Source organism: Amblyomma mixtum, chromosome 9 (assembly GCF_055824585.1).
Source record: "Amblyomma mixtum isolate Tamu chromosome 9, ASM5582458v1, whole genome shotgun sequence".
In the NCBI taxonomy this organism is placed as follows: Eukaryota; Metazoa; Arthropoda; class Arachnida; order Ixodida; family Ixodidae; genus Amblyomma; species Amblyomma mixtum.
In genome coordinates, this window is record NC_143020.1 from 55,640,503 (window position 1) to 55,712,591 (window position 72,089).

The window sequence follows — 72,089 nt, forward strand, 5'->3', positions numbered from 1 at the left end:
TACGAGTCGAATACTCTATTCGACCCCCTACCTTCACTTACGCAAGGAGGACGAAGATGTCTTGGAGGTTACCCTCCGTAAGATCATCAAAAGGGCGCTCGACCTTCCGATCTCCACCTCCAACGCGAGGCTTCTCGCGCTGGGAGTGGTGAACACCTATCGGGAGCTGCAAGAAGCGCACCTTACGAACCAATACACGCGTCTTGCCCAGACCGTGTCCGGTCGTCGCCTTTTGGACCGACTACACATTCAACACAACCACCACACAGAGGAAAGGGTACGAGTGCCCGAAATGTGGAGATGCGCCGTCCACGTTCGACCCCTTCCTACGAAAATGTCCAAAGAAGATCATAATGGCCGGCGGCAGGCGCGGGCGGATGCCCTCCACCGCCATTATGGCAACAAATACGGTGTATTTTATACGGACGTGGCCGGCCCGCACCGCTATAGGGGGGGATGGTACACGGCCGCGGTCATACACCAACAAATACAGGTGGACGGGCTCACTTTCAAAGCTCCCAGCGCAACTCACGCTGAGGAGGTAGCCATCGCCCTGGCGGCCTCTCACCCTCAGGCGCAATATATCCTCCCAGACTCGCAAGGAGCTTGTCGAAATTACGAGCTGGGTTGGGTCTCCCTCACAGCTTATCGAATACTTCGGAACGCGGCACGGGGCCGAGATCCTACGCTCCGCTACTTAGACTGGGCTCCGGGCCACCAAGGCCTACCAGGTAACGAGGATGCAGACGCAGCCGCCCGCGCACTCACTTCCCGGGCCCCTGGCGATGACCTTACCAATTCGGATCTGGACGACGAACCCCTTTTAAAATTTAAAGATATAGTCAATCACTATCAAGGCTCTCACCGCAAGTACCCGACCCCCCTCAAGGGGCTGGGAAAAGCAGGTGAGCGTCTTCTGATAAGACTTTTTACAAATACATTGCTGTGCCCGGCAGTCATGAAACACTTCGACCCCTCCTTTTCTGGCCTCTGCCCACACTGTACGGAGGTGGCTGACACCTACCATATGGTGTGGGCATGCCAGAAAAATCCTTCCCTAACCCGCCACCCCAACCCAACCCGAGAGGACTGGGAGGCGGCCCTGCTCGGCTGCCACGACCTTCCGGCCCAACAGGCCATGGTCCGGCGTACCAGAGCGGCGGTGGAGTCAATTGGGGTCCCGGACTAGGGACCCCACCTAGTATTGTGAGGGGGGTGGCGCACTATAGGGGCCACCTCCCAAACTACCTCTCTATGTATAGTAACCTGTAATAAATGCTTTTCACCACCACCACCACCTTCATGACAATCAAGAACTCTTAGTGGAGTGTTTCTTGAAGAATGAAAATGTGTGAAAAATAACTAGTAGTCTGTAGTTGTACATACATGTCTTGCTCGAATTGTTTGCCTCGATCTATCGAAAAGCTGGAACAGCTGATGAGCTGCGCTCAAATTTCGCATTAGGAAGTAACGTGATCGTCGACAATTTTTTTTTCACTACGCCTTAGTAGTTGTCACCACTAAGCCAACAACAACTAAAACACGGTGAATAAGAGCGCTTGCTCGTCCTATGGTTTATCTGCCGAGCCAGAGTAAAGCCAAGCGCTCCTGTAAGGAGGGGGGGGGGGGGGAGTAGAGCAAGAGAAATAAGGAGCCATAATGGCAGTGTGACATGATTGCGGAATGTGTGTCATCCCGTCAAGTCATCTTGCACGCCGGCGTCCCGGGTGCGATTCCAACCTAGACCCCAATTTTCTTATTCAGCCGCCGCGGTGGCTCAGTGGTTATGGTGCTCGGCTACTGACCCGAAAGACGCGGGTTCGATCCCGGCCGCGGCGGCTGAATTTCTTTGGAGGAGAAATTCTAGAGGCCCGTGTGCTGCGCGATGTCAGTGCACGTAAAGAACCCCAGGTGGTCGAAATTTCCGGAGCCCTCCACTACGGCGTCTCTCATAGCCTCAGTCGCTTTGGGACGAAAAAACCCATAAACTAACTAACTAACTAACTAACTAACTAACTAACTAACTAACTAACTAACTAACTAACTAACTAACTAACTAACTAACTAACTAACTAACTAACTAACTAACTAACTAACTAACTAACTAACTAACTAACTAACTAACTAACTAACTAACTAACTAACTAACTAACTAACTAACTAACTAACTAACTAACTAACTAACTTATTTTAATTCAGTTTTGTTTAGATTCTAATGTCTCATGACGTAATGTATGACTGATGACGCCATAGGGGGCCATCTTCCGGCGGCACATTTTGCGGACATTTCCGGCGTCAACATAAGTCTTCTAATGGTTTCGCTTTAATAACACACAAATTTTTGGAACTCCTCCCGGCCTCACGTGGACACATGAATGTCCTTTAGCTTTGGTGGACGGAACCGTGACGGTCGATGGGAGCTGAAAATGTATTCCCGCATTAATACATGAGCTTTGGAAGACCATGCAGGCAAAACAACCTTTCCAGTGCTCGAAACTAGTCAAAAACGCCGAACACTGTAAATTACTTGTAATGGCTCACCGATATTCCCTACAGGACCTCGTGCTTCGATCGCTGTGTGCCTAGTTCTCACCTTCAAATCACCTTGAGCTTCAAAAAGAGAGACGCAAACCCATGAGACAATGGACACCTTAGTCGCGCTTTAAGCTACGAAACCAATGGAGCGGGAGCAAAGCAAAGGAAAACAAAGGAAAGGCGCATAACTGCCCTTTGCCACCAGGGTCTACGACGCAATGAGGCCGCTGATGCGGCCGGCCGAGCGCTCACACACCGGGCTCCTCGTCCTAGCTCTCCTGGCTCAGAAGCTCATAAACCGCTTCTGCGGTTCCGCGAAATCTTAATTCATTACTGCGACAGCCACCGCCTCTGCCCGGCATCTGCCAAGGAGCTGACTAAGGCGTAGGAGCGAACTCTGCGGCGCCTGCAGGCAGGAACTTTTCTCTGTCCTGCCATAGCAAAACACTTTGATCTGAACATAGATGGGCGCAGCCCGAACTGTGGAGAGATCTGTGATATGTTTCACATGTTTTGGATGGATGGAAACAACTTTATGACAAACAAAAAAAATCTTCCAGGGTGGTCCCCTACTGGTCCAGGAGTCCACGGGCTTGTGCTTCCCGTAAAGCGCGATCCACAAGCCATTTCTGGCCGTTGGGCTGAGCGGACCGTAAAGCAGCCTCCCAGGTAGAATGAGTGGGATTGGGGATGGGGGTACTGCCTTTGGGGAAGGACACTCCCAAAGGTAGTGGAAAAGTATGGATCTGGGCAAGCCACAGGTGTTACAATCAGGAGGAAAGGTGAGGTGGAAGCATGAGAGACGGTGGGGTGAAATAAAGCAGCCTGTCTGTAATTGTCGCCTTGTGGTGCTGGATAAGGGCGACAAGGTACTATGGGGTGGTGGCAGTGTCATGCGGCGGAATTTGTAAAATGTGGTAATTTGCTGATATGTATATAGAGAGAACCGATGGGGCTTCTTGTGCAGGGTTGGGTGCCTGATCATCCGGGGTCCGGGAGGAGAGTTCTCGGGCCAGCGCATGAACGCGCTCATTACTGGGGATTGAGGCATGCCCAGGGACCCACGACAGAGTAACCATTCGGTCGAGAGAGGTGGCCGTGGTAAGAATACGGTGTGTTGCCGGCGTAGCCACGCCCTTAGGTAGTGGCGGTACGCGGCCTGGGAATCTGTACAAATTTTGGTTATGTTTTTATCAATGGTGGAGTGGGCCAGAGCAAGTGCGATGGCGGCTCCTTCCGCCTCTGCAGGCGAATTAGTTCGGATAGTGGCGGCGGCCCCCACTGTTCCGTCTTCATAGGCTGCAACTCCCGTGAAATATCCTCCTTTAGAATTTTTTGCCGCGTCGGGCGAAAGTTCACAGCGCCCATGTGAAGCGCGTCCACTCCACTCGGCGTTGCATATCAGCTCTCACATGTTTTGGGCATGTACTCAAAATCCTCACCTTCCCCCACCCCCACCCACCCACCCACCCACCCACCCACCCACCCACCCACCCACCCACCCGAGAGGCATGGGAGACTGCCCTCCTCAACTGCTCCACACTGGAGTGCCAAAGGCCTCTAGTAAAGCGGGCGCGAGACGGGGCCTCGTCGTGCGGTGTTCCGCACTTAGGATACCAACCATGCAGCGGTGTTTTCTGACCCCCAAACCACCGCCACCACCGCGGCGGACGTTTAACCCATTCTATTCTTTATTATGGCGAAAGCCTTTAATGGCTCCTACTATCGTGACCAAGACGTGTTAGCAAATTTGTCCGCGTTTCAGATTGGTCGAAATGGTTGTGACGTCACTGCGCGCGATTTTTGACGGGTGTCCACTGAAATATGCGAGACAGTTACTGCGTAATTTCCTTTCCTCAAATACAATTTTCGACTGGTGTCCACCGAGATATGTCAGACAGTTACTGCGTAGTTTCCTTTCCTCAAATACAGTATTCATTTTCTTCATAACGGCCCCTCTTTCTTCTTTCACTCCACTTCCTCCCTTCTTGTACGGTGCGGTCAGATGTCCACCGAGATGACAGAATTACAGCGCCATTTCCTTTCCTCAAAAAGCGTTGCGTTCAAAGCGCAACGCATCGCGCCGGATGGTGGCGTCCACGGATGGTGGCGTTCCGTGGACTCCCTGGCAGCGCTACAACACACTGTCGCGTTCCACTCCTGAAGGCAAAGATTAAGCGTCATTAATTGGCAGTTAATGCACCAACAGAATGTGAAGTGAACAATCGCGTAGCAAAACGCAGCACCCAGGCTTTCGCCTTTCACCACTTTAGCTGCTAAAGTTCCTCGTAATTTTGCATCCTTGACATAGGCAATGTGAAAGACTGAATAATTTTTCTGATGCGAAACCGGGATAAAGAGTTCATGCGTTTTTTATTGTTAAGCAAAAAATCTTGAATAGTATATTTTGATCTCTCTATAGCTTAAGTTTTTTTTTTGTAAATTCAACGCAAAAATCTCGTGCACCAATTCGGTCCCTATACAATGGTAAAGAGAGCAGTTGGCTAGTGGTTGCGTTCACGTTAGCGTTGTACCAGTTTTTTCGTCTTGTTGCGGCATCCACCTTGTACGTGTACGTTGAGACGAGGTTCTCCCCCCTTTTTGTGTAGGCACCACGCTGTGCCTTTCTGATACTTCGTGAATTGGATTATGTTCAACCCCAAAAGGGTAATTTGTCTCACTGTATGATCTTTTGTTCGGAGCAGGCTCTCCAGTGTATATATGTGTGTACTGAATTATTTGTTTGGTTTGTTTTGGCCGCCGCGGTGGCTCAGTGGCTATGGTGCTCGGCTGCTGGCCCGAAAGACGCGGGTTCGATCCCGGCCGCGGCGGCTGAATTTCTTTGGAGGAGAAATTCAAGGCCCGTGTGCTGTGCGATATCAGTGCACGTTAGAGAACCCCAGGTGGTCGAAATCTCCGGAGCCCTCCACTACGGCGTCTCTCATAGCCTTAGTCGCTTTGGGACGTTAAACCCCATAAACCAAACGAAACCAAACACAATAAATTTCTCTTTGTGTGCCACATCTTTGTTGTAGGCTATCATTCTTATTATGCTTGATGTGTTATGGTTGCCTGCGTTTGCGGGGTGCCGGGCTGTCATTAAGTGCTAGCACAGAGAGAGGGCAATTACAGTGGCAGCCGATATAGCATTTCCATGCTGAGAACATAGCCGCCCACAAGAATTGGTTGCTTAGTCACTCTTGATGTTTACATTGTACGGCCATAGAGAATGGTACGGCTACTCCGTCGGCTCAGTACCGCGTTTAAAACAGTTCAGGGGGCACTTTGACTGTGTAAAGTGCGTAGAGGCGAAAGCGTGTTCCGCACCACTTTGACTACCTCTGTGGCACTGGTGACGTCACCACTGGAGGACGTCACACATTGCGACTAATTGCTAGTAATCACAAAACACTAATTATTGACTAATTACTGATTAATGACTAAATACTATTTAAGGGCTAATTAATGACGATTAAGCTGTATCTTTAGGAGTGGAACGCGACAGCGTGTTGTAGCACTGCCAGGGAGTCCACGGAACGCTACCACCTGTTCGACTTCCCGCTAGGGGGCCGTGGAGTATGGACGCACCCCACATCAGCTCCACACAAAAACGACGGAATTCACCATTCACCAGCTTCATCGGCCCAGATTTCACCACCCACTGATCTGTGAAGGTGAGCGCCGCACGCTATCAGTTTTTGGCCCGACTACGCCATTTTTCGGGCACCCACGGCCCCCCCCCCCCCCCCCCTTCTTCCCTCTGTGACCGCTTCGCCTGAGCTAGGCCTCGCTCCGCTGGGAGTTGGTGGTGGTGAAAACTTTTTAATAAACAACAGGAGAGTTTGCAGGCCAAAAATGGCCCTTTACATAGGTGGAGTCCTTAGTCCGGGACCCCGCTGGACGAGGCCGCTACTCGCGCCCGTTGGACTAGAGCCCTTTGAGACTCCAGCCCCGAGCAGTTGAGCAGGGCTGCCTCCCATGCCTCTCGGGAAGGGGAAGGATTGGGGGGAAGGGAAGGATTCTTTTGACAGGCCCAAACCATGTGGAAGGTATCGGAAACTTCCCCACAGTGAGGGCAGCGCCCATCAATTTTGGGGTCGAAATGTTTCACTATTGCAGGACACAACAGAGTGTTGGTCTGCAAGCGCCTCAGAGTTCGCTCATCAGCTTTACTCAGGCCCTTAGCAGGGACCGGGAAAAGACGATGGCGTTCGCAATAGTCGTCCAGAATTTCTCTGAACCGCAGAAGCGGTTGCACAATCTCCGAGCCGGAAGAGCCTGGGTGAGGTGCCCGGTAGGTAAGCGCTCGGGCAGCCGCGTCCGCAGCCTCATTACCTCTAACGCCCTGATGGCCTGGAGTCCAAACTATGCGTTTGGGCGAAGGGTCCGATTCCCTCACTGCGCGCTTTAATATACTCCAGGCTAAAGGTGAAATCTCGCCAGCCAGGTAGTGTTGACAGGCTCGACGCGAATCTGTCACGATTACCTTCGAATTCAAGTCCGAGGCGGCAAGCGCAATGGCTACTTCCTCAGCCTGTGCTGGCTTAGGGATGAAAGTGACCAAGGAGGTCTTCCATTCGGGAGGGAGTGGACGCCCGTCCCAAATCTGGTTAATGTACCCTAGCAGGTGGAGGTAGGCCGAATCTGGGAGGTTGGCCAACAGATTGACTGTTATGCGATCCCGACCCGGAGCCGTACCTCGCCGCATTTTAGCTAAAGCCGCCTTAAGGTCGTGTAACTCAAAAGGGGCATCAATGTCGGGATTCGGCTTTCCCGCGTACTCGTACTCGGGCCCAACTGGGTCCTCTATGCGGCAGAGATATCTGTCGCACAGGGTGTCCGCGAGTTGAGCCGTCGTACCTTGGTACCCGTGCAAAGCCCGCCGGAGCTGTCTTTGCGTCTCCCCTCTCGTTTGAGTGGGGTCGATGAGACTGCGAAAGAAGCGCCATGTTCCTCTCGAGCTCATCTGACGCGCTGCCGAATTACACTTCTCTATCCAGTTTGAATCGGTGAGCTGGGCAGCATACGCCGCAGCCTGCTCCGTGAGGTCGACAATGCGAGCTTTAAGTTTGCGATTCAGCTTTTGCTTCTTCCACCGTTTGGTAAGACTCCGGCGAGCCTCCCACAAGTGCAGGAGGTGATTGTCCACTGCAGGGATCTCTTCAGTGGTCTGAAGTGTCGTGACGTGTTGTCTTTGTATTGTGTCTAATTGCTTTGCCCACTCCGCATATCCGCCGGATAAGAGCACGGGAGGTATCTCTTTTGTTCGAAACTTATGCCAATCGGTCAATTTAGTGTGGCCCCACTTTTTGCGAGCCGCCTTCGCCAGAAGAGTGACCCGGAGAAGGCAGTGATCGCTACCAAGAGTCTCTCCCAGGTTCTCCCAGGTAGCGTCTCTGGTGTTCGTAACGAGAGTCAGGTCAGGGCATGTGTCTCGCGTAACCGAGTTGCCCACACGTGTGGGACAACACGGATCCGTGAGGAGTGTAAGACGAAGTGTGGAGATGAGCTCCGCCAGCTTGCGTCCTCTGGCCTTCTCAAAGTGGTAGCCCCAATGTAGGCTTGGAGCATTGAAGTCCCCAACGATCACTAGAGGTTCCTTGTCAGCCGATTTGAGCGCGCGGTAGAAGATTTCGTTGAAGGTCACGCGCGGCTTATGCGGGGGGCAGTAAATGTTAAGGACATGTATTGATGGGTCGCGGCGCTTGAGCGGCAGGACCTTGACCATACTGTATTCCTGTTCAGTCTCCAGTTCGAGGTCTACTGGGACTGCGGTGTACGCTTTGTTCACCAGGATGCACGTTGTAGGACCGCCTTGAAACGAGCTATACCCTGTGAATTTAGCATCTGCGCCGGGTTCCTGAAGAGCTAGGAGCGCCGGTGCGGTACCGAGAGACTGCAGGTAGAGCTGGAGGTGTGACCGTTTTTTCCAGCTCCGTAGACCCCTGCAGTTCCACTGTATGATCTCGAATTGCTCCGAATTGTTGTTGGCTTTCCGCTGGCGTCGGCTAGCCATCGTGAACGTGATTATTTAATTTTGGGGGCCAGGTCCCACCCCCGAAGGTGATGGGGCCTCAGGCAGAGGCACCAGCACGTCCGGAGAGAGAGCGGCCGGAATGTTTTCTAGTGAGCCTGTGGCCTGGCGAAGGACCACCTTCCGCCTGCGGAGGTCTGGTCGCGGAGACCGCGAGCGGGAGCGGCTTTGACTGAGTTGAGCTTCAATTTGGTCCTGAACGACAGAGAGAGCTGTCTCAGTAACCTGTGCCACTATAGCAGGCATGATTTTTGCCAATTCGGCCTGAAGAAGTTGCTGAATGGAGCCCCGGACCGCTTCCATGATTTTACCTGGCAGAGCATCAATTTCGCTCTCCAGGTTGTACAGGCGGCTCTCCACCATTGGCAGCCTACCAACCACTGTGCTGGCCGACTGCTGCGACACGCTTGTCAGCCCAGATGCGACCGAGGCATTCTCATCTCGGTCCTCCGGCTCGGCTAGTTCTATAGGCTCGGAAGGACCAGCGTGAGGTTCTTTACGTCCCTCTAACTTAGCCTCCAGCTCCTGAATTTTCCGCACTAGGAATTCTGTTTGGCGCCTAAGTTCAACATTTTGCCTCTGTAGGGCGGCTTCCGTAGGGGAGACGGAGGGAGAAAGAGGCCCGGAGGCAGCCCTAGCCCAATCGCTCACCTTGTTTTGGGCGGTCGCTAGAGGCGGGAAATCCCCAGCGCTGAAGTTCGGCGACCTCGCCTGGGTCCCGGACTTCACAGCCGTCTTGACATGACCGGACTTGCCCGGCGCAGAAGTGGACTTGCTGTCCTTGGCATTGGTGGGCGGAGCTTGCTTCTGAGCCGACTTCCGCTTGCTTTGACTCCGTGATGGTCCCGGCTTGATCGGTTTCCGGTACTTGCCGACGCAGCCGGCAGCACCGGTGAAGTGGGCACCCGCGCACAGCAGACATCGGGGGGTGCACTCATGTTGTGGTATGCCCTCGGGTGTGGTGGCCACCTGAGAGCCGCAGAGGCCGCAGCGTCCCGACTGCGGCCGCGGGCAGATGTCAGCCCGGTGCCCCACCGTGCCGCATCGATGACAGGCGGGGATCGTCTTCTTGTACAGTCGCACAGGAATGCCCTGGTCGCTGCAGAAGATTTGGCGGGGTACCTTCTTCCCTTGAAAGGTGACCACTGCGATGGCGGTGCCGCCCAGCTTGCGCACAGAAAGTATTTCTCCGTGTCTCCACTCCAGCTTCTGCTTCAGGGAGGCCGACGTTTCGCCGGGGTGAACGTTGATCACTCCCTTGCAGACCTCGCCAGAAGCCTTGGCGTGCCCGCGAAACAGAAGCTGGCGGTCGCCGACCGTCAGCGTGACATCGCCGAGGAGCATCTCAGCGGCTGGCACAGAGTTCACGCCACACACCAGCACATTTTGGTCCCACACGGGCCATACAGAGAGTTGCACCTCTCCACAGTCCCGTATGATGTTGCGCACGGCAACTCCGGCTTCACCTGGAGCGAAGGTGGCCTTCAGATCCAGCGTCTCGCGTGGCTTGAGCACCACGATGAGGTCGTCGCGTCCAATGCGCGGCGTCTGCTGCGGCCGCCACTGGGGTTTGCAAGTTGCACCCTTCAAGGCCGCGCCACCGACACTTCCTTGCGAAGCGTGCGGGGACCGAACTGCCGCCTGGTGCTGGGCGGCGGCTCCAGTTGGCTTGGGAGCGTTCGTCTTCTGCCGGCGTCTCCAGATTTTGACCATATCTGCCAAATAGTCATCTTCCGATGTTGGAAGGTCCTCGGGTTGAACGGTTTCCATGCGTACGACTTGCATGGACAGCGGATCATAGCCGGTCACCGTATTTGGAGCCGCCATCGCCGGGGAATCCCCAGCCGGGGCTGGCGAACGCCGGCGAACGCCCCGCCGCCGTTAGGCTTAGCGCCGCGGCGGTGGGCGAAAGCTTCAAAATCTCAGAATTTCGTCAAAAATGGGCCCACCTTGATGGAAGTGGGGCCCACTTGTGCCGCTGATCTTCGCGGAGACGATGGTGCCAAGATTCGTGGGGTCCGAGTTGACAGACCGCAATAAGGAGCGATCAGAATAGGAGCCGATGTGCGCCCGTCTTCTCCCTTCGCGCGCCCTCAGCCGCTGGGAGTTAGGCCTACCCCGATGGACGCTTCCACCACCAACGCCAGCATGGAGGTGCAGGTGCAGGGAGAAGTTCTCAACCCCCGCGACTATGACCCAAGGGACTGGAATCACATCCTTGGCGTGGCTGCCCGCGCCAAGGAAGTTCGTTCAGCAACCCAAAGCCAGGAGGCCGCAGCCTCTGGTACCAGTACCCCCAAGCCTGCATGCCCTGACAAGTCGGCGCACATGAAAGCAACGCGCTCAGCTGCGCAGCGTTCGCGGCAGCAGCCCCCGCTTCCTGCTGCGGACTACAAGGTCGTTTTTAGATCAAGAGGCGGGCTGCAGCTGGACCTGCTTCCACCCAGACTACTACGGGAAGCCATCCTCCAAGCGGCGTCCCAGCTTCACGAACGAGCGCGTACCCAAATCAGGGTACACCCGGTCAACAACACCTGCACCGTAAGCACGCCCCTAAAAGATGACGCGCTCGCTCTGGTTCGAATAACCACCATCACAATCCAGGGCAAGGTATTCGCCATCGCACCTTACATAGCACCGCCGGACGGAGCAGTACGCGGAGTAATCTCTAATGCGTACTGGAATGAGACCCCGACAGAGATCCTACAAGACCTGATCACCGGCAACCCAGACGCCCTCATCGTGGACGCCCGCCGAATGGGCTCCACGCGTTCCATCCTAATAACTTTCCGGGCTGAACCAGTCCCACGCGCCGTTCTGTATGGAGGAGCCCTCCACAGATGTACACCGTACCGAGGGCATATAGACGCCTGCACGAACTGCCGCGTCCCAGGCCACCGGGCGGATGTGTGTGTGTCCAGCCAAGATTAAATAAGTGCCCCCGCTGCGGTCAGTCCCATCCCAAAGAGGAAGTGCCCTCATGCACCCCCAGCTGCATTCTCTGCGGAGGCCCTCATATGACCGGCACCGGGAACTGCAAGGCACGGGGCCGCAAACTAGCGTCCACGAGGAACGCTCTCCCTCCTCCGGATACATCGCGGCTTTCCCGCTGAGATCAACCAAGAACAGCCAGCGGACGCAGCTCGACGGCTTCCCGGTCGCCTTCCACAACCCGGCAGCATAACAGCAAGAACGCCTCGCATCTCACTTGGGCAGACCGCGTTTCCGGCAAAACCACCCGTCAACCCCCACCACCCCAGTCCTCCCAGGAAGATCCGAGAGACCGGGAACTCAAGGCCTTGCGTGACGAGGTAAGCCGCCTTTCCTCCCTTCTAATCACCCCCTCCCCCTCCATGCCCCCTCAGCCTGCACCCCCTGTCATTAACCCGACTTCATCATCCACAGACACATCGAGCACCCCTCCCGCAAAGAAGCAGCGCACCTCAGACGCCACACCCCCTCCCGTATCCTCAGAAATAGACGCTAAATTAGTAGCCCTAGAAGCCAAATTTGACAACAAACTCAAAGAGCTAGACGCCCGCCTCGAGGCCAAATTCAATCACCTTGCTGCTACCCTCACCGAAAAACTTGAGCAGCGCATGGACGCTATGCTTACCAAGATGATGGAACTCTTGGAAAACAATCTTACCAATCGCTTCACCCAGCTTCAAACACCCTCCACTACCCCCATCCTACCTCCGCAAGCACAAGCCACCTTTCCTGAACACCACATACCAAATGACACACGTCATACTACCATCCTCAGTCCCCCCAACATCCAATATGGCGGGGGGGAACACTAATTATCTCCCCATTTTAACCTGGAACTGCCGCGGCTTCCGGGCAAAGCGCGCGCCTCTGCAGCTGCTTCTTCCAACCATCACACCCATGCCCCACATACTACTTCTACAGGAGACTGCGCACCGGGCAACCCTCCCCAGCTACACATCTACTCATTCAGATACCACTAACACACCCAGGGCGTCCACACTCGTCCACCGCAGCCTCACCTACAAAACTCATCACATCACGTCTGAGACGCCCTGCGTGATCACTGAACTTATACATCACACACATTCACTTCCTTCTATATTTATAGCAAACATATACCACCCCCCCCTCCCAGCCGATGGCCTCGCTAGAATCACTTCTGTGAGACCTACATCATCTAGCAGGGAAACATCCCCTGCTCATCGGCGGGGACTTCAACAGTCAGCATACTGACTGGGGATACACAACCACGACACATCGAGGTCGCAGGCTGTGGCTGCTCCTGCAGAACCTCCAACTCACTGTGCACAACACGTTTCAGACGCCTACGCGGATCGGCAACAGTGTCAGCATGGACACCAGTCCGGACCTGACGCTGAGCCGCTGCATCCACGGCGTTACCTGGAACAGAACACAACATACACTGGGCAGTGATCATTACATTATACAAATCACTGTCCCATACAAACCACCCCGTCACGCAAATATGACACACGAACTCATTAACTGGGATGCCTTTCGCGCTGCACGCACCGCCCTCCCAGACACTCCCATCGCGGACATCGATGCATGGGTGCAATCACTCAAGCATGACGTTCACCACAACACACGACACATTGAAGCTACAACCGAAACACCGACCCTTGACACACGCCTAGCCCACCTCTGGGAGGCTTATCACAGCATCCTGGAACGCTGGAAAGGCAACAAACACAACAGAACGCTTAAAAAGCGGCTGGCCGCGCTGCAGACAAAAATTCAACAACACTCTGAGGAGCTCTGCCGGTCCAACTGGGGACAGATATGTGACGTAATCGCAGGAAACCTGTCCGGCAAACGCGCATGGCAACTCCTCCGATACCTCACTGACCCCACACACACCAAATCAGAGACAAAACACCACGTGACACGCCTCACACACGAACACATTGACGATCCCGACACCCTCCTAGACACACTTCAAACCATGTACACCTCTCCAGGCGCCCCCACACCTTTACCCCACTACACAGGACAAGCAAATCCCACACTCGACACCGACATCACGGAGACGGAAGTCAGAGCAGCCCTCCTGATTCTCCGCGCCAACTCCGCACCTGGTGCAGACCAAATCACAAACTCCATGCTCCGTAATCTGGACGACCGATCAATCACCCAGATTACAAAATACTTCAACCAGTGCTGGAGGGAGGGTAGCCTCCCGCAGTCGTGGCGCCATGCGAAGGTATTATTCATACCCAAACACAACAAACCACTTACCATCCAAAACCTTCACCCTATTTCGCTAACTCCATGCCTCGGGAAGCTCCTCGAGCATGTTGTGTTAGCGAGACGCACAAGTCACATGGCGGACAACAATCTTTACCCGCATAGCATGGTGGGATTCCGCCCCTATCTATCCGCACAGGACGCCATGCTGCAACTCACACACGACCTTTTTGACCCGCTTCTTCCAGGTCACACCAAGGCAGTCTTAGCTTTGGATCTTTCCAAAGCTTTTGATCGCATTGAACATCAGGCGATCATGACTGCCCTAACCCCATTGAATGTGGGTGTGCGTACGTATGCCTACATTCAAGCATTCCTCACTGACCGCACAGCTGAGATACACTTCGGCCCTTTGTCTTCCCCCTCCTACACGCTTCAGAGTATCGGCACCCCTCAAGGGTCCGTCCTTTCCCCCTTTCTCTTTAACATTACCGTCATCCCCCTCGCCCGAAAATTGGCAACTATTCCCCACCTGAAGCACACTCTCTATGCCGACGATATCACCCTGTGGACCACCCACGGCAGTGACGGCGGCATAGAGAACACCTTACAGGAAGCAGCCACAGTCACCCAAAATTATGCACGGACCATCGGACTGTCTTGCTCCCCAGAGAAGTCCGAACTGCTCGTCATCCGTCCTAAGAACCACCGCTGTCCGCGCTCCCCCATTGTCATTGAACTGAATGGTGACCCGGTACCTGAAGTTGGCACCCTCCGTGTATTGGGCCTGCACATCCAGAACGATGGCAAAAATACCACCCCCCTCAAGAAACTCAAGCAGGGTAGGCGCGATATCGCACCTCATCCGAAGGGTTTCGGGACATCACAGAGGCATGAAGGAGCGCGACCAATGTCGCCTCATTCATGCCTTTGTCCTCAGCCGTGTGCTGTACACTACCCCATACTTACAACTATCCAAACATGACATAAATGCTTTGGATGCTTTGATTCGCAAGGCATTCAAGGTAGCACTTCATCTTCCCCTCAACACACCCACAGACAGATTACTAGGCATGGGCCTCCACAACACGATCGGGGAACTGGTGGAGGCCCACCGACAGGCCCAATACATCAGGCTCACACAAACCTCCACAGGTCGGTATATCCTGGACTCCCTCGGAATCAGAATACCGGCCAACGACCCAACCCTCCTCGCCATCCCACGACCCCTTCACCAGGAGCTCCTCATCAGACCGCTCCCGAGGAATATGCACCCGTCCCACCATGAGCAGCGCCGTAGAGCCCGTGCGAAGGCACTCCATCGAGCGTACGGCCCCGAGCCGGACGCCGTATGGGTGGACGCTGCCTGCACGGGTGATGAAGCGACAGCAGCTGTGGTGGACTCCTCTTTATCCGCCCTTCTCACACTACCTCTCCCTCCAGACACCTCCCCAGAAGCTGCAGAGGAAGCCGCCATTGCACTTGCTATCACCCGCACGGAAGCCCGGTACATTTTAAGTGATTCTAAAAGTGCGATTCTAAATTTTGCTCGAGGCCGAGTCCATGTCCCTGCTTTTGGCATACTAGACTCGCCCGATGCACCCCCGCCCCGCCAAGTGGAGCTGATATGGGTGCCCGCGCACTCCGGGAATCCCGGAAACGAGGCCGCCAACCTTTTAGCCCGAGGTTCTTTAAACCGGGCTCAGGTGCCCTCGGATCGGGGATTCACGAAGGAGCGCGTGCACTCATTCAGCGAGCTGACGCAGGCCTACAGAGCCTCACGCCAGCTCTATCCCCCGCCCCACCCCTCCCTAGATAGCAAACACGCAACGCTCTGGCGCAGACTACAGACACACTCTCTTCCCTCACCCCTTACCCTAGCCCACTATCATCCCTCCTTCCCCACTCCAGCATGCGCCCTATGCCCAGAACCCTTCGCCTCTTCCCTCCACATCCTTTCCCTCTGCCCGGCGGACCCTCCCCCGCGGGACCTAGAGAACCTCAAGACCTGGGAGGACTGGGAGACCCTGCTGCGCTCGGAGGACCCGGCCGTGCAGACCATCGCAACCGGCCGGGCTGCCAGTGTTATGGACCTTAGGAACATAAACACTTGAGTGCAGTGGGGTCGTGCGGGGACCCTGGGGTGCGCCCCGAATTCCTTGTACAATAAAGTTTTTTTTCTCTCTCTCTCTCTCTACCACCTGTTCGGCGCGATGCGTTGCCGTTTCAACGCAACGCTTTTTGAGGAAAGGAAATGACGCAGTAATTCTCTGTTATCTCGATGGACACCTGAACCGCACCGAACAAGAAGGGAGGAAGTGGGAGTGAAAGAAGAAAAAGAGAGGCCATAATGAAGAAAATGAAAATTGTATTTGAGGAAAGGAAATATTGCAGTAACTGTCTCACATATCTCGGTGCACACCCGTCAAAAGCGTGACACCTCTGCTGACATGCTTCTGTTGATAGCCTTCTGTCGACAACGGTGAGGCATTAAAGGCTTTCGCCTTAAAACTCAGCCTGTCTCTGCAGCGTACAGCACTGGAATTAGTTGCATTCCTGCTTTTTTTTTTTGAGGAAGGAAATGGCCCAGCATCTGTCTCACATATCTCGGTGGACACCTGAACCGCGCCGTAAGAGATGGGAGGAAGGTGGGACTGAAAGAAGAAACAGGTGCCGTAGTGGAGGTCTCTGGAATAATTTCGACCGCATCTTTGGGTTTGCAGCCGAGCGCCATAACCGCTGGACCACGGGGCGGACGTTTAACCCATTCTATTCTTTATTGCATCCTTTACGTAGATAAGGTGAAAGGCTTTGCAATAATTTTGCTGGTGACAAACTGGGATAGAGAGTTCATGCGTTTTGTATTGTTAAGAAAAAAATCTTGATTAGTATATTTTGATCTCTCTAAGCTTACGTCTTTTTATGTAAATTCCGCGCAAGAAACTCGATCTCTATACCATGGCAAAGAGTGCGGCTGGTGAGTGGTTGTGGTCCAGTTGGCGCTTTTTCCCCCGTTTGTTTAGTAGCTTGTTTGTACCGAGCGACACTTGTCGCTGCCTTGTTTTTTGTCTTTGTGAGGGACTGTGGTCCCTTTTTATGAATAATCAGTCCAATAAACTTCTCTTCGAGGCGCTCTTTTGATCTAGGGTTCAATAAACTTCCATTGAAATGGTGTCAGTCTGCCATTAAGTGCTAGCACAGAGAGAGGGAAATAAGAGTAGCGGCCGATATAGCATTTCCATGATGAGGACATGTCAGCCACCCACAAGAATTCGTTGCTTAGTGACTCTTGATGTTTACAACATATGGCTACTCCGTTGGCTCAGTGTCACGGTTAAAAGACCATGTCTCTGCGGCGTACAGCATTGGAATTAGCTGCATTCCCGCCCTGTGTGCAATGCACAGAAGGCAAACCTGACCTGGCCATATGCTCCTGGCCTGTCCGGGTTCGCTTCCACCCGGCGAGCCGGCGCCACTCCAAACAGGGCAGGACTGGGAGAGATCCCCGTTAATGAGCTCGTTCATGCGCTGGCCCGAGAACTCTCCTCCCGGACCCCGGAGGATCAGGCACCCAACCCTGCGCAAGAAGCCCCATCGGTCCTCTCTACATATCACCAAATCACCACATTTTACAAATTCAGCCGCATGACACTGCCACCACCCCACAGTACCTTGTCGCCCTTATCCAGCGCCACATGGCGGCAATTACAGACAGGCTGCTTTATTTCACCCCACCGTCTCTCATGCTTTCACCCCACCTTTCCTCCTGATTGTAACACTTGTGGCGTGCCCAAATCCACACTTTTCCACTACCTTTGGGAATGTCCTTCCCCTAAGGCAGTACCCCCCGCCGCGGTGGCTGAGTGGTTACGGCGCTCGGCTGCTGGCCCGAAAGACGCGGGTTCGATCCCGGCCGCGGCGGCTGAATTTCTTTGGAGGAGAAATTCTAGAGGCCCGTGTACTGTGCGATGTCAGTGCACGTTAAAGAACCCCAGGTGGTCGAAATTTCCAAAGCCCTCCACTACGGCGTCTCTCATAGCCTTAGTCGCTTTGGGACGTTAAACCCCATAAACCAACCAACCAACCTAAGGCAGTACCCCCCATCCCCAATCCCACTCATTCTTCCTGGGAGGCTGCTTTACGGACCGCTCAGCCCGCCGGCCAGAAGTGGCTAGTGGATCGGGCTTTACGTGAAGCACAAGCCCGTGGACTCCTGGGCCAGTAGGGGACCACCCTGGAAGATTTTTTTTTTGTGTGTGTAAGAAAGTTGTTTCCATCCATCCGGTAACAATCACGTTCCCCAACACATTAACTGCAAGCTCCCAAACAAGCAATTAAAAAAGAAAAAAAAAGTCAACAAAAGCAGAAGCAAAGCAGTCCCAGCTTCACGAACCAACGCATACCAAAGTCAGGGTACACCCATTCAACAACACATGCACTGTAAGCACGCCCCTACAAGATGACGCCCTCGCTCTGGTTCGAGTGACCACCATAAAACACCAAGGCAAGGAATTCGCCTTCGTAACTTACATAGCCCCGCCGGACGGAGCAGTACGCGGTCATCTCCAATGCGTACTGGAACGAGACCCCTACAGAGCTCCTGCAAGACCTGATCACCGGCAACCCAGACGCCCTCATCGTGGACGCCCGCCGAATGGGCTCCACGCGTTCGATTTTAATCACGTTCCGTGCTGGACCAGTCCCAAGCGCCGTTCTTTATGGAGGAGCCCTCCACAGATCCACACGGTACCGAGGGCATACAGACGCCTTCGCTACGGCGTGCCTCATAGCCTGTTTCGCTTTGGGATGTTAAACTCTCATAAACCAGACAATCGTCATTTCTTTTCTCCCCAAAAACCAAACAAATTGTAAAATTGCAATTTTCATTTCCTTCATTACGACACCTCTTTCTGTCTGTCTTCTTTCGCTCCCACCTTCGTCCCTTCCGTTACGGGGCGCACGGGTGTCGTATCAGGCAACTATACACGGCTTTGTGTCTGTAACGTTGAGTGCGTTCCGGACACTGGATAGAAAGCGCGCCCACCTTGCCACCCTGGCAGGTGGCAATTAGTGGTTGGTCGCGAGAGTTTGCTCACCCAATGAACGCTTTGGACTATTGCTGCAGTGTCGCGTGTCAGCCACAACGTTGTCAGCGATAACGCATTCAGCCTACATCTCTCTCTCTCTCACCACCGCAGGTACCTCAAAGCGCGATTGAGGTGCCCACTGACCCAGGGAGCAGTTATAAGCACTTCCTTTCCTCAAAATCGTCGGTGTTGAACGCTGTGAAGTGTGTCTATTATGGGTGTCGGGATCGTCAATGTGTTCGTGTGTGAGGCGTGTCACGTGGTGTTGCGTTGCTGATTTGGTTTGTGTGGGGTCAACGAGGTGGAGGAGGATTTGCCATGCGCGTTTGCTGGACAGGTTTCCGGCGATGCCGTCACATATCTGTCCCCAGTTGGACCGGCAGAGGTCCTCAGAGTGTTGTTGGATTTGTGTCTGCAGCGCAGCCAGCCGCTTTTGAAGCGAAAAGTTTCACTAAGCTAGGCAACACAGGGTCTGGCGTATGCTCCGTGATCAGAATTAGCCACAGCTACGCATGCGCCGAACCGAGTGACGTCACAAGAGGCACAGGCGGTTGGAGCGACTGCCGCCGCAACCGCCGCCGCGACTCCGCCGCCTGACCTCTCGGCTGTGCGCAACCTCCTCACCGCCGCGACTACTGCGTGCTCGCCTCCTCGCCACCGTTTGACCTTTCGTTGCAGCTCGTGTTTACCACAGTTACTACGCATGCGGCCTACACCGTTATCGTGGTGCTACCAGTGCATTGTGCGCGAATTGCGACAGCCATGACGTCCAACAAAGCATAACTGCAGCTTTTCGCTTGTATACCCAGGCTTAACCAGAGCTAAGCAACTGCCAATTTTTAAGTGTACTGCTATGTTTGTTGCCTTTCCAGCGTTCCAGGAGGCTGTGATAAGCCTCCCGGAGGTGGGCTAGGCGTGTGTCGAAGGTAGGGGTTTCGGTTGTAGTTTCAATGTCTCGCGTGTTGTGGTGAACGTCATGCTTGAGTGACTGCACCCATGCGTCGATGTCTGTGATGGGTGTGTCTGGGAGGGCGGTGCGTGCAGCGCGAAGGGCATCCCAGTTAATGAGTTTGTGTGTAGCATTTGCGTGACGGGGTGGTTTGCAGGGGACAGTGATTTGTATAATGTAATGATCACTGCCGGGTGTATGTTGTGATTTAAATAGCGATATATTTTCGAAACACAGTATTATGCATATGCAAGGGTTAACCCTGCTTTGGGTGCCTGGTCAGAGCTCAGCGCATAAAAATAGTTTTATAACAGAGAATACGCACGAAGGTTTCAACACAAAAGCTTAGGTTTCGTTTATTGGGGTTTCACGTCCCAAAGCGACTCAGGCTATGAGGGACGCCGTAGTGGAGGGCTCCTCAAATTTCGACCACCTGGGGTCCTTTAACGTGCACTGACATTGCACAGTACACGGGCCTGTAGAATTTCGCATCTTTCGAAATTCAACCGCCGCGGCCGGGATAGACCCCGCATCTTTCGGGTTTGCAGCCGAGCGCCATAACCACTGAACCACGCGGCGGACGTTTAACCCATTCTATTCTTTATTGCATCCTTGACATAGATAATGTGAGAGGATTTGAAATAATTTTTCTGATGAGAAACTGGGATAAAGAGTTCATGTGTTTTGTATTGTTAAGAAAAAAATCTTCATTAATATATTTTCATCTCTATAAGCTTACGTCTTTTTTTTTGTAAATTCCTCGCAAGAAACTCGTGCACCCATTCGATCTCTATACCATGGCAAAGAGTGCGGCTGGTGAGTGGCTGCGGTCCAGTTGGCGCTTTTTCCTGGTTTCTTCAGAACTTTTTTTGGACACTTTGTGTTTTTGAACACACGCGTTCCCTGTGAGTGTATGAGCACTAGGCGACATCGGTCGCCGTAATGTATCTTTGTTTTTAAGGCGAAAGCCTTTAATGCCCCATAACTGTCGTTAGCAGACGCGTCGGCAGGAGTGTCGACAGACGCGTCGGCAGATTCGTTCGCCTTTTGGCGTCACTGCTTAAAAGGCTGAAGGTTCCAGCATGAATAAAGGCGCATCTAGTGAATGCATGGGCTTCGTAAATAAAATAAAAGGAATAAAGTCACGAAAATAAAAATAGAAATAAGAAAATAAACACAAAATAAAAAATAAAAATAAGTTGTGAAAATAAAAATAAAAAATAATAATATTAAGAAAAGGAGCAAGAAAAATAAACAAAAACTAAATATGACAAATAAAAAAGTAAATAAGAAAATGGCTGAGGCTTAGCTTAGGTTAAGCCTAGTCAGATGCGAAGCATATTGTCGCCGAGTTGCATATCGAGCACGTACGCCGCTTGGCTAGACGTTCTTCACGCTCTTCATCAGTCCCTGTAGCACGCCGCAACTTTTGCTTCTCATTCCAACGAGCAGCCCTGTCTCCAGGAGGCATCTCTATCCCGTGTACGCCTAGCAGAAGCAGGCGCACCCCCTTGTTAACACAGTTAACGGGCTCACTTTCAAAGCCTACAGCGCAACACACGCGGAGGAGATTGCCATTGCTCTGGCTCTCACGAATCCCAAGTCAAAACACATCATCACCGACTCGCGAGGGGCCTGTCGGAACTACGAGTTGGGCTGGGCTCCCCCGCTTGCCTGGCGCATACTGGAATATAGCTGTCGATCTGAAGATCCAACTCCACGCAACCTGATTTGGGCCCCCGGTCACCAGGGACTCGAGGGAAACGAACAGGCCGATCAGGCCGCCCGCGCACTCTCTCCCCGGGCTATCTCCCTGTCCTTGGAAGGGTACTCCCAATCAGACAATCTGGCCATTACATTCAAACAAATCACCGATTACTACAAGGAGGAGCACCGGCGCTACCCGGCCGCTTGTAAGGGTCTGGATCGCGCTGACGAGCGCCTCCTCATCAAAATTCTCACTAACACTGTACTGTGCCCGGCGGTGCTTAAATATTTCAATACATCCTTTGATGGCACGTGCCAGTTCTGTGGGGAGGTGTCTGACACCTTCCACATGGTTTGGGCGTGTCAATCTAACCCATCTATCCCCCCCAACCCCACCAGAGAGGACTGGGAGGCGGCCCTGCTCGGCTGTCAAGACCTGTAGAGCCAAAAGGCCTTGGTTCAACGGACGCGGGCGGCGTTGCTTGCCAATGGGGCCCCGGAATAGGGGCTCCACCTAGTACTGTGAGGGGAAAGGGCCAATAGGGTCCTACCCCAATCACCTTTCTGTAAAAAATTTAATTGCTTATAAATGTTTTTCACCACCACCACCACCCCTTGTATACCGCCGCTCCAGCATCACGTGTTCACTACAGCGCACCTAGCGGCAGAAGCAGGAAACACATTGGTCGCGACACCTCGCGCGACGGCGCGAGCTGGGGCCCCGGTTCTCCTATGTCGTTACGTCACGCATCACGTGGTTATAGTGCCTAGAATATACTGGCCAGTATTCTAGGCACTATAACGTGGTCCTCCTTGGTCGCGACGCCTCGCGCGACGGCGCGAGCTGGGCCCCCGTTTCTCATCTGCTGTGACGTCACGCACCACGTGGTCATCCTTGGTCACGACGCCTCGCGCGACGGCGCGAGTTGGGCCCCCGTTTTTCATCTGCTGTGACGTCACGCATCACGTGGTATGACATGGAGGTCACGAAAGGTCAATGGTAACGACACCGCCGCGCTGGAGGAGCTGGGTTGGGCTATTTTAGTATGCTTCGCATAAAACAAACAGTGGCCAGGAAACGCTTTCGCCTTGCAGCACTTTAGAGAGCCAAAGTGCCCCCTGAATTTTTTTGAAGAGGGACGGATGTTCTTTTTTTGCTCGAGGGTCAAATAAACTTCTCTTAAGCTCTTGAAATGGTGTCAGCCTGCCATTAAGTGCTAGCACAGAGAGAGGGAAATAAGAGTAGCGGCCGATATAGCATTTCCATGGTGAGGACATGTCAGGTTGCTTAGTGACTCTTGTTGTTTACAACATATGGCTACTCCGTTGGCTCAGTGCCACGGGTAAAAGAGCCTGTCTCTGCGGCGTACAGCATTGGAATTAGCTGCATTCCTGCCCTCTGCGCAATGCACAGAAGGCAAACCTGACTTGGCCATATTCTCCTGGCCTGTCCGGGTTCGCTTCCACCCGGCGAGCCGGTGCCACTCCAAACAGGGCACGACTGGGAGACCCCACTACGCTCCATGGACCCGGAAAGACAGAAGATCGTCGCCAGGCACGCTGCCAGCTTCATGTACCTTTTACGCATGAACGTTTAAGTGCGGTGAGGTCGTGAGGGGACCCAGGGGCCTGGGAGGCCCGAATTCCTCTGCACGAGGAGGTGGGCCTTCGTGGAGTGTTTGACGGTGTTGGTGATTCCGTGTCTACTCCATTGCAGGCGCCCCCACTAGGCTCGGAGTCTCCATGGTATCCGGTCCTTGGGTTATGGTTTATGGGGTGTAACGTACCAAAGCGACTCAGGCTATGAGGGACACCGTTGTGAAGGGCTCCGGAAATGTCGACCTCACGGGGTTCTTTAATGTGCACTGACATTGCAGGGTCAACGGGCCCCTAGAATTTCGTCTCCATTGATGTTCGACCTCCGCGACCGTACCTGCGTCTTTCGGGTCAGCAGCCGAGCGCCATAACCACTGAGCCACCGCGGCGGACGTTTAACCCATTCTATTCTTTACTGCATCTTTGACATAGATAATGTGAAAGGCTTTGCAATAATTTTTCTACTGTGAAACTGGGATAAAGAGTTCATGCGTTTTGTATTATTAAGCAAAAACTCTTGAATATGTTAATTTATTCTCTCTACCGCTGATGTTTTTTTTGTAAATTCAGCTCAAGAAACTCGTGTACCAATTCGATTCCTATACCATGGCAGCGAGAGCGGCTGGTGGCCTGCTGCGCTCCAGTTACCGGTTCTTCCTAGCGGTTCATTGTCGTAGCGTTCTAATTATGCGTGATATATTATTGCCACCTACGTTTGTGAGGCGCCAGGCTGTCATTCAGTGTATCACGGAGTGAGGGCAATTTCAGCAACGACCGATATAGCATTTGCATAGTGAGGACATGTTAGCCGCCCACAAGAATCGGTTGCTTAGTGACTCCTCATGTTCAGAACGTACGGCTACTCCGTTGGCTCAGTGCCACGGTTAAAACTCAGCCTGTCTCTGCGGCGTACCGCATTGGAATTAGCTGCATCACCGCGCAACGTCATCGGATATATGTATAAGTCATTGCTCGAAACAAAAAGTTGCAACGGACGATTACCCTCTGTAGCGCCAACAACAGGGACAGCTTTGGAAATAAATTGAATAGTGCAAAGCTCTTGCATATCGAGCGCTACGGCTCAACCCGTACACATCTTTCCCAGTGCGGTTGAGCCTGCCGATAGACGCGACAGCGTCCGTTTTCGTACTTACGGTTGTTGACGCCAGAAGTCACGTGTTAGTCTCAGCTCCGTCACCAGGGGGTTTGTCGACATGTCATCGGCTACGTAGTCATGTGAATCGACACACAATCATCCCCTTCTCTGTTCCTTTTTTTTGGCCTTGACCATGGAGCCATGTGGTAGGATACCATAATGCTTCTTGGTTTAACCTCTGGCTCACTTCAAGGTGGTGGTGGTGGTGAAAACATTTATTACGAATGAGCAGGAGGTATGTTTGGATCAGCCCGTAAGGGACCGATCCTTACAAACACTAGGTGGAGGTCCCTAGTATGGGACCCCAGTGGCGGTTGCCGCCGCCCGGGCGCGCCCGACTAAGGCTTGTTGGGCCAGTAAGTCGTGGCAGCCGAGCAGGGTCGCCTCCCAGTCCTCCCGGGTTGGGTTGGGGATGGGGGGAATAGCGGGGTTGGAGGGGCAGGCCCACACCATGTGATAAGTGTCAGAAGACACTGCACTACAGTGTGGGCAGCTGCCCTCCACTCCACGACCTTGGATTTACATGGCGTAGTGAAGCTTTCACATGAATAGACTGCGGAATGTTCGCGACAGCGTCCTTTTGCGTTAATATCGGTGGTACACACATCTGGATCATGAGACTAGCTGGATCTCATCATACCGGGCGTTATGTGCCCCCGTCCCGAGAGAAAGAGAGAGAAATCCGGCCACCCGTTTGCTAAATCTGGCCCACCGCATATGTAGAGCGGCCAGAGCGTGGCGCTTCATCTAGTGTTCATCCATGGCTGCGTGGAGCTGAGTTTGGCAACCCCTATCTCGGCTGCACGAGGAGCTAGGTCTTCGTGGATTGTTTGATTGCGTTGGTGATCCCGTGCCTATTCCATTGCAGGCGCCCCACTAGGTTCGGAGCCTTCATAGTATCTGATGCTGTGTTTATGGGGGTTGAACGTCCCAAAACGACTCAGGCTATGAGAGACGCCGTAGTGGAGCGGGGAAGAACCACCTGTGGTTCTTTAACGTGTACTAACATCGCACAGCACACGGACCTCTAGAATTTTGCCTCCATTGACATTCGACCGCCGCGGCCGGGAACGAACCCACGTCTTCGGGTCCGCAGCCGAGTGCCAATACCACTGAGCCACGGCGGCGGCTACGCATTCAATGAAGCGAGTCCCCGTAGCGGTGAAAACAAAGACAAAACGCCTCAGACACAAGCGTCTTGCTGTCTCTCGACGTGCGCCTTTCGGGCCTTCCTCCACTCTGTGGACGACACACTGTATTATAGTAATGCGACCTGTACAACCAAGAACTATCGAGACTCATTATATTACTGCTATTATAGATACTACTACTACTTCTGACGTTACTTTTTCTGCTGTGCTAGCACTGCTGCGGCTGCTACTACAACCCATATGGTAGAGTACGATTTGTACATGGCTCTCCAAAGCCAGCAAGTAAGCAAGGTTGTCTTCAGGGTTCTACATGCTGTTACGTAATTTTATTTGCCAGAGCGAGCTGTAATACTTTATGAAAGAATAAACTGCATCTGTAAGGCTTGCACGAGGAAGAGGCAATATTTGACGTAACAAGCCGACTGAGAAAGCCTAAACAAACACACGATAAAAGTGTCTGCCGCCTCGATTCACGCTGCACAGTGACCGAACCGAGATCTTCCTTTGTTGCGATTAGGTATGCTGCGTGCGACCAAGAGAACCTGTTGCAAAAGCACGTCGATGTGAAACGCGGAGTCGGGTAATGCTCGTAATTTGAGTGGAGCGTTCTGTGCTATGCTTGCGGAGTTGCGTGCAGCGGTTATTGAAGCGTTGGAAGCCGGGCTTCGCAGCGTCCTCGAATCTGTAATCCTCTTAGCCGTGCGCACATTCGCTTGCAGGGCAATTTTATGCATTAGTAAAGCACGCGAATTTGTGTTTCACGCTTCAACATGCCACCAACACAGAAATGCTACGAATATAGCGTAGTTTCAATAACACATACGTCACGATGGCGCAGCGAGGGCCGAAGAAACCTGTGATAATGAAGCGGCATGAAATGGCAGTCACCATGGCCAGAGTACCAGGGTCCTTTAGGGCCGCAGCACACAACAGCTTCGACATGAACACTCACGTATGTGTCTTGCATCCTCTTTGATGTAAGAGCAGCTTAGTGATAAAAGTACATATCGCTACATGCTAACACCAAGCGCTCTTTACAATGATTAGGGGTTCGTTATTGCTTTGTCAAAATATGGTCTCATCCAAGAGGGGAACGGCTCTCCAGACGTGTCTTGTGCGTCTGTTGTCTGCGTATTGCAGTCGAGGGTGGCTGCTGATTCCACGGGAGTACTCATGATCCACAGCGTTGCATACGCTTAGTTACACTACAGGCCGTAAGCTGTCATATCAGGATATCATTAGTATTGTCACGTTGTAGTGACGGCAGTCCAGCGGTCAGGAATACACCAACAAGACTTGGAAATGAAGCTCTTTATTTGGGCTGACTTGCGCCCGCAAAAGAACTGAATCACTCGGCGGCGGCGTAAGCAACAAACGTTCTCGTCGGTCGTCGAACTACCAATGTCCGCCGCTCGCGGCATCGCTCAATTTAAAGCCGGCAAGGAAACTTCCAGATAGCAGGACAAGATCATCTACAGTAATCTGGAAAAACCTAGATGCAGCCTTTCATGGCTGCGATCAATCGAGATTAGACTGGTCGCTTCTCGCGTCACGAACAAAAATGATAACAGCCCTTTCCTGCAGCCTTGAGCGTGAGCGAACAAACACTACAATGATACGTGGCAGTATAGACTTGAGGATAGCGCCTGTTGCCTTGAAGCTCTTCAATATATTAGGAGTAAAACCTTTAAGTAGAGAAACATTCTATGATTAGCTAATGAGGAGCTTGTCTCACGGAGCATTGCATATAGCCCTGATAGTAGTGCAACGGCAGAAACCAGCCCCACAGCACTGTAACAGCTTGCCTGCTGAGTACAATCGTGCTCTGCACTGACTGCAACGCATTCGCGTTTACCGCCTTTCGATTCGCGCTTAAGAATGCCCTAAGAGGCACGCTGTGAAAACCTTCGCCCCTTCGAAAGGCAGCCGTAGGGGTCAATTGCCCTTGTCTAGGAGCTTACATTACATTGCCAAGGACTTAGAACCGCATCTTGCGGGCTGCAAGCCATATTGAATGCAAGTTATTCAGTACTGAGTAATACCCGCTCTATTCGTTTCCTTTTTTTTTTCTCGTAAGTCTCATTTCTGCCTTAGTGTATTTGACAACTTAGATTCACCGCTCTGCTACCATCTCAAGGTGCCGTCTTCATCGGTATCGTACTGGTGGCTTGCGCCTTGGCCACTGGTCTGGGAGGCTACGGAGGAGGCTACGGAGGAGGCTACGGAAGAGGCTACGGAGGTGGCCTCGGCTCTGGTGTTGGCCCTGGCGCCGGAGATGTGGGAGTAGGCATCCGCGTGACGATACTCCGCGGTGGTCCTAGCTTCTTGAGAGCAGTAGCCAGGCCCGTATTCGAAGTCAGGACGATACACCACGTGGACAAGGTGCACGGAGGAGGCGCCATCGTGGCTCACAGCGGACTCGGAGGCTACGGTTGCGGACTCGGATACGGCGGTGGATTCGGCTGTGGAGGTGGCCTGAAGTACAGTGGCTACGGCTACAAAGGCAAGGTGTACGTTTGTGCTAAGGCCTGAAAGAATGCGTGCTGCGATGTTGCGACAACGATTTTTTGTGTAGTGACGGAATAAAAGTATGCGAGCCTTTGGACATGGTCACAATTGCGGAAAAGGTGAAATTTCGGCCTTGTGCCTTTCTTGAGCGAAGATTCCCTCCATAATGCACATCTGAATAACATGTAAACGCTTGAAACTTAAAAATATGCAGCGCACTAATCTACAGTTCAACTGCAAAGCTGTAAAACTATCACTCTGAGGTGCGCCAAGCATACGACACTCAGGTCATCTCACTGCAATTTGACAACGAGACGCAAATAAACTGTTTTAGTTAATATATGCGCTTTTTGGTTGTTTTTTGACATTGCAAAATTTTGCTTTAAATATATTGCAATCATTGCCTGTACAAGAGAGGAGACGATATAGCACCGGTTTTCAGGTATCTTCGCCCAAATAGAGCTATGTAACATGTCGCTTTTCGTCTACGGAAGGTGTAATCATACAACCATTTTCGAAGCATTTTGTCCCAGAAAGAGAAGCACGAGGCAAGGGAACACTTTTACCTATTGTATCCATGGGCGATACCATGTGACACTGGGAGTCGAACCCCGCACCTGCTGGATACAAGGTGGATGTTGGAACGCCTTGCCACCGCGACGGCGAGACCTGCGTCATGAGCTCGGTGAGGGAGTCTACCGGAATAACTTCATTCACGGCAGGAAATAATTTCATGGCATTCACAGTTCATGTGACAAGTCACAACTTGAAGGAATTGAAAGTCTTTTCTGGAACAACATAATATATTTCATTTTTTTTTCTCCATTCCTGATATGACCTAAACATCTTAAACGTCAGAGCCGTTGCTCGGTTTTTGGAATCGAAAGCGAAACAGCAACAAGAATACATTCCTTTAAAAATTATTTAGAAGTCGGAACAGAATACTACGGGGGACTCATTTATACCAGGCGCTTACCCGAGTTACTTCGCAAACAGGGCGGATTTGTAGCTATCGAGGCATCTAAGCCTAGCACAAGAAAACGAATCCGCAGCCTTGGCTCAGCTGCTGATGAGGAGGTCATTCTCTATAAAGACAGTCGTGGCCCTCACCTTCAGCTTTGCTATCTATACATCCGCCGTTCTTTCCTTCTATTCAAATATATTAAAACCAATCTTCGTTTTTTTTTTCATTTTGATGCCAGGCATCTCTGGCACATTAAGGCGCATGGCCTTCGATCCTCATGAAGAAGACCTCTAATGTCCCTGTACTTGTGTCATCAGGAGCTTTACTTACTGCATGGCTAGCTGCCTCAAGAGGTAGCTCACTCTGCGAAATATGGCGCGTTTGGTACACAGACGAGAAATGAAGTTATCCCGTCTACCTGCATAAATCCTTGCTGTTCTGACCACACTTCATTCCTTCTCACATTTCATTATGCGCGCAAAGACATGCACGCAGATATTAGCCGGAGCTAGTTTAGGCTCATTCTGAAAACATAATGGGAAGAGAAAAGACGCCCGAGTGATGCGTGGCGAAAATCTACAGGCTAATTCCGGAAATGATAAGCGACATGGAAAAAGGATACTGAGAAACTTGATCGTCCCAGAAAACGCCAACAACGAGAATGGTCAAAGTACTTTTTAGTACTGGCCAATACTGAACTTGAGGAATATAGTTGCTCAGGGGGCTGTTCAATCAATCGCATATTTCTGCATCCGAGTCTGCCGTTCGCATATTTGTCATTAAAAAATGAATAGCCTTCATTTGTCTTGCTCTAAACCACCACCGCGGCAATTATCCGCGTCTTACGAATTTAATGATCAGTAGAAAAGGGAGCAGCTTAGAGATGATACAGTGAGGATAGAATCTCTGACGTAATTTTTTAATATCCCGAAAAGGTGCGTAGAATAATGATGCCTGTTAACGTAGTACCACCTCACGGTGCTGTGCCTAAATGTCCTGACCTTTCTGATCCCAGCACCCCTTAAAACGTTCTCTGCATCGTCGCTGATCGCGGAGAAAGCGTCCGTCACCTTCCCCAACATTTGGAGCAACATCCGGGTGGTTGGTCAGTACCCTTCACCCTGACAGACTTCGAATCACTTTGACCTTAGTAATGAAAGTCTGATGGGAGGGAGCAGATGTAAAAAATGGGAGCATATATGGGAGCAGATATATAAAAGACTAACACAAGCGGTTGAAACCTGCAGTCCTGCACGCCAAACTATCTTTTGGAAGGTATACAGCTCTCTTGTCACCAATAGCAAAAGCATAGGAACATTCTTGGGTCTGTGAGCTCTAAACAACTGGCAGGGGAAAATATGCATATGCGTCCTTACGATGCGTTGCGACCAATATTCGTGAGCAGTATAGGCCGTAAATTTTGCTTTTTATTTATTTATTTATTTATTTATACAGAATACCTCTACAGGCCCTCGAGAGGGTATTACATAGGGGGGAGGGGGGCACAGACAATTGAACAGAATAAAACAAAACCGCAAATATAAAACAAACAACAAAAGCACAAATAAGACACTTTGGATAACATAAGTAAGCGAAAGAATCAATCAAAAGCACCAATAAGACACTTTGCATGACATAAGTAAGCAAAAAGAATCGAAAGAATGGCAGCGCGGCAAAGAACGAAGATCACTGCAGTATTAAAATTATACAAACAGAACACTGATCGGTTTCCTACAGCGTCTGTGAATTGAATTTTGCTCTCGCTTTCTCATTTCGCTGATTCCAGGGCTTCTGGCTTCTGGCGGGTGCAGTCTTCTGGAGGTTTAGGTGGGCGGATGGGAAGGCGTGAGTGATGGGTGGAACTTCTAGAGGGTGCGGGTGGGCGGAGGCGGGAGGGAGGGGAGTAGAGATACGCTGTTTTTGCCGTTGGATGTCCTAACGGTACCCTGATACGTACCGGTCCGGTAGGGGCGCTGGAGAGCGAAGGATTCACATAGACAAAGAGACCACGGCGTATTCCGCGATAGAGAGCTATACTGTTAAGTAGAAAACCAGCAGAAAGGACGCATTCACAAGGAGGAGAAGTACACAGGACAACGCTAGAAACCAAACAAACCAATGATGTCCAGCGTTGTCCTGTGTACTTCTCCTCCTTGTGAACGCGTCCTTTCTGCTGGTTTTCTACTTACCATGCACCAACTGGCCCAACAAGCTACGCTACTTCAATACTATGCTTCCTTTCTGGGCATCTTTCTACATGTTCAGCCTCCATCAGACTAGGCTGCCTTCTGCGTCAGCACCATTGCCTACCTCTCCTGCAAAGCCCGGTTTTATTCCCACTGCATAAGAAACGATCTTCCGCCGCAGGACGTCATTGGTTTGTTTGGTTTCCAGCGTTGTCCTGTGTACTTCTCCTCCTTGTGAATGCGTCCTTTCTGCTGGTTTTCTACTTACCATGCACTAACTGGCCCAACAAGCTACGCTTCTTCAAAAGAGCTACACTTCTAACGCAGTAACACAGAAAAAGGCGACGCAGTTAACTTGCCCTCCAACAACCTTGATGGGCCGGCTGAGTTGCACTTATGGTAGAGTATAAATTCAACGTCTCATTGCAATCTATTCAAGATTTACACGACCCCAAAAAGGAAAAGCACGACGAACTATACAGTTAAGCCGCTTTTAATGTCAGGCAGAGAGGGCTCCCACCCGCCTTCCCAGCCCCCTGCCAATCCACGCCGGATACCAGCGCCATCATTTTTGAGATGGCGAGGCGGCCTCGCGTGCTACTCACGAAACACGGACGCCGCACTTCAGGATCCAGATAGCGGCAGGGCGTTAGTGACACGCCCCACCTCCCATAACCGGGAATGGAAGCCCAAGTTTGCCAATGCAAACCTGGATGTAAGCATTGTCAGGCTTCTCTGCTAGCGAAAGCTTTGACAAGCTGCCCTCCACGCCGATGAGCCTAAGCGCTCTCGGTCACGGTTTTGGTGCTCGCTTAAGGGTATCGAGAAATATATATTGGTGTATGCTGCTGAGGTTTACGACACGTGGCCAAAACTACCGTTTCAAGCAGTACAGAAGAAAGCGAGATGCTTGCTGAGTAACAAAATTTTTCCGGCACTAGTGTTCATCATCAGCAACTTCTACATCAGCTCCGCCAATCAATGGCAGAAAAATGAATCTCCTTGCGGTCTCAAACTGGCCTTTTCCTGCGCCTGACGCAACACACCTGCCACAGAAAACTTGTGGCTCGCTTTAGGAGTCATCTTGAAAAGGCACCTGTGTAGAAGTTAAACTCCAGACAACTCCACGCTGCAAGGCGTTAAGTTCGTCCTAGCTTCTGTCTTGAACTCAGTGAACATTATGAGTATTTATTTACCCCTGCTTTTTCTGTCTTTAGTTTGTTCGCATTGTCTTATCTTTGTACTGGGCCGAGCTACGCCGAAGGAAATGAGAAAAGAGAAAGTGTTGGCTCAGGTGGATTTTGGCGTTATGACCTAAGGATATCCACGCAATGTTTAAAGAAGAGTTTCACGTTTGTTATGCTCTAATTTCTTCGGGAGATAGTTATCAGCCTCTGTGATTCGAGCAACGCAGCAGGTGCTGTGCGATGTCAGTGCACGTTAAAGATCCCCAGGTGGTCGTAATTATTCCGCAGACCTCCACAACGGCACTTCTCTTTCTCTCTTTCTTGTTTCACTCCTACCATCCTCCCTTCCCTTACGGCGCGGTTCAGGTGTCCGAATAGATATGTGAGAGAGATACTGCGCCATTTCCTTTCCCCAAAAACCAAAAACAAAAAAAAAAAACCAACTGACTGGCCAACTAATTTTGAATTTTGCGGTTCTTTCAACTTAGTTGAACGCACGGAATGCGGTGTTATCCTTCTCCAGAGAGGTCACTTTGTAGAAATAATCCTGCAGTGCTCACTAGCGAAGTGGTCAGCTAATTTTTCAAATCAACAGGGCGCGAGTGTAGGACACGCTTAAGGATCAAATCGCGGACGCATGATGAGTGAAGTATTAACAATTTAACAATTTTTTAATGGTATCCAAGGCTTAAAAAACGTTGTATGTACACCATTGGCAACTTTTTATCTATATCAGAAGAGCGTATACTGGCTCCGCTAAGGGTACGATTTCTTCAATGGCAGGGAAAATTTTCTACGTGTCTTTTTGTTCAGCCGCACTTAAGAAATCAGGATTTTTAGCCAGTGCTGTGACCTCTAAGAGTTGACTTTGTGACCGGTCGGAGAGAACGTTTGAATTCCTTCATAAAGACATGAATTCAGGTGAAAGCCTGTAGCTTTATTAAGAACTCTTTCATAACTATTCTTAAGAAAATTTCAGTTCATAACTGTTCTTCAGAAAATTGCAGCTTGTCGGCTGCAAAGATTGCGTGTGATAGGAAGTTGGAGCCGATGTCTTGCAGCGAAGCTATTGATGCGGAGTGAGTGATGAAGACATGCAGTGGCTAAACTTAAGAATTTCATACTGCATGGCAGCAAATTTCAATCTTAAATGGCCATATAAATTTGGCATCATTAAAAATGACGACATCGCAAAATGTTATGACATGAATAGAAATTTGAGAATAATGAGCTTGAAAGGCACTCGAATATGGAGGCTGAATAAGTGATTTGGAAAAACTGTACGTTTTGAGAAACGTGATTACTTGGAATGTGAAGGGATTATAAACCATTGCAGGTCAAAAAAAGATGGAATAAAAAACTAAAGCTTGAAGACGTATGGAAGAAGACAGAAGGCAACCATGCCAACGAAGAAAGTTAAGAAATGAATTCTCGTTTATGTTTCCGAAAAAATCAACCCTATATTCACTCCCAACGCTTCTGGACAAAAACATATTTGAGCGGGATACGGCTGATGAGCGTAGTTTTTTCGCATAATGTAAGATTTCGCTATACGACTCAATATATCCAGAGGTCATCCGAGAGCAGTGTTACATTTTTTTCTCTTAACGTCTTCGATATCCACAAAAGCGTTCCTCATCTGTTTTTTAAGGCAGTCTCAAGTGCGTGATGCGATCGAGGGAAACACTTTAAAAGGAACATTTTGCTACATATCAGAAGAATGGACCATTACCTTCAATATTTGAATAAAACTTCGTTACAATTTTTTAATTTTCAAAATTTGTGTTCATGAATGTTGGACACGTGCCCTGCTCTGCACAGGTTGCTTCAAAAATATTCCTTTCATAAATAGAAAAAGAAAGCAAGAACTGAAATGAAGGCATGTCAGCCCTGATTCCTCAAATTTGTGCTGTTAACATTAAAGGGAGTTGAGAAAAGTATGACCAGCCATTTGCTATCTGCCCTAGTGGAGGTATGCCGTATCTCTGCATGATAAACCCCAAGTGCATTAGGCACAGTGCATGTAGCCAGGTTAGAAACATTAGGATCTCCAATAGTACCGCCTTTTTCATTCAAACTAGCAGTGAAAGTTTAAAAACTTTGGGATGGCTGTGGTGGCCCGCATTGGAGCAATGCGAAAACAAGACATCCACATACTATATCAACGTCCGTGGCTGTTCTGACGTCTGTGTACTATATCCATGACTATTTTGTGGTTTAAGTGAACTGTTGTCATGTTTTTCGCGTTTCATTAGTTACCTAATTACACCTCATCAACCCAATTTTTCCCAGGGCAACATTTTATCACACACTATATCTCAAAATCACACTTTCAAAGATTTATCTTAAGAGAACGACGTAATCATGCGGACAAAATTGCCGACACTTTTTGCTGACGTGACATGGCCATATAATGCTCTCGCATTGTTAACGCGCTCACTCTTTGGCTCGAGCAGACACTGTTTCGTTGCACTAACGTGCATTAAAAGGCCTTGAAGGGTCATGTAGATGCGAGCGCAAGCGCTGCCAAGGCCATCTCGCCGCAGCGGGCAACGTCTGCTACGTCGTCTGTTTACGACGGTGCAAAGTAAGTTCGCATTGCGAGTGGCAGTCCGGCTCAGCAGACGGTAGCCACTGTGCTGTGCTTTTCAACAGCCGGTAATGCCGCCGATAAGATTCATCGGCCAAGGAAAACTGGTCGCGATGTCCGCGGACACGCCACTCTTCTTCGCAACTCAAAAACCAGGCAAGGAGAGTGGGATCCATGGCGTCTAGAATCAATTTCGTAGCCCGTCGCCCGCGGGAATCGCTTCAGCGGATTCCGTTGTTCGACTAAGCGTAGTAAATTGGGGCGACGTCACGATGACGTAGGAGGAAGGCGGATCCGTGTCGTCACGCCGCCGTCACCGCGGCTCGAGCCAATCAGCGAAGAGCGAATGCGACATGTCGCAAAACGCGACACCGGGAGAATACCACCCCAGGGTTTCTGGTGGGTGCTGTCTTCGGGAGGGTTAGTTGGGCGGATGGGAGGGCGCGGGTGATGGGTGAAACTTCTCGAGGTATCAGGTGGGCGGAGGCTGGAGGGAGGGGAGTAGAGATATGCTGTTTTTGCCATTGGATGTACTAAAGGTACCCTGATACGTACCGATCCGGTAGGGGCGCTGGAGAGCGAAGGATTCACATAGACAAAGAGACCATGGCGTATTCCGCGAAAGAGAGCTATACTGGTAAGTAGAAAACCAGCAGAAAGGACGCATTCACAACTATATCAACGTCCGTGGCTGTTCTGACGTCCGTGTACTACAGTTGAACCTCGTTATAACGAAGTTGAAGGGGCCTGAAGATGACTTCATTATAGCCGTGGCTTCTTTATAGCCCGTGTTGACCGAACTTCCAAGGAGAATCGTTATCCGTTCGTGATATCTACTATTTCGTTATAAACCGCTTCGTTATAACGAGGTTCGACTGTATATCGATGACTATTTTGTGGTTTAAGTGAATTGTTGTCATGTTTTTCGCCTTTCATTATTTATCTAATTACACCTCATCAAACCAATATTTCCCACGGCCACATTTTATCACACACTATCTCTCAAAATCACACTTTCAAAGATTTATCTTAAGAGAACGACGTAATCATGCGGACAAAATTGCCGACACTTTTTGCTGACGCGACATGGCCATATAATGCTCTCGCATTGTTAACGCGCTCACTCTTTGGCTCGAGCAGACACTGTTTCGTTGCACTAACGTGCATTAAAAGGCCTTGAAGGGTCATGTAGATGCGAGCGCAAGCGCTGCCAAGGCCATCTCGCCGCAGCGGGCAACGTCTGCTTCGTCGTCTGTTTACGACGGTGCAAAGTAAGTTCGCATGGCGAGTGGCAATCCGGCTCAGCAGACGGTAGCCAGAGTGCTGTGCTTTTCAACAGCCGGTAATGCCGCCGATAAGATTCGTCGGGCAAGGCAAACTGGTCGCGATGTCCGCGGCCACGGCACTCTTCTTCGCATGCAACTCAAAAACCAGGCAAGGAGAGTGGGATCCATGGCGTCTAGTATCAATTTCGTAGCCCGTCGCCCGCGGGAATCGCTTCAGCGGATTCCGTTGTTCGACTAAGCGTAGTAAATTGGGGCGACGTCGCGATGACGTAGGAGGAAGGCGGATCCGTGTCGTCACGCCGCCGTCACCGCGGCTCGAGCCAATCAGCGAAGAGCGAATGCGACATGTCGCAAAACGCGACACCGGGAGAATACCACCCCAGGGTTTCTGGTGGGTGCAGTCTTCTGGAGGGTTAGTTGGGCGGATGGGAGGGCGCGGGTGATGGGTGAAACTTCTCGAGGTATCAGGTGGGCGGAGGCTGGAGGGAGGGGAGTAGAGATATGCTGTTTTAGCCATTGGATGTCCTAAAGGTACCCTGATACGTACCGATCCGGTAGGGGCGCTGGAGAGCGAAGGATTCACATAGACAAAGAGACCATGGCGTATTCCGCGAAAGAGAACTATACTGGTAAGTAGAAAACCAGCAGAAAGGACGCATTCACAAGGAGGAGAAGTACACAGCACAACGCTAGAAACAAAACAAACCATTGATGTCCAGCGTTGCCCTGTGTACTTCTCCTCCTTGTGAATGCGTCCTTTCTGCTGGTTTTCTACTTACCGTGCACCAACTGGCCCAACAAGATACGCTACTTCAATACTATGCTTCCTTTCTGGGCATCTTTCTACATGTTCAGCCTCCATCAGACCAGGCTGCCTTCTGCGTCAGCACCATTGCCTACCTCTCCTGCAAAGCCCGGTTTTATTCCCAGTGCATAAAAAACGATCTTCTGCCGCAGGACGTCATTGGTTTGTTTGGTTTCCAGCGTTGTCCTGTGTACTTCTGCTCCTTGTGAATGCGTCCTTTCTGCTGGTTTTCTACTTACCATGCACCAACTGGCCCAACAAGCTACGCTACTTCAATACTATGCTTCCTTTCTGGGCATCATTGGTTTGTTTGGTTTCCAGCGTTGTCCTGTGTACTTCTCCTCCTTGTGAATGCGTCCTTTATGTTGGTTTTCAACTTACCATGCACCAACTGGCCCAACAAGCTACGCTTCTTCAAAAGAGCTACACTTCTAACGCAGTAACACAGAGAAAGGCGACGCAGTTAACTTGCCCTCTAACAACTGTGACGGGCTGAGTTGCACTTATGGTAGAGTATAAATTCAACTTCTCATTGCAATCTATTCAAGATTTACACGACCCCAAAAAAGAAAATCAGGACGAACTATACAGTTAAGGCGCTTTTAATGTCAAGCAGATAGGGCTCCCACCCGCCTTCCCAGCCCCCTGCCAATCCACGCCGGATACCAGTGCCATCCTTTTTGAGATGGCGAGGCGGCCTCGCGTGCTACTCACGAAACACGGACACCGCACTTCAGGACCCAGACAGCGGCAGGGCGTTAGTGACACACCCCACCTCCCATAACCGGGAATGGAAGCCCAAGTTTGCCAATGCAAACCTGGATGTAAGCATTGTCAGGCTTCTCTGCTAGCGAAAGCCCTGACAAGCTGCCCTCCACGCCGATGAGCCTACGCGCTCTCGGTCACGGTTTTGGTGCTGGCTTAAGGGTATCGAGAAATATATATTGGTGTATGCTGCTGAGGTTTACGACACGTGGCCAAAACTACCGTTTCAAGCAGTACAGAAGAAAGCGAAATGCTTGCTGAGTACAAAATTTTTCCGGCACTAGTGTTCATCATCAGCAACTTCTACATCAGCTCCGCCAATTAATGGCAGAAAAATGAATCTCCTTGCGGTCTCTAACTGGCCTTTTTCTGCACCGGACGCGACACACCTGTCACAGCTAACTTGTCGCTCGCTATAGGAGTCACCTGGAAACGGCCCCTGCGTAGCAATTAAAGTCCAGAAAACTCTACGCTGCAAAGCGTGAAGTTCATCCTAGCTTCTGTCTTAAACGCAGTGAACGTGATGAGTATTTATTTACCCTTGCTTTTTCTTTCTTTAGTTTGTTCGCATTGTCTTATCTTTGTACTGGGCCGAGCTACGCCGCAGGAAATGAGAGAAGAGGGAGTGTTGGCTCAGGTGGATATTGGCTGTAAGACCTAAGGATATCCACGCAATGTTTAAAGAAGAGTTTCACGTTTCTTATGCTCCAATTTCTTCGGGAGATAGTTATGAGCCTCTGTGATTCGAGCAACGGAGCAGGCAACTGACTGGCCAACTAATTTTGAATTTTGCGGTTCTTTCAACCTAGTTGAAGGCACGAAATGCGGTGTTATCCTTCTCCAGAGAGGGCACTGTCTCCACATAATCGTGCAGTGCTCACTAGCGAAGTGGTCAGCTTATTATTCAAATCAACAGGGCGCGGGTGTATGACACGCTTAAGACTCAAATCGCCGACCCATGATGAGTGAAGTATTAACAATTTAACATTTTTTTAGTCGTATCCAAGGCCTAAAAAGCGTTGTATGTATACAACGTTGGTTACTTTTTATCTACGTCAGGAGAGCGTATACTGGCTCCGCTAAGGGTACGCTTTGTTGGTTTGTTGTTTGTTGTCTCAGCTCAGCGGTTGCATCGGTAGCTGGTGGACGCTTCGGTGTGTGTTCCGGCCGCCGGCTTGCGTCGGTGGCCGGTGTGTGACCTTCCGACGTACTGTTTTGTTAAGGTGTCCTTCGGCTGGAGGGCGCCTCATTATGGTGAGCCAGCCACCTACAAAGGCTCTGGCCTTTGATGTTGTCGTCCCTGAGGGGGCTAGTCCGGAGGATGTCATCGATGCGACAGCCTCCGTAGTTGGATTGGAGGAAGTGTACTGCGTCCAGCACTTCGGTGGACGCAACTACCAAGTCACTGTGAAAAGTGAAGCCGCCATGGCTAAAATCGTTGAAGCTTCCTGCCTCACCATCGGCAAGGAACGCGTCGCCATCGTTCCCCTGAGCCCGCAGGTGACCCAGATGACTGTTCTTTTTCTGCCCGCACGTGTACCCAGTGACGCCCTTGCCAAGGCTCTTTCCCCTTTTGGCAAGGTGCTGCACATTAGTCGCGGCGTCATGGGATCGCGTCCAACTGTGACCACCGGGACCCGCTACGTGCGGATTGAAATGAAACCAGAGTCACCCGTACCCAACTACATCAAGGTCGCGGGCCACCGCGTGACGTGCGACTACAAGGGCATGCAGCGCGTTTGCCGGCGTTGCGGGTCCACTGCGCACTTCAGGGCACAGTGCACGGCTCCTTTCTGCGCCCGCTGTGGGGTCTTTGGGCACCAAGGCCAGGGTTGCGTGCTGCCATGTCGTTGTTGTGGTGATCCGCACGCTACTGTGGCGTGCGCTATCAAGCCCTCGTACTCGGAGGCTGCGGCCCGCCCTGCGCCCCCGCAGGCCGCTCAGGGAGCGGTTGAAGCCATCAAGGAGACCGGCGGATCCAACACCGCCGCCGTTACGGGTGCTTCCACTGCGTCTCAGCGTCGCTGCGTGGAAGAGCCGGAGTCTGCTGTTGATGCTAGTGCACTGCACGGGCTCGGGCCAGCCCGAAAACCCGGGCCCGGTCCGGCCCGCGGGCCGGGCCGGGCCGGGACATGAATTATTTTGCCGGGCCTGGGCCGGGCCCGGGCCTGAAGTTGCGGGCCCGGGCCGGGCTCGGGCTTAAAGCTGCGGGCCCGAGCCAGGCTTCGGTCCGTACAGAAACGGCTGGTGTCCGACTTTTCATTCAATATTGCAGAGTGAAGTGCAGAACTGTGGCTTTGAAGCAGCGACATGTTTGAGCTATGAGTTACAGTACGCGCTGAGAAAAAAACTAAGCTTTATTCATTCACTTATTTATTTCCTTATTTCCACGCCGCGGTGCAGTAAGAGTAAAATTCAACCGGCCTTAATTGGCCATTGATCATTCGCGTTCCCAAAACATACCTATACACTATTATAAATGCATTAGGGAAGAACATATTAGTTTAGGACGCTTATGGTCTTCAAGCACATACCATGAAATACTCAAGCCTTTTAGCTTTTCGTTTCTGTTGAAAGGTGACCAGTTCGGCTATGAGCTCAACCTGTGAGATCGCGTTCAGTAAAAAAAATGTCATCCTACTGCTTGCTTGGCAGCTTTAATATTTATACTTCGCAGGCGGCAGAACATAACTGATTACAATCATGGGGGAACGCAGAGTAGACTAGTACGCGTGTATGCAGCCCTTTTTATTTGGCTCTCGGAACTTCCGAGTTTATCTTTGCCCACCTACACGAGACCAGTCTCCAAAAAACGGGCCTGGCGAGAACTACACTTCATCACTTCCTTCTAAGTTAAAAAGAACCAACATTCTTTAAGCCAAACTGCGGTTTCAGAACCTTTGTCGGCCAGTTCCCTATCGCTGTAGTAGCAGTCTACTTGCTCATTTACTGTGAAACGGGACGGGCCGGGCCCGGGCTGGGCTTCGCTCCGGGATTCACGGGCCGGGCCGGGCTCACTAGAGCGATAATTTAGCGGGCCCGGGCCGGGCCCGGGCTTCAAGCCGCTGGCCTGGGCCGGGCTCGGGCTTCAGGTCGCGGGCCCGGGCCGGGCTCGGGCCTCAAATTCAGGCCCGTGCAGTGCTCTAGTTGATGCGTCCAGTGCTGCACCAAGCGAGCAGACAGTAAAGGTTCCTGCTGCGTCAGCCTCAGTCTCTCCGAGCGTCCCTGATGACACAGGGGCCGAGCCTACTGTGTCCCTGGAAAAATCTGAGGCTGAGAACGTGCCACCCTCGGAGCCCGCGCTAGAGCCCGCGGCCAGCGTTGCGGTTTTGAGCAGGGACGCCGACATAGCTGAGGTCGACGGTGACGACAGCAGCTTGACGTCCTCGGCCTCTTCAGTCAACCTCGTCATTGACGAGACTCATCACGTCTGAGGAGGACCCGACGCCGCCATCGTCGTCTTCGTCATCGCTTGTACGAGAGCCAAGATCATCTCCAGACGCTGACCCTGTGCAGTCGCCGTCCTCTTCAACATCGAGGATCAGCGCTAGCACTTCTAGCGAAGAGTCGTCGGATATTGAGATGGTCGCTTTAAGTTCGAGCTTAAAGCGTCCACATGCGTCGACTACGGACTCGGACAATTCTGCCGGTCGGCCAAGGAGGCCTCGTGCCTCCTCTGGTCCTACCCTCCGCAAAAAGTGAGGTGGTTTAGCGCCGTTCGCGGCGCGCTTTGTATTGCCTAAGCATCACGACTGCAGGTTTCATTTTTCATTTCCAAAATGACTAACCTTCAAATTATCACTCTTAACGTGCAGGGGTTGCGCAGTGTTGTGAAGCAGGCAACGGTGGTCGCATTCGCTCGTTCCTCGGGTTGCGATATCGTCTGCCTGCAAGAAACCGATTTTTTTCGTCTCAGTGACGTGTTGAAATTCAAGCGTAGGTTTGGCGTCGATGCCTTCTTTTCGTACGCCAGCACGCGTTCTAGCGGCGTTGGCGTTCTTGTTTTGAACCGCTCATTGTTGCGCGATCATCATGTTACCTACAATGCGCTTGGACGCGTGTTGGCGTTCGACTGCACGTTTAACGCACTTCACCTGAGAATTCTTTGTATTTATGCGCCTGCGCATTCCAATTTGGTAAACGCATTCTTTAAAGATCTAGATGTGTATTTTCTTGGAGGGCGTAATGTTGTGATGTTGGGCGATTTCAACTGCGTGCTCGATACGGTCGCCGATGTGCAAGGCCCTGGTAGGGATAGGCCAGGCTGGAATGCGCGTCAGTTGCGCCGCTTAGTGCACCAGTTCATGCTCACGGACGCGTATGAGCTCCTCTATGGCAACGTCTTTGTGTGGACTTGGCGTCGCGGGTTGTCGTCGAGTAGGCTAGACAGGGCGTACGTTCCGGCGAGCCTTTCGCGGTCAGTGTGTGTAGCTAATGTACTGACGCTGCCATCCTCGCCGGTGCACATATCAGACCACCGCCCTTTTCTTCTATCACTCACGGTTCCGGCGCCTGCAGTATCACCCCATAGACCATGGCGGTTGGATGTACGCATACTTCACGACGCCAGCTCTAAAGAGGGGCTCACACGGGTCTTGCGTTTTTCGGTTGTTGGGGCGGTGCCTGGTGACTGGGACCGTCTGAAGGAGCAGTGGCGTCACCATTGCGCCGCATCTGGTCGAGCCCTTAGGGCTCGCGTGTCAGTTGAGGTGCGTGTGGTGACGGCGAAGCTACGTATTGCTCAACGCACCCCGTTGCCTTCGTCGCTTGTGTGCGCAAGAGGAGCTTTCGGAGCGCCTACAGCGTCTTTTACGTGCCTCCTCTTTGACAGCGGCTGCAAGGCGTTGTCGACGCAGTCCAACTGCTCATCCTGAGGTGCTTCGGTTGGCCCGCCAAGAGCTGTTGTAGTACACTCAAGGTGCCCCTGCGTTTACATCTTCCGCCGGGGCTATGTCCCAACCAGGTGGCAGGAATTTCAGTGCGTTTTTTAGCCATTTCAGGGGTATTGCTCAGTCGGTCATTCTAGTTGATCGCAATGTCGTTTCCGCAGCCCCATTTTTAGCAGGCTTGCCGCAGGTTTCAACTGAACTCCATGACGGCCTTATGGCTGTGCCAACAACAGATGAAATCAAGGAGGCGTTGGACTCCATGAAACGAGGCTCAGCGCCTGGTCCAGACGGCCTTCCTGTGGAGTTCTATTTAGAATTTTGGGATATTGTGGGCCCTATTTTCTCGGAAGTATTAAAAATATGCTTTACTGAGCACGTATTTCCTGAATCATTCAAAAGAGGCCGCATTGTCCTTATTCCTAAAAAGTCTCCTATGTCGACATGTCCGGCAGATTGGCGCCCTATCACCCTGCTAAATTCAGATTACAAAGTATTAGCAAAATTACTCGTTCGTCGTCTACGAGCTCTCCTCCCGCCACTTATTTCCTGCCACCAGGTTTGCTCCATCCCAGGCCGTGAAATACATAGTTTATCTTCTGTAACGCGAGACATCCTAGCGTACACTTTACGACGGCGCGCACAGGGTCTTCTTGTTTCCCTTGATCAGGAAAAGGCGTTCGACTTAGAGCACGAGTACATTTACGGGATGCTGGATGCTTTCGGCTTCCCACCTTCTTTCGTGCTTCTCATTAAAGAGATGTACAGAGATATTTAAAGCACTCTGTTCCTCGATAGCAGGGAAAGTACCGCATTTGATGTTCGCCGCGGCGTCCGTCAAGGTTGTCCGCTCTCCCCCCTTTTGTTTGTCTTAGCATTAGAGCCTTTCCTCTTGGCAGTCAATCGCCACTCCTTTATTAGAGGTCTGGCTTTGCCAGGCAGCGAAGCGGTACGCGTCACTGCTTATGCAGACGACATCACTCTGTACTTAGCTGATGAACGCAGCCTGCTTGAAACTTTAAATGTTTTCCGTGAGTACGCCTCCTTGTCTGGGGCTGCTCTTAATTACTCGAAGAGTTGTTACTTTTTTGTGGGGTCTACCCAGACTCCTATTACATCTTCAATACCTTTGCAGTGGTGCGCGCAGATGCGCATTTTAGGTGTGACCTACGACTGTGCTGGAATATGGAATGGTGTGTGGTCTTCGGTCGTCGAAGATATTACAGCTCGTGTGCGAAGGGCGCAGACATTCGATTTGCCTCTGCTTGAGAGACGCTACCTGGCTCAGTCCGTCATGCTCGGTGCCTTCTGGTACCTCTGCTACACTGTTAAACCACCCCTCCGTGTCATAAGGCGAGTGCAGACTACAGTTTTTTCGTTCTTTTGGTCAGGCGGAACCGAGCTTGTGGCCCGTGCTGTTCTTGGACAACCACGGGAGAGAGGAGGGTTTGCCTTTCCAAATTTGTCCGTCACGTCCTCGCTGTTAGCGTTGAAGAGTATTTTGCGTATCCTGCTAGGAAACGCGTCTCCGGCGCGAATCCTGGCTCGGTACTTTTTGGGCCCTTCTTTACGCTTTTTGGATCCGGCGGCCCTGTTAATCATGGACCCCAGTCAGAGCAACCTACAGCTTTCTACGCTTCATCAGTGGCCTTTTACAGGCATGTAAGAGCAGTAGCACCTGCTGTCAACATCGTTGCAGACCGTGTGGTGGACATTATGGGCACGCTATTGTTACCTGTTGTGCCGGCGTCTCGCCGCTCACCTATGCGCCGGGTTCAGTGGGCGCGTTTAGCGTCGACACCTCTCCCAGATCATCTACGTGACTTTGTCTGGAAACTTGGCTGGGCAGTGCTCCCTACTTGTGATCGGTTAGAACGGTGGGGTGTGTTACGCTCCAGTACCTGTCCGTATTGCCCGCTCCCGGAATCTAATCGCCACGCTACAGTCACCTGTGTTGTAGCGCGTCTTTTGGCGCGCGGTTCATGCAGGATTTCGTGGGCAGGGCATTTCGTGCTTCGTCTCCCGCGGCCGCTTCCCCAGCGGCCGTTTTGCTCGCCTGTTAATAGTTGCAGGTCTTTTTAGTTTATGGCGCAGTCGATGCGCCGCGGTCGCTAGTGGCTTTCGACGCCGAGCTGTGTGGCTAATTCTCGGCCGTCTCCGACGGGAGCTGATCAGTTTTTTGTCCGAGGAACTCTTTTTCTTGGGTGAGGAAGAGTTTCTCCGACAGTGGTCATGCCCATTTATTTCCGTAAATAACGGTCGTCTTGTCTTGGTTTTTAGGCCAAACTGGCGTTAAAGTATCCTTTTCAATGTTTCAATATCCAGTTATTGCCTTTTCGCTCTTCTGACAATCGGTATATATGCATTCCTATTTTACATCGCCCATTCCTGTTAGTTAGAAATGTTTATGGTACCTCTTTAATTGGCTCGCCTTACATGAGTCATGTGTTCTTGTAAATGTGAATGTATCTAGTAACCTTGGCATGTGTACATATGTAAATAAAATTTTTTCTAAACAGGGTAAGCTTTATTCAAAGGCCGGGAACATTTTCTACGTTTTTGTTTTTGTTCAGTCGCAACTAAGAAATCAGGATTTTTAGCCAGTGCTGTGACCTCACAGAGTTAACTTTGTGACTGGTCGGAGAGAACTTTTTAATTCCTTCATAGAGACATAAAGTTAGGTGAAAGCTTATAGCTTTATTTAGAACTCTTTCATATCTATTAAGAAAATTTCAGCCCATAACTGTTCCCCAGAAAATTGCAGTTTGTCGGCTGCAAAGAGTGCGTGTGATAGGAAGCAGGAGCCAATGTCTTGCAGCGAAGCTATTGATGCGTAGTGAGCGATGACATGCAGTGGCTAAACTTAAGAATTTCATACTGCAAAGCTGCAGATTTCAATCTTAGATGGCCGTATAAATTTGACACCATTAAAAATGACGACGTCGCAAAATTTTCTGACAGGAATAGAAATTTGGAACAATGAGCTTGAAAGGCACTCGAATATGAAGGCTGAAGAAACTGATGTGGAAAAACTGTACCTTTTGAGAAGCGTGATTACTTACAGTGTGAAGGGATGATAAACCATTGCAGGTCAAAACAAGGCGGAATAAAAAACCAAAGCTTGAACACGTGCGGAAGAAGACACAAGGTAACCATGCCAACAAAGAAAGCTAAAAAATGAATTCTCGTTTATGTTTCCGAAAAAATCTACCCATATTCACTCCCAACACTTCTGGACAAAAACATTTTTGAGCGGGATACGGCTGATGAGCGTAGTTGTTTCGCATAATGTAAGATTTCGCTATACGACTCAATATATCCAGAGGTCATACGAGAGCAGTGTTGCATTTTTTTTCTCTTAACGTCTTCGATATCCACAAAAGCGTTCCTCATCTGTTTTTTAAGGCAGTCTTAACTGCGTGATGCGATCGACGGAAACACTTTAAAAGGAACATTTTGCTACATATCAGAAGAATAAACCATTACCTTCAATATTTGAATAAAACAATACAATACAATTGTTACAATTTTTTAATTTTCAAAATTTGTGTTCATGAATGTTGGACACGTGCCCTGCTCTGCACAGGTTGCTTCAAAAATATTCCTTTCATAAATAGAAAAAGAAAGCAAGAACTGAAATGAAGGCATGTCAGCCCTGATTCCTCAAATTTGTGCTGTTAACATTAAAGGGAGTTGAGAAAAGTATGACCAGCCATTTGCTATCTGCCCTAGTGGAGGTATGCCGTATCTCTGCATGATAAACCCCAAGTGCATTAGGCACAGTGCATGTAGCCAGGTTAGAAACATTAGGATCTCCAATAGTACCGCCTTTTTCATTCAAACTAGCAGTGAAAGTTTAAAAACTTTGGGATGGCTGTGGTGGCCCGCATTGGAGCAATGCGAAAACAAGACATCCACATACTATATCAACGTCCGTGGCTGTTCTGACGTCTGTGTACTATATCCATGACTATTTTGTGGTTTAAGTCAATTGTTGTCATGTTTTTCGCGTTTCATTAGTTACCTAATTACACCTCATCAACCCAATTTTTCCCAGGGCAACATTTTATCACACACTATATCTGAAAATCACACTTCCAAAGATTTATCTTAAGAGAACGACGTAATCATGCGGACAAAATTGCCGACACTTTTTGCTGACGCGACATGGCCATATAATGCTCTCGCATTGTTAACGCGCTCACTCTTTGGCTCGAGCAGACACTGTTTCGTTGCACTAACGTGCATTAAAAGGCCTTGAAGGGTCATGTAGATGCGAGCGCAAGCGCTGCCAAGACCATCTCGCCGCAGCGGGCAACGTCTGCTTCGTCGTCTGTTTACGACGGTGCAAAGTAAGTTCGCATTGCGAGTGGCAGTCCGGCTCAGCAGACGGTAGCCGCTGTGCTGTGCTTTTCAACAGCCGGTAATGCCGCCGATAAGATTGGTCGGCCAAGGAAAACTGGTCGCGATGTCCGCGGACACGCCACTCTTCTTCGCAACTTAAAAACCAGGCAAGGAGAGTGAGATCCATGGCGTCTAGAATCAAATTCGTAGCCCGTCGCCCGCGGGAATCGCTTCAGCGGATTCCGTTGTTCGACTAAGCGAAGTAAATTGGGGCGCCGTCACGATGACGTAGGAGGAAGGCGGTTCCGTGTCGTCACGCCGCCGTCACCGCGGCTCGAGCCAATCAGCGAAGAGCGAATGCGACATGTCGCAAAACGCGACACCGGGAGAATACCACCCCAGGGTTTCTGTTGGGTGGAGTCTTCTGGAGGGTTAGTTGTGCGGAAGGAAGGGCGCGGGTGATGGGTGAAACTTCTCGAGGTATCAGGTGGGCGGAGGCTGGAGGGAGGGGAGTAGAGATATGCTGTTTTTGCCATTGGATGTACTAAAGGTACCCTGATACGTACCGATCCGGTAGGGGCGCTGGAGAGCGAAGGATTCACATAGACAAAGAGACCATGGCGTATTCCGCGAAAGAGAGCTATACTGGTAAGTAGAAAACCAGCAGAAAGGACGCATTCACAACTATATCAACGTCCGTGGCTGTTCTGACGTCCGTGTACTACAGTTGAACCTCGTTATAACGAAGTTGATGGGGCCTGAAGATGACTTCATTATAGCCGTAGCTTCTTTATAGCCCGTGTGGACCGAACTTCCAAGGAGAATCGTCATCCGCTCGTGATATCTACTATTTCGTTATAAACCGCTTCGTTATAACGAGGTTCGACTGTATAGCGATGACTATTTTGTGGTTTAAGTGAATTGTTGTCATGTTTTTCGCGTTTCATTATTTATCTAATTACACCTCATCAAACCAATTTTTCCCAGGGCAACATTTTGTCACACACTATCTCTCAAAATCACACTTTTAAAGATTTATCTTAAGAGAACGACGTAATCATGCGGACAAAATTGCCGACACTTTTTGCTGACGCGACATGGCCATATAATGCTCTGGCATTGTTAACGCGCTCACTCTTAGGCTCGACCAGACACTGTTTCGTTGCACTAACGTGCATAAAAACGCCTTGAAGGGTCATGTAGAGGGGAGCGCAAGCGCTGCCAAGGCCATCTCGCCGCAGCGGGCAACGTCTGCTTCGTCGTCTGTTTACGACGGTGCAAAGTAAGTTCGCATTGCGAGTGGCAGTCCGGCTCAGCAGACGGTAGCCACAGTGCTGTGCTTTTCAACAGCCGGTAATGCCGCCGATAAGATTCGTCGGGCAAGGCAAACTGGTCGCGATGTCCGCGGCCACGGCACTCTTCTTCGCATGCAACTCAAAAACCAGGCAAGGAGAGTGGGATCCATGGCGTCTAGTATCAATTTCGTAGCCCGTCGCCCGCGGGAATCGCTTCAACGGATTCCGTTGTTCGACTAAGCGTAGTAAATTGGGGCGACGTCGCGATGACGTAGGAGGAAGGCGGATCCGTGTCGTCACGCCGCCGTCACCGCGGCTGGAGCCAATCAGCGAAGAGCGAATGCGACATGTCGCAAAACGCTACACCGGGAGAATACCACCCCAGGGTTTCTGGTGGGTGCAGTCTTCTGGAGGGTTAGTTGGGCGGATGGGAGGGCGCGGGTGATGGGTGAAACTTCTCGAGGTATCAGGTGGGGGGAGGCTGGATTGAGGGGAGTAGAGATATGCTGTTTTTGCCATTGGATGTCCTAAAGGTACCCGATACGTACCGATCCGGTAGGGGCGCTGGAGAGCGAAGGATTCACATAGACAAAGAGACCATGGCGTATTCCGCGAAAGAGAACTATACTGGTAAGTAGAAAACCAGCAGAAAGGACGCATTCACAAGGAGGAGAAGTACACAGCACAACGCTAGAAACAAAACAAACCATTGATGTCCAGCGTTGCCCTGTGTACTTCTCCTCCTTGTGAATTCGTCCTTTCTGCTGGTTTTCTACTTACCGTGCACCAACTGGCCCAACAAGATACGCTACTTCAATACTATGCTTCCTTTCTGGGCATCTTTCTACATGTTCAGCCTCCATCAGACCAGGCTGCCTTCTGCGTCAGCACCATTGCCTACCTCTCCTGCAAAGCCCGGTTTTATTCCCAGTGCATAAAAAACGATCTTCTGCCGCAGGACGTCATTGGTTTGTTTGGTTTCCAGCGTTGTCCTGTGTACTTCTGCTCCTTGTGAATGCGTCCTTTCTGCTGGTTTTCTACTTACCATGCACCAACTGGCCCAACAAGCTACGCTACTTCAATACTATGCTTCCTTTCTGGGCATCATTGGTTTGTTTGGTTTCCAGCGTTGTCCTGTGTACTTCTCCTCCTTGTGAATGCGTCCTTTATGCTGGTTTTCAACTTACCATGCGCCAACTGGCCCAACAAGCTACGCTTCTTCAAAAGAGCTACACTTCTAACGCAGTAACACAGAGAAAGGCGACGCAGTTAACGTGCCCTACAACAACTGTGACGGGCTGAGTTGCACTTATGGTAGACTATAAATTCAACTTCTGATTGCAATCTATTCAAGATTTACACGACCCCAAAAAAGAAAAGCACGACGAACTATACAGTTAAGCCGCTTTTAATGTCAGGCAGATAGGGCTCCCACCCGCCTTCCCAGCCCCCTGCAAATCCACGCCGGATACCAGTGCCATCTTTTTTGAGATGGCGAGGCGGCCTCGCGTGCTACTCACGAAACACGGACACCGCACTTCAGGACCCAGACAGCGGCAGGGCGTTAGTGACACACCCCACCTCCCATAACCGGGAATGGAAGCCCAAGTTTGCCAATCCAAACCTGGATGTAAGCATTGTCAGGCTTCTCTGCTAGCGAAAGCTTTGACAAGTTGCCCTCCACGCCGATGAGCGTACGCGCTCTCGGTCACGGTTTTGGTGCTCGCTTAGGGGTATCGAGAAATATGTATAGGTGTATGCTGCTGAGGTTTACGACACGTGGCCAAAAGTACCGTTTCAAGCAGTACAGAAGAAAGCGAGATGCTTGCTGAGTAAAAAGTTTTTCCGGCACAAGTGTTCATCATCAGCAACTTCTACATCAGCTCCGCCAATCAATGGCAGAAAAATGAATCTCCTTGTGGTCTCCAACTGGCCTTTTCCTGCACCAGACGCGACACACCTGTCACAGCAAACTTGTGGCTCGCTATAGGAGTCATCTTGAAATGGCACCTGTGTAGCAATTAAAAGTCCAGACAACTCTTCGCTGCAAGGCGTGAAGTTCATCCTAGCTGCTGTCTTAAACGCAGTGAACGTGATGAGTATTTATTTACCCTTGCTCTTTCTGGCTTTAGTTTGTTCACATTGTCTTATCTTTGTACTGGGCCGAGCTACGCCGCAGGAAATGAGAGAAGAGGGAGTGTTGGCTCAGGTGGATTTTGGCGGTAAGACCTAAGGATATCCACGTAATGTTTAAAGAAGAGTTTCACGTTTCTTATGCTCCAATTTCTTCGGGAGATAGTTATGAGCCTCTGTGATTCGAGCAACGGAGCAGGCACTGACTGGCCAACTAATTAATTTTGAATTCTGCGGTTCTTTCAACTTAGTCGAAGGCACGAAATGCGGTGTTTTTCTTCTCCAGAGAGGGCACTGTCTCCAAATAATCCTGCAGTGCTCACAAGTGAAGTGGTCAGCTTATTATTCAAATCAACAGGGCGCGAGTGTATGACACTCTTAAGGATCAAATCGCCGACGCATGATGAGTGAAGAATTAACAATTTAACAATTTCTTAGTGGTATCCACGGCTTAAAAAGCGTTGTATGTACAACGTCGGCTACTTTTTATCTACGTCAGAAGAGCGCATACTGGCTGCGCTAAGGGTACGCTTTATTCAAAGGCGAAAATTTTCTGCGTTTTTTTTTGTTCAGCCGCAATCGAGAAATCAGGATTTTAAGCCAGAGCTGTGACCTGTCTGAGTTAAGTTTGTGACCGGTCGGAGATAACTTTTTAATTCCTTCATAGAGACATGAAGTTATGTGAAAGCTTATAGCTTTATTTAGAACTCTTTCATAACTATTCTTAAGAAATTTCCAGTCCATAACTGTTCATCAGAAAATTGCAGTTTGTCGGCTGCAAACAGGGCGTGTGATAGGAAGCTGGAGCCGGTGTCTTGCAGCGAAGCTATTGATGCGTAGTGAGCGATGAAGACATGCAGTGGCTAAACTTAAGAATTTCATACTGCAAGGCAGCAGATTTCAATCCTAGATGGCCCTATAAATTTGACACCATTAAAAATGACGACGTCGCAAAATTTTATGACAGGAATAGAAATTTGAGAACAATGAGCTTGAAAGGAATTCGAATATGAAGGCTGAAGAAACTGATGTGGAAAAACTGCACATTTTGAGAAACGTGATTACTTGGAATGTGAAGGGATTATAAACCATTGCAGGTCAAAAAAAGATGGAATAAAAAACTAAAGCTTGAAGACGTATGGAAGAAGACAGAAGGCAACCATGCCAACGAAGAAAGTTAAGAAATGAATTCTCGTTTATGTTTCCGAAAAAAAAACAACCCTTTATTCCCTCCCAACAATTCTGGACAAAAGAATTTTTGAGCGGGATACGGCTGATGAGCGTAGTTTTTTCATATAATGTAAGATTTCGCTATAAGACAATATATCCAGTGGTCATCCGAGAGCAGTGTTACATTTTTTTGTTAATGTTTTTGCGGTTGTCAAAAGCGTTCCTCCTCTGTTCTTTAAGGCAGTCTTAACTGCTTGATGCGATCAACGAAAACACTTTAAAAGTAACATTTTGCCACATATCAGAAGAATGGACTATAATCTTCAATATTTTCATAACAGTTTGTTACATTTTTTTAATTTTCAAAAGTTGTGTCCATGAATGTTGGACACGTGCCCTGCTCTGCACAGATTGCTTCAAAATATTCCTTTCGTAAATAGAGAAAAATCAAGCTCTGAAAGGAAGAAAAGTCAGCCCTGATTCCTCATATTTGTACTGGGAATAATAAAGAGAGTCAAGAGAAGTACGACCAGCCATTTGCTATCTGCCTTTGTGAAGGTATGCCATATCTTTCCATGGCAAACCTCATGCGAGTTAGGCATAGTGCGCGTAACCGGCTCATAAACGTTAGGATCTTCAGCAGTCCCACCTTTGTCATTCGAACTAGCAGTGAGATGTTAATAACGCGCTCACTTAATCCATTGCATGCTTCAAGCGCAGTGTGTTGCAACCATTGGGAGTCATAGCAAACAGATGTCTATCATAATTTGTGCTGCCAAAAAATACCGATCGTCCTCATATGCTCGAATAAGCGCCCACCCACCTTTTTCTTGCTATTCTGAATTCACACCCCTCCCCCCCCCCCCAAAAAAAAGAAAGAAAAACGAGCAAGCCCGCATGCGATTATGTCTCGCATCCGAGTAAAGTTCAAAAACACATCAAGCGCCCATTGTTCGGAGTCCTTGCTGCGCTAATCGTGGAGGTAGGGGAGTGGTGTGAATGCGGCAGTGACGTCATTAAGACGATGCGCCGAAGAGCAAGGTCAAGCAGTTTCCAAAGGAAACCAACAAAATGATCCAATGGTTGCTGTCGCGGTGATAGGTTCTGACGTGGGCGACAGTATCGGAAGGTGTGATACGGGAATCCTTCAAGGGCTGCGCCATTGCCACTTGCCTGGACGGAATGGGATCGGGAATGGGATAGGGAATGAGATCGGGACGGATTGGGAGCTGGAATGGGATCGCCATCCGTGCCCGAGGACTGCGGTGCTTTTACCGACGTGTGCTTGAAGCTCATGCTTCGTTTGGAGTCGGAAGAGTTGTTCGGCGGATTGAGTGTCAGAGATTAGCCGTGCTTTATTCACTCTGTTTTTCATACCTTTTAATAAAATGTTGAAAGTTTACCTCTCGCATTTGCTGCGTTTACGCAATACCAGGCCCCCATCCCTCGGTGGCCGCAATTTTGATTTTAATGAAAGGTCGCTGGACCAAGACCCCACCGTATGCCCGTTCAAGATTTTCACGCCTGGACCTAACAAGCGCCCATCCCCCAATAATTCGCGATTATCTTCAAATTTTAGGTGGGCGCTTGCGCGGTATTTTACGGTATGCATTAGAAGCGCATTTGAATTTATCTCAGAATAAATGATTCTCACCGTTGAAGAAAGTGACTACGTACGCAAGATTAGCGTAGTTCATCCGCTTGTAAAAACGTATGGGAGGCATCACCAAGTGAAGATGACACTCAACAAGATCGCGATAAACACGCAGTACTTTTCTGTTACGTAGCAGTCGGCATAACAATGTAACCTGCATGAAAAAGACAAGACTGAGAGTAAAGCAAACAATTTCCAGTCTGTGCTGTCTTTAAATACCTGAAGGGTAGCAATCACCTTCCCAAACGCATTAACTGCAAGCTCACAAACAAGCAATTAAAACAGAAAAAAAGACCACAAAAGCAGAAAGGAGTTGTCGCGCTTCTGATCGCGAGCAGTTTCCGATAATCATCTGTTCTGCCCGCTTGAACACCGTGGCCCCGTTTTGGCGGTCATTGTTTTTCTAGTGGCGCAGCCGACAGGATCAAACACGCTCGCTTTGTTCACTCAACGGACCTCATTGACGCCGAAACAAACAGTCCTGTCAAGACTGATCGACGCTGCGAAGCTTCATCCCTTCCTTATTTACTTTTTTTCCACTGCATGTCAAAGTGACGCTGAGGTTGAATGCGTCCAAGTAAAGCATATACAGCCCTTTAGCGCCTGTCAAAGTTTCAAAGTCGCAGTCATGTCTGCATGCGCCATCTACGAGACATTATGGCGTCCCCCTAGGCTTATGCCGCTGGGCAAAAGGATTTCAAGAATCAATGTCGACGGTCGGATCAAGCAGTTAACTTAAAAAAAGAAACAAATATTGCAGGAAACTCAAGTGGCGCAAGAACGGAAACTTGCTCCCCCGCCACGCCCGCGCCGCATTCCAACACTTTAACCGCGACGTACGCCTCGATGCCGGAGCGATCAACTGACACTCTCAATGCCCGAAAGCGTGCCCCCCCCCCTCCCCTTCTCTACCCCACGCGAACAATTCAAAAGCCCGTTGTTTTCTCCTCCCGGTTGCCGTCTAGGAGCTGAAGGTGCGGATTAAGCGGACCGTGCCTGGTCTTTGTAAGCGTTTTGCTTGTGCGAAGGCTCCCCCGAAACTGGTATTATTTCGGCGTCCGCCGATATTCGACCGCGCTCAGTGGGTGACCTTTAGTTCGTCACCGGATTGGCCCGTTTAGGGGAGGCAGTATATAAACGCTCTGGCTGGCTTACGAAGAGCAGTGCGCCCTCGATCGGCAACTCAGCAGTAGTTCGCTATGAAGACCACCGTGAGTATCCGTTCTACCATTGGTCCACCGATTCTTTGGACAAGCGCTTGCCCGGTGTGCGACATTGCCCTCTGGATACGATGTGGGAGGTGCTGCGGCTGACGTTCGGATTTGGCTTGTGCAAGTCCAAGTCGCGATTTCCTAGGAATAGTTTCTTTGATATGATACACAGTATGTGGGGTTTAGCGTCCATAAGCTTAGAGGATGGACTCTGACAGACGCCATAGTGAAAGCCTGGGGTTCGGTATCTACCACCTGGCATCCTTTAGCATCTACTGCAGTTGCAGAGTCTTCGGGCAGATTTGTATTTGGTCTTCGTGGAAATACGGCCGCAACGGCTCGGATTTGATCTCGCGATGACTGTGAGGTGCGCTGTGAGGTGCGCATCCAGAGATGACTGCGAGGTGCGCTTATAAAAATCGTTGCTTAGAACTCGCAGTTCGGCATATCTTGATATTTGGCGGATGGTTTAACTGCTCTCAAATGCTTGGATTGCAAGCTTGACTTCCGTAACAAAAGGAGCGCATACTATTGTGGTTACTAGTTGAACAAGAATGCGAAATTTTCTTGCTTTGCATACTTACAAAAAAAGGAAATGCTGTAGTGATTCTTAGGAACTCGTGAATGAATTTACGCTCTTTTACGATCGAGCTCCTTGCCGGTCAAGTAAGACTATAACGCAAAAACCATGTTCAAGGAAAGATGCATTGCAGAAACAGTCATGAGCCATATAATAGTATAGCTTCATTAGCCCCTTTCTCTGCAACAAGCAGAGTAGACTTCACAGTAGTTTGGGACCGAAAACTCCTTGCACATAATTTCGTTGGAAATACGTTTCCATGCATGCACACAACGTACTAGGTCTCGCAGCTTGCAGGTTTATGTGAGAAAGTTGGCTTAAAGAGAAACCTTTTTGTGAGGCACCTCCAGTCACCGGCCACATGTAGCTCTTCGCCGTGGTCAGCTGACCCTCCTGTGCACTGGGAGCTTGTCTCGCGTCTCGTGCTAACTTTGTTGTCATCGTCATCAAGTGGGACGCGGGGCCGTAACAGGTTGTCAAACACTTCAACACCTCTCTGTATGCACCTATGGGGGGTTTGTAAGTACGTGAAAAGAACGGTTGCGCAGCATTATGACAATGGGTGGACACCTTGATGGCACCGGGAAGGAAGGAGTTCAAGTATGGGAGCAAGGGGCCGAGAATTAAAAACAAACGCCAACGTTTACGGTTGTTAGGGTACCGGTGGCTTGCACAATTCTGTGAACCTCAAATTACCCGAGTAGCACTAGCAGCTGCAAGCACTGTTCTCAGAGCACCCGCTTTTAAAGAAGGGGCAGCAAGCGTGAAATTCCTTTTTTTTCTAAATTCCATCCCTCAGCTCCATTTTTCTTAAAGTAGGCAGAAGAACAGAGATAAACATTTAATTTTTATAACTACTTTGACTCCATTAACTGCTGTCTATTGGTCCATTATTTAGGGAAATCACCAAAGTAGAGTGTGTCTACATTTAGGAAGTAATTAGTCATTAGCATCCCCCCGAGCACGACCATACAGCTACAAAGGAAAGCTATACAGCTTTGACAAAAACTTCGCGGTTGAAAACTTTGTCCTGGCACCGGGTGATTTTCTTCAACAGCGAAGTCTCCGCGAAAGCTTTACAGCTTGATTTCGTAGTTGTATGGTTTTGCTGTGGTGGTTGTTATGAAGTAATTTCTCCTTTATCAGAATTTTTGTTTCCTCTGCACTGTCTGATCGACTCACCACGCATTCCTTTCCGGTAAGTGGTGTTCCACACTCTGATGCGACACACTCCAGGTGTAGACCCCCTAAGATTCTTTACAGTACGCTGACAGCGCACAGCACGTGGGCGATGGCACAGCACAGAGGTGTTCTAGCATTCCACCTCCGTCGAAATGCGGCCGCCGCGGCCAATACTCGAAGCTGCCATCTTGAGTTCAGAAGCCATACGCCAAAGCCACTCAACCACCACGGCTGGTCATTGATGTGTATGTCTTAAGATAACTGCACTAGTTACTAAAGCCCAGAACGAGCTTCCTGTGGTTGTGAAACATCTAATGGCCTTGCAATGTGGTTCTTGTCGTTGCCCTCTTGCAGCTGTGCGCCCTCGTCGTCCTGGTTGTCCTGGCCGTGGCCAACGCTGGCTACTACGGTCACGGTTACGGCCACGGAGGCTACAGCCACGCCATCACTCACCATTACGACAACCAGAGGGCGCACTACGGCTACGGAGGACACGGCGGCTATGGAGGCTACGGTGGCTACGGAGGTTACGGAGGCTATGGTGGCTACGGAGGCTACGGTCACGGCTACGGGGGCTACGGCCACGGCTACGTCGGATACGGTGGCTACGGCCACGGCTTCTACGGCTAGGCTGTCCAACAACAAATGACCGATATCTGACTTACGGATGACATGGGCGCGCACAATAAACGAGTGGTCTTCGCTGTTTATTTCCTGGTTGTGTGTTGCTGCTTTCAACAAGGTTGCGGTAGTTGGTTCAAAAGTATATGTCGAAGCAATATGAAATGAAACCGGTATGAAACCTGTTCAAATGAAACATGGCATTGGCATACAGTGAATGAATACCGTCTATGTGACATAGCAACTCTTCCGCCCTGAGTACATCTTTTGCGCTCACACGGCCCTTTATTGCCCTCGGAAATTCGAGCCGGTTAAAGGAAAAATAAGGTTCTTGTGCTCATAAAGAGCTTTCCGTATAATATTGCTCATGCGTATAGATCATTCGGTGAGCCACATGCACAGCTTTCCTGCACATTCACCAACTAACGTCACCTGTTAGCCGCCAGTAGCACATACAGCGTAAGTCGACGGGGATATCTTAAACATGCAGTATTAAAAATAAAAGGCATACTGTTAAACAGCTCAAACAACAGTTTGTATATATCCATAAGGAAAAAGGGTGCGGGACTCTTTAAAGCTGCAAGACACTTCAAACATTTCTGCTTGACCACATTAACAGTGGCTTCTATAGGAAGGAGCATCAGCTGTAGATTGTCTTGGAGCTCTTTCAGTCTTGCAAATGGTTGGTCCACATCAGCCTGTTTTTTTTGTGGTATTTGCAATGATAAAACACGAAGATAAAATTATGAAGAGAAGAGCAGGGGCTTTCTGTACAAGGAAGTACCGGACACACTTCTTTACCCAGCTGTCTCTAGTTCTACATGCGGGGAAATTCACTTATAAGGCTGAAGTCGGTAGAGTTAAATTAAAACCGCGTGTCATTACCTTTTAACGTTACCCCCAAAGGCTCTCAAAGGAAAGTATTACTAAGGGGAGGGGTAGTACGTGAGGGCGGAGCCATCTGATAACACTCTGAACAAACTGAAAATTAATAAACAATATGCCGAAACCTAGAAAAAAAAACTCAAAGTTACAAACAGAAGGACCAAGTCTAGATGCACAAAAAATGACAAAGAGCCCGAATCGGTGACAGTACATGTTTCGGTCACAACAAACGACCTACTGAAATTTTTTCGATGGCTGTTTCAGAGGTTATCAGTGACCGCAGACTGTTTCGTTTAATGATAAGGAGGAGAATGCATGAATAAGTTGCCGTAAAAAGAAGTGGCGGGTTACACGGTTATCTGCGAAAGGAGGGATAGATGAAAGAAATCTTCTCGAAGTGATGAATGGTGATAAAGTTAATCGAAAAGTTTTAAGCAAGCACTTTATCACGTTGCGATAACTTTCTTATTTCGGCACGTTCTTTTCGGAAACCGTAAAAAAAATAAATGTGAGTAGTCGGAGATGATAAATATAAGAGCATGATTCTGCAAGGATTTGATATTAGCCATGAGATATGATTGTCGAGGGCCCGAAAAGGCTTCGCCGTATTTAATTTCAGGCGAGATTGCGGCAGTGTAGGCAGGATTTTTAACGTGCATGGACGCGTCGACTGCAATTAAACGAAACGTTTTGTTTTAGAGAAGTTTAATGCTATTGACCATCATGAAAACCATTTGGTTAGCGCAGCCGGGTATTATTGAAGAGTAGTCGACCAGTCTACTTAGTAATCTTCCGGTTTACTACGCGCTCATTAGCAAATGATCCAACTGAAAACTTTACGCATCTAGGTAGATCATTAATATTGAACCGAAAAAGCAACTACCGAGCACGCTACCTTGGGGTAGACCAGATCTTACGAGAAGAGAAAAGTTAGTTTTATTAACTCAAGTGAACGACGAGAAGTCTTTAAGCCATGAGAGAACATAAGAGAGAATATTATACCGCGTTAGTTTCTGTAGTAGAATGCGATGTGGAACTCGGTCGAATACTTTAAAAAGGTTGAAGAATACTGCGTCAGTTGGAAAGGCTGCGCCAATTGTTGCGTCAAGTAGCAAAGCCAACGAGTTGCTCATCGCACGGAAAACTTGTGCTGATACTGTGCTGGTACTTGCAAATCTTGCTTTGTTCTTTTAGATAGGTAATGGCTTGGCTATGAGTGACACACGCAGTAATTTTGCAAACGGTGGTGGTTAATGTGATGGGTTGGTAATTAATCGAACAAAACAATAACCGGATTTGAGAGATGACACACTTTCGGATACTTGTCAGATATCTCAAATAAGCGAAGAGATAGCGATTGTGAGAACAAGCTGCATGAAATTCTGAAAACGCTTTTCGGTGTACTCTTCAGTATTTCATTGTTAGAAACGAAATGACCTGAGCTACCGGGAATTTTAAAATTGTTTACGAAGCGATGATACCTGCCTCGCTCGTAAATGCGATGTGTTGATAGCTGAAAGAAGAATGATTACTGGTTTTGAAAAAGCTACAGCTTTGGCTATACCACCCAGTGTTTGAAATTAATGCAACGCATAATGACTGCGAGAATAGGCAGAGTAAAATACTCTAAATGCTTTTGCTATTAAGTGTTTTATTGTTAAAAATTTTTTAGGCATGAAAGTATTTTCTATCTACTTGATGTGATAGTAGATGAACAAGTATTTTCGTTCGTAAATACTGATGTGAAGGTGCTGCTAACAGCATGAGCACGTTTAGCTTTATTAATTGTGACACTGTTGATATCAATAAACGTGATGGTGTGATGAGTTATAGGATTTTCTATAGGTCAGAACTTGCGAAGGCTGTCTTTCAGCTCAGATAGAAATTATGATTGAAAAAATGAAAGCAGTAGTATTTGAGTAGCGACTGATACCTTTAAATAATTTTTGTGCCTTTCTCGTTAACTTCAGGGCCGTTTTTTAAATTCCAGTTGGTAGAAATCTTTTTTCCGATTACCGAAATGTCGTAAAAATGATTTCTGTGTTCCCTTGCTAGCCAGCCGACCGGTATGTTCGCAGATGTTGCAGCAGATATGTCCTCTAGCGCTTCAATGCTGTTTGTTGACCTGGTTTGCTGGACAGCACATAAACAACGTTTTTTTTCTTTTCCCGCGGAACTGAATTCCGCGAACTTTTGTCCGTCGCTGCTGTATACAGTCAAGTGCAAAGCTCATACCGAGGGTGCTATTTTTAGAACATCAGGCCGTAATATACCCCCACCCTTTTTTTTTTGTTCTGATGCGTATGACATCCTTATTGATATCTTCCCCGGGTCAATATGTCGAGCTAGAGTCCAGCATACCTGTCGTCTGTATATTTCCGCTCTTGTCCGTTTTCCGCTGAGAAATTCCACCACTCTTTAAGGTTCCTTTACTTACAGGGTAGTAATTGCTGAAATTTGCATCAAAAGAGGCTCAAAGCTTAATCACTACAAATGAGTGGTCGAACTGATTCTAAGGATGGCAGAACGTGGGAGATGACGTGTGACTTCGCGGTGCCAGCGGTGCATGCCCAGCATGTCGCCACTTACGTTAATGCTTTTTCTGCCGTACTTCGGACTCAACTACGCTTCATGGCCCACTAAACTACGCGACACAATATGACATCTGAGCTGTGGAGGCATATGTAGCGGTCATCTGTATCGCTGAAGCAGTCGTAAGGACAGCAAGCAAGCGCTGCTTCCGAAACTGAAGCCCATTTCATTCGGTGAGTCCGCTCCTTGCTGCACGGCTGCTAACATTCTGCTTGAATGTAGAACGTTGGCCCTCTCCGAAGCGCACCGCTTTTGCAGTAGGCGTTAAATGAGTTTGGACGCCGCCGCAGTTGCATGGCCGCTGCTCTAAAAAGCAGCGGCAAAGTTTGGTTCGCTAGTTAGTGACCAAGAATTTTAAAGGCGATTCATCCGTTGTAAGACTGAAGATCAGCGTCAGCTGGTAGTGGTTTCTGCTTTACATTTGTTTGCTTTTAGAATGTATGAACTGTGAAAGTATCAGCCCTACCCTCGGCTTGGTGATGTTTCCGCGCCCTTGCCTATCTTTTTAAAAACGTGATGAGTCTTGAGCGCGAGCTTCCGTACGTCGTTGTTGAGCTTTACACAGGGCACTGATGTCAGCGCGACTCACCTGCCACGCCATCTGTACGTTGCGGCTCCCTCCGTATGCGCCGCTTCGTCGCTTCTACGGCGGCGCCCTCTACGCTGGGGAGTTGTTATTCGCTCCGGCACACCCTATCCACGCCACTGAGTAGCTTTGCGCTACGGCACCTACCACCCCCCTCCATACCAATAGCGCCTTCCCCATATGTACTTCTTGCACGCTTGCCTTCTGTTCGTCCCTTTCTCTTTTTTTCTTTATTATTCGAGCCCTTCCTGCCTCGGCGGAAGTAATTGTTTTTAGTCTTATTGCTCTTGCGCCCTTTCACTTTGGGACTTCCTACTGTACTAACTTTTTCACGAAACTTACAACTCATTTGTATTTCGTTTTAATAAACCTCCAAACGTTCAAAAAAAAAAAAACCACCAGTTTTATATTTAGCGTTCGCGGACGCTTGACATGAGAGTGACGATGGTCGACGCTCGATGCAAATGCAAGACCGTTTCCGTGGCAGCTAGCGCAGTGAAAGTGCACTTACGAACTTAATATATTATATCTACACTGGGTTTATTAGGATACGTCAATTTTATATTAAATGTGCTGGAATTTTGCTCAAAGGAGTGGTTCACAGAACCTTGACAGAATTCTGACGCAGATGACGGAACGGGAAAATTGCTCTTTTCAATGAAACAGAATATTTCAACAATCGGCCCTGCCGCTTCAGCCAGTCGGTGACCACTTGAGGGATCGATCTCTTGGGGTACTGAATTTATAATGTGGGCCCAGGTACTCAATGCTGGAGAAGCCCACAGGCTCAAGCCCTTCCGCCAATATACGATAATATATGACGACTTAAAACGAGAGATAAAAGTAAATGGCATTTATGAAGGCGTAGAGGAAAAGGGGTCATACACTTTTCCGCAGAAGCAGCGGTTTTCATGATCAACTTTCAGGAGGGTCGTGAGGCTTGCATAATATATCCATGGAAAGCACGTATACTTAATCAGTGGCTTGGGTCAGAAAACAAACTCATTAAAAACTAGCGAAACATTGAAAAGAGGATAAGAAGGGATTGCTAGAAGATGAGAAAAAGGCAGGGCCTGTCGATTGGCTTCAGAGTGGCCACTATCACTGCATGTGCAGACGGGAGATAGGGAGGGGGGGGGGATGAATTTCAAGAAAGCGAACTGAAAGAAGGTGTGTAGAAGGTTACTAATCATATTTATAGCCCACGTAAATGAACACAACTTCTGTGGGCGTTAAGAAATAAATAAGTGTTTGTACAATTAATTAACTCCTTTTCATTGCGCTCTTTCCCTAAAGGTCATCGGAATGGTCGGATTGCTCTCGCTAACTGAAAAATATCGCGCAGTGGACAGATGTATTTCTCGGTGAAATATGCATCTACTACTTCCGTATCAGCCACTGCGGAAGTAACTGAATTTCAGAATAAGTTACTGAAACCCGAACAGATTCAGAACGTTCGACAATTGTAGAAAAAACAATAGTACTTGGGAGGTGTTAAACAGCCTTGTTGGTATAAAACAAAAACATTGTCCAGACGCGATCAGTGCAAAGTACGAAACACAAACGGGGATTAAAAGGCAGGAGGCATCCAAGATACAGATTTTTTGGCAAAGTAAGCAAATATTAGCAAGCCTAACGTAAGATCATATAAACGAGAGTAGGTCAGAAGGGACGACGTCAGGAATTACAAGTAACAATGGTCACCTTTCTAACAGAAAACAAAAAGTCAAGGTGCTAAATATGCGTTTGAATTCCGGTGGCACTTTAAGGGCCGAAATCTGAGGAGACGACGTGAAGGAGCCTGGAACAAAATAAGACCGTGTTGCCGTAGGTGGGTGTGATCACGAACCAATTATATAGTCTTCAGCATCTGAGGATTATTTCAGCGAATGGATACGGGATACACAGCGAACGGCTCAAGAGATTTCATCTCAGCATTGTTCCTTTCATATCTCAACCAGATAATAATCCATCTTGCTTGTTTTACTTTCTATCTAATTTATGAAGTGTGGAATACCCATGGATCTTTCCAGAGACAACCACAAACTGAATAATTATGAAAGGTTATCTGCATAGACTACTCTTTTCAGGAGATGCTTTACAGACGGAACCCACGATTTGACGACGGGAAAACTGCAAAGTACTATATGACTGGAGTAGCCGGACACTTTAAGCCTCTACGAATGCGCTCCCACTAAGAACGTAGGCGCATTGTTCCTTTATTTCTTAAGTTCTCGCGCAACGGTTAGCTGGTGTTAGGCGAAGCGTACCGGTTTTTTTTTTAAGCGCCTCTTTTCTTTCTAGCGTCAGGAAACCGGAATACGCTTCAATTCCTAGGATAGCAGAACGCGCCCCGCGTGACCCGTAATACTACGCGGGATAGGTCCGCTCAGGCGAAACAGTATATATAAGACGCGGTAGGCTCCCAAAAAGGCAGTGCTTACTAGCTCAGCAGCTCAGCAACCGTTCACCATGAAGACCCTTGTGAGTATCCACTGCGCTGCCTTGCTTGGGATGTGGACATGGATATGGGCCTCGGCATCGGATGCTATGCCAACCATGCTGAGAACAATCCTTCGATATAAAAGCGCTACGGTGATGCAACTTAGAGGACCTGTTTGATATCTTGACCTCGAAAACTGTGACAGTGCAGGCTATGCTGCAAACAGTGATGTACCTTTTCAAGGAAGACACTGGGCATTGCATTCACATCCTAACCTGCAAACAGATCAACATTTTAATTGCGTAGCGTCTGTGGATGCATTTGTTTCAGCTGCAGTAGCAACATATGGCTTATGGCAGTTAGACATACTGCGTGCGTTTAGAGTTGCAGTTGATCAGGCTTTCCATTATTCACTAAAAACAGAAAACGCAGAGCAATGATTTCGTTTCAAGCCTTTTTCAGACATTTGCCACTGAATCAATAAGGTCTTATTCCAGAGCCCAGCTTGAGCTGCAAGATTGTGGGGCGAGGGAGGGGGGGGGGGGGGAGGGGGCGGCGGGAATCGTTGATGACGATGATGATAATGAGAGAAAGAATGAGTCCAGAGACGGAGAGAGGCCCGAAATGTAAGGTACATACATAGTTGGTGCTGTTAAAAGCGTAATACATATGCATGAGGCGAAATTACAGCATGTGAAATATGAGTGAATCAACTTAAGCGCTAGCAGAAAAGCGTTTTACAGACATGTACTCACTCTCACAGCTTGCGAAAATGGCGAAATTGGACCAAAAGTAGTACGAGTGGTCGGAGGTCCCGTACGAAGAAATAACAAGGCGCACTCATGCACACTTTTCAAAAAAGCAGTACTGCGGGCAATTTTAATTCATAGTAACTTGCATGCTGCAGCCCAAGCAAATTCTTTAGTATCCTTAGCTCAAGCTGCTAGACTGCGCGCTGATTTGAATTTCCTAGTAAAATCAACAAGTATATCAGGTTACTTGAAGCTGGCTAACGGTTTCTTCAGGTCTTAGAAGGCATGACTTGTTGGAAACTGAGCAGAACAGGTAAGGCTTTGGGACTGAAGGTGCAAGTTGGGTTTGTTATTAATATTTAATGTGTGTGAAATATTCTAATGCGTTAGTTTATTTTCTAGTGTCTGAGTTTTGCACTGAATGCAGTTTTCATCATGCAGCTGTGCACCTTCGTAGTCCTGATTTTCCTGGCAGCTGCCAATGCTGGTTACCACGGCGGCTACGGCCACGGAGGCTACAGCCACGCCATCACTCACCACTACGATAACCAGAGGGCGCACTACGGCTACGGAGGCCACGGAGGCTATGGAGGCTACGGCGGCTACGGAGGCTACGGTGGCTATGGTGGCTACGGAGGTTATGGTGGCTATGGAGGGTACGGCCGTGGATATGGTGGATACGGAGGCTACGGCTACGGGCACGGGTTCTACGGCTAGGATGTCCAAACTATGAACGAACTCTCACGCAAGGACAAACAACATCTGTACAGTATATGGAGGATGCAGTGGCTGCGGAAGCTACGGCCATGGATATGGATGATGCGATGGCTACGGCCATGACTTCTACAGCTGAGCTGCAGTGCCTGTATGCGAAACCTGTCGCTTGGAGCTCGTGGGTGTGCGTAATAAAGTACTGTCATTTATTTCTCCAAATGGCGCATTTCCTGGGCATCTATACCAATGTTCTTTTAAGAACTCTTGTATTACGTCGTATTGTGCACATTCGTTGGAGATAGCCTTACAACGCACCTCTGGAGATAAACGTAATATCTCCCACCTAATATTTGCGCACGTGATGCATTAATCTTGGTTTGGTTTATTGGGGTTTAAGGTCCCAAAGCGACTCAGGCTATGAAGGACGCCGCGTAGTCGACGGCTCCGGAAATTTCGACCACCTGGGGTTCTTTAACCTGCATTGACATCGCACAGTACACGGGCCTCTAGAATTTGGCCTCCATCGAAGTCCAACCGCCCCGGCCGGGATCGAACCCGCTTCTTTCGGGTCAGCAGCCGAGCGCTATAACCACTGAGCCACCACGGCGGCAACCAACCAAACAAAATCAGCAATTATCTTGCATAATCAGGTTTTGGTGTAGCCCTCTACTATGCATCAAGCTTGAAGAGACCTTTGTAAGACGTAAATGAAGGCTGTAGCTAAGCAGCACTCCACGCCTTATATATGATATGCGGCCACAGGAAGAATTGCCGTGCCCACGTAAGCAATACTCCTATCGAATTTAGGACTAAGAGGGGAAAATAAGTGTGGGTATGTACGTTTGGGAAACACATTTCGCGGATGCATGAGGAAAATGGCATTTAATTGGACAATAAATGCTGATCTACACTAACGAAAGGTTCGCCAGAAATGCTATTAAAGAGGACATGCCTTCTTCCTTAAATGCCGCCGCGGTGGCTTAGTGGTTATGATGCTCGGCTGCTGACCCGAAAGACGCGGGTTCGATCCCGGCCGCGGCGGTTGAATTTCTTTGGAGGAGAAATTCTGGAGGCCCATGTACTGTGCGATGTCAGCGCACGTTAAAGATCCCCAGGTCGTCGAAATTTCCGGACCCCTTCACTACGGCGTCTTTCATAGCCTGAGTCGTTTTGGGACGTTAAACCCCATAAACCAAACCAAACCAAATCATCTCCCTTAAACGTATGTTGAGACCATTTCCATTTTACATCACAAGTATTCGATATCTTTCAGCCATTCTTCCTTGCGGTTGATTTTGTTTTGAAATATGTGTTCCGTGTTCTATTGATATCGTCACGTTAGGTGCCAGAACAGACTATACAGGTAATATATTCTGATATTAGATGAGAAGCTAAAGCTGGCACAGGAGAATAATTGACGTAATATTCTTGAAGCATCTCGCATATTTGTCTCAGCTAGGAAAAAAGGATTTCCGATTATTTTCAGCTGAAACAGTGAATATCGCTGGAATTTTCAAAGACCATCGGCTACCGCAATAACTAAGCGCTGCTTAAAACACTGGTTTGAGCGCGTAAATTTTTGACGGATGTCTGTCTGGTCGAGTTTGTAACATCGAGGATACTTTGGCACCAATAAAGGCAGAAAACAAGACTCCAGCGTTCCGAAACCATCTGGGTTCCTTCTTCAGGGGAGTCTGAATAAAAATCACGCATCAGTCAGCAGACCTGGTTTCTTCTCCGTGGTCATTGAGGGAGACTGTTGCGTAGGCAAAGGTCAGCGACCAATTAAGGGCACCTGTTCATGTTTCTATTTCAGTCCTGGATACGTCGTGTTCGAGATGAAGCCTCTTAAACGTATTCAGCTGCATGCCAAGCATGCTTGCTCGCTCGAAGGTGATTTGTTGGTAAAAACACACGCCGTGCTCGGAAAAGGCACTTTGGTTGGTGTCTATTTTCCGCCATTTTACTATTTCCCTCATATTTGTGCTCTTGGAATCTCTGGCCAATACGATTTGCCTTGCCGATATACAATGCAGGGCATACGGCGCAGGGATCTTGTAGACGTACCTGACCTTGCTGCTTCTCTTTGGGAACGCAGCCCTGTTTATTTATTTTGAACATACTGCAGTCTCAGAAGGCCAAGCAGGTAGCAAGAGAGAGATACAGATTGCAACTGTTATCAACTGTTATCAAGGCGTTATCATACTTGAAACGAGCGCTTGGTTACAGAGACGCGGTGATTAAACAATGTCATGGCACAACGACTTACCATGTGCAAAAAATAATACATTCATAAAAACAAAAATTATTATAAAATTATGCATCAGCAGATCATCAGTAACAGTTTGAAACACTGAACTTCGCTTGCATAAAAAGATTAGAAAAATGTCGCAGTGAAACGTCAAGCTAGTATCAGGATTGTAATACACTGTTCAAAGCATACTCAGAATTTCTCGCAAAAAAAAAACAGCTGGAGGATGGTCATCCACCGATCACGGGGACTGGAAATATTGCATACTTAAAGAAACATGCGCGTATGGCATAAGGGAGCAAATTAAGGACATGCGGCGCCAGGATGGACACGACAGGAATGGCTTGGCGTAACTGTTTGAGTTAAGATGTGGGAAGTTTTTGCAAATTTGAAAGAAACATTTTTGTCGCACCATGTTCCTTTTGGTTTCCACTGTTGGGATGTTATAGTCGGAAAGGAACTTTTAAATATAATCTGTAGCCCTATCAGTATTAAATATAAAATAAAGTGTACGTCTTTCCGCCATTTCCAGCTTTAGTTTGTCTTTTACATGGTAACGGTACCATACCACTGAAGGGTGCTCAAATTTAGGTTGGATAAATGCATTATAGGCTTGAAATTTTAATTACGAAGGTGCCTCTTTAATTTGTGTCATAAAAAGCCGAGTTTAATTGCAGCAGATGCGCAAGTGTTTTTAACGTATGTATACCAAGAATTTAGCGTCATACCGCACAGCCGACATATTATTCACTAATTTTCGCTAAACTCGTCAGCACTTTCGTTGATCATCCTGACATGCCATCTGTTTGTAGAGATGACAATCATCTGCAAACAAGTGAATATTGGCTTCATGATGATGCCAGTAGTTATGTCATTAACGCTGATTAGGAAGAGGATGGACCCTAAGAAATTTCCCTGTGGAACTCCCAATGAAACTGGCACAATATTGAATGAATACCTTTTTATGTCAAGAAACTCGGTGCGATGTGAAAGGCACGCATTTATCCAATTTATTACAAAGGCTGCAACAGCGAAATTTTTTAGTGGAGCCTAGAGTTTGCTATGAGGACTCTGTCAGACGTCTTGTTAAAGTCGAGAAAGATGAGATCCGCCTGACCACGTGAGTCAAGAATTTCAGCTCTATATCATGAACTATTGTTACAAATTGAGTACATGTTGGTAATCATTTACGAAATTCATGTTTGAATGGCGGCAAGAGGTTATTAGTTTCCAGGAAATATGTGAGCAAATGTGCAATGCTACGTTCTAATAATTTGCATCTTGTAGAGGTTAAAGGTGACGGGCGGTAGTTTTTATTATTAGACGATCACCTGTGTCACGATAATTGTTTTAGAGTTGACTGATGTAAGCTTTTATAAATTTTATACATGTAGCTGTGAGCACTTGTTGACTGAAAGTATAAATAATAAACAAACAAACGAGCAAACAAAAACAAAGAAAGAAACAAACAAATTTAAATAAATAAATACTGATGGTTATGTGCAGCTCATATTTTGGAACAAGTAATTCAAGTTCATCAAACTTATTCGCCAGACTCCTGGCATTAAAATTTAATACCCTCGACCTTTTAGGAACGTAGCATGCGGCCTGTAAAGGGGGAGTTTGAGGTTGACGAGCCTTTCCAGTAAGAACGGGTTTATTCAGCGTGTCACCCCAGACATAAAGATAAAAAGATCTGTGCTCAATTTAACATGCACAAACAAAACGTTTTTTGGTGCCCGCCTATTGAGTGCTTGCACTCTGCCACAGGAGTTTCTTTTTGCGTAGTGCGTTTTCACTATAAAAGTTCTCAATGCAAATGTTTGTGTGTTTCAGCTTCTTTGCTTAGCGAAACACGGCCTCTTTTTCTGAAAATCGTGAAAATACAAAATAACGTGTTTTTTTCAAATTTTTGCCACGACGGTGTGTCCTGGCGGTGGATTGCAAGACTGATTCAATTCCGGCAGAAAAACATCCTCTGCAACCACTTTCCGCAAGCTTTCGTTATTTTCTTCGTGTTGATATGGCAAAAATAACAAGATTGGATCGGCGACTGCGGTCCTCGAGAACAGTTAATTTTTGGTTGTGTTGGTGTATTTCGCGCTCAAAAGTACGCACTTCTTGAAGGGTCGCAAGCTGCTCTGCTTGATCACTAATTCCCTGTAACAAGTTATGACCTTCAAATAAACAACTTTCAAGAACTCCGATCTTATTTCTTGTAGATATGACATGGTTGCGAATGTCAGCAAGCTCATTCAATATGAGAGTCTGGCCATTTTTCAGCCCAGCAAACATTTCTTCAACAGTAGCTCTGGGTTTTCTTCAATGTATCCATGACGAACAGCTTACGCACAAAAAAGCCGTTGTAAGCAATACCCAGCAATTTCCGCAGACATGGCACAACCGCGGAAGGGACGTAAGGGTCGCCTAAGGAAGCGGTCCAGTGTTGACGTATGTTTGTAGGCATGGAGCAAGGAAAACTCGGGAGAGGCCTTCGCTACCCATGCTGCACGCCAAAAACTGTGCCGGAAGTGACGCGCTTTCGCAAGGACTGCTGGGAGTCTGGCTGACGGTGCAGCCAATAGTAACGCTGGGCGCAGTGACGTCGTCTGCTGCAATGCCTGCTGCGCATGCGCGAGCGCCCAGAGACGGCGGCCAAGTAGACGGGGGGGGGGGGGGGGGAGCCGGCTTCAAAAAGTGTGACGTAACCGCCTCTCCTGAGTTCTTTCCCTCCTCCCTGTTTGTTGACAACACAAATGTTTTCCCTTCTCGGAATGCATGCCAGGGCTTCAATGACGTCCGTCACGTACCACGACGCGTGTTTTTTTTCTTAATTCTTGACAGGTTTCTGGGTACACCTTGTCCTGACACCTGGACACGCGCTGAATGAAGCTCTGGGTGTAGCCATTTTTCTGAAGCCCGAAGAACACGGCAACTTCTTCCTTCTTTCACTCCCTCTCTGTAGATCAAGTGTCCTTCGGGCTTGAGAAAAGAGTTGTGGGGGCAGAAACTTTGTGTCCGCTGGATGATAAGAGTGGTAGCTGAGGCAATGGCCGGTACGTTTAGGCTTATTGAATAAAGCAGCACTCTTGAGGTCACAGAAGAAAATAAAAACATACAAAACATAAACACATTGACGTTTCGGCACCGCTACGGGTGAAAGACCCTTTGGAGAAAACAAGCTACCCTGGCGTCGTCTACAAAATTCCTTGCAAAGATTGCAGCGCTTCCTACATAGGCGAAACTGGCGATTTCAGAAGACGCTTGAAGGAACACCAACGTGACGTAAAGAACAAAAAAGTGACTTCTAACCCTCTAGCAGAGCACAATCAAGACACGGGCCACCTGATTGACTGGGATTCCGCACGGATGCTGGAAAGGGAAAAACTGTTATTTACCCGCCTACTGAAGGAATCATTACACATACAAATGACAAGCGAAGCGATAAAAAGACGCGGGGAAATCTACCCGAGATGCACATGCACTTTGTGCGCAACACCTTAACGTCAATGTGTTTTTTTGTATGTTTTTATTTTCCTCTGTGACCTCGGCGAGTGCTGTTTCCTTCAATATGCTGAATTTCCCTCGCCGGACGGGTTTCCGTTGAATCCTCAACTATGTTGAGGCTTCTTGTGCACACAAAACTTGGGGCAGTTTCCTAGTTTTTTTTTATTTTACTGGTAAACATTGATGTTGTGCAAGGTTCGTGTTTGAACTTTGCTTCTGATGTCTCGCCCGCACCAACAATTTCAGTGTGACAATATTGGGAATGCCAGAATTTCCCGTGGTATTAAAAATGTTCCGTTGAGAAAATAGTTGCCTGTGTTTTCTAGGAAAGCACTTTAGGATTGCTTCCCTTCATCTGGCGTCCTAGCTATCACCACTGGAAAAGATATGACGCATTTCGTCATATGTGCCAACTACCCTAAACTGCAGTCGCGGTTACTGCCATGTGGATATAGACGATGGAGAGCAATGACAAAGCAGAAAAAGAAATAGAAGTGGACAGGGATTAGCAAATTACTGTACGCCTTTTTTTGGCGACACGCGTAGGCAACTTATTGTTCCTCCTGCAGTAGTGAAGCAAAAATTAAGAAATAGTTATTGCTCCTACGTCCATCGCTTACGCTTTAGTCTACATCATATCACTGGACTTGTAGGAGCGCTCATGTTGACTGAATTAAAATAAAACGGTGGTTATGCATATTTATTAGAAAATATATATGTGTTGGCAACCTTAGTGCCGCGGGTTAAATAGTCTCGCGGGTTTCAGAATAAATTAATGAATATTTCAACACGGGCGCGAAACTTGCGCAAATCCCGCAGAATGGGTAAAATGTTGGTAAGGTTAAATCTTCTGCTGTATATGAAAAACAAGCATTACCCACAACCACTGAGTGTGAAGAACGTAGCCGAAGAAAATAAATATAACAAACCAAGACTTGCATTTAAATAAAAAGAAGAAAGTTAACAGCAGCAATCAGAATATAAAATCGCATAAACGAGAGCACGTCACAAAGGATAATCACAAGAATAAGAGGCAACGAAGGTGATGTGGTTACCTTTGTGGCCCTCTTCCTCCTCACACTCAAAACAAAAATAAAGTAAAAAAATGCATGCTGAGATTCGGTTACAACTCTACCGACAGATATGTCGGGATGCACGGCGTATGTCAATTCCCCAACGAAAGAAAAGCCTTGGGTAGGTGTGTGCGACGGAAAACCAGTTATATAATCTTCAGCAACTTGGAATTACAGCAGCGGGTAGAGCTTGATAAGACATGCCGCGCACGATATAGGAAGTTTACTGTCAACATTTTTCGTGCCACATCTCGAGATAACAGTAGATCTTTATTAATGCGAGAGCATTATTTTCCTCTGTCGCGTCAGCAAAAATTGTCCGGAATGTTGTCCACCTGATAACGTCGTTTTCTGAAGACAAATGTGTTAAAGTGTGATGGTGACAGATTTTGTGAGATAAAATGTTGCCGTCCAACAAATTTGGTTGATTAGGCTTAATCAGTTAATTACTTAAACACGAAAAAAACGGGAAAAAATGACCTAGACGTCAAAATAGCAATAAACG

At 49.0% G+C, this 72,089-nt stretch overlaps 3 protein-coding genes across 3 annotated transcripts; all 3 read left to right on the forward strand.

Moving 5' to 3' along the window:
- The first annotated feature begins 5,184 nt into the window (after positions 1-5,184).
- Positions 5,185-28,140, forward strand: LOC149329107 (uncharacterized). The gene is made up of 3 exons (XM_089559174.1): positions 5,185-5,202; positions 6,101-6,209; positions 27,552-28,140. Exons 1-3 carry the CDS (start codon positions 5,185-5,187, stop codon positions 27,944-27,946), a joined length of 522 nt encoding a protein of 173 aa, XP_089415300.1. The 3' UTR covers positions 27,947-28,140.
- Positions 28,141-54,754: 26,614 nt separating this feature from the next.
- LOC149329108 (uncharacterized) lies at positions 54,755-56,913 on the forward strand. The gene is made up of 2 exons (XM_089559175.1): positions 54,755-54,760; positions 56,515-56,913. Exons 1-2 carry the CDS (start codon positions 54,755-54,757, stop codon positions 56,788-56,790), a joined length of 282 nt encoding a protein of 93 aa, XP_089415301.1. The 3' UTR covers positions 56,791-56,913.
- A 6,403-nt stretch (positions 56,914-63,316) lies between these two features.
- Positions 63,317-64,813, forward strand: LOC149329109 (uncharacterized). The gene is made up of 2 exons (XM_089562124.1): positions 63,317-63,328; positions 64,481-64,813. Exons 1-2 carry the CDS (start codon positions 63,317-63,319, stop codon positions 64,754-64,756), a joined length of 288 nt encoding a protein of 95 aa, XP_089418250.1. The 3' UTR covers positions 64,757-64,813.
- The last annotated feature ends 7,276 nt before the right edge of the window (positions 64,814-72,089 follow it).

What these genes read in the sequence shown, in the direction of transcription:
- LOC149329107 (XM_089559174.1), top strand. An exon ending in CCACCCACTGATCTGTGAAG is followed by an intron (nt 6,210 to 27,551) that starts GTGAGCGCCGCA and finishes TACCATCTCAAG; the next exon opens with GTGCCGTCTTCATCGGTATC.